A 72,089-nucleotide genomic window follows, 5' to 3' on the forward strand; every position below is an offset into this window, starting at 1 on the left:
GAAAGACCCCTTATCCTCAAAACCCCAGGTCCTGAGAATTCTGGATAACAGGTCCCATACCTGTATTAAGCTATATATATATATATATATATATATATATATATATATATATATATATATATATTTATTTTTTTTATTTTTTTTTTTTTCTCTCTCTCTCTCTCTCTCTCTCATCTGGGAAGTCTAGACAGAAGAGGGCGCTCCAGAGTTAAGTATTATTGGTTGCCTAACTGTAGGGCACACAAGGCCAGAACTAGGTGGCTGCCTAGGGCACAACAGGGTTAAAAGAGACATATCCTATAAAAATGATGAATGTACCAGGGAATTATACTCCTCTAGATATAGAAGGATTCTGCTTTAAAAAAGTTGTGTTTCTGACTGATTTATTGAGAAATTCCACAAAAACCCCACTAGCCCCGCCCACCTGTTCCACTTCCTGCTGGCTGAATTCTCTGGATGAGCTGGGGAGCCGGCCGTACCCTGCACTGTAGGATAGGAACCAATCAGCAGCTAGGTTGACCTGATAGGGAACTGAAGCCTGCTGTGCTTGTGTGAGTGCAGGGCTGTGATTGGCTCTCCCCCTCCTACTGTGCTTCTGGCAGGGAGCATTAGGACACGCCCACCCCTCATGTGAAACCCAGACAGGGACCTGAGAGGATCTATAGGGAGCTCCAATAAAGGGGCCATTGTTACAGATAGGGTTAATGTTTAGCCCAAAGGGAAACCAGCACCGGATATTATTCATAACTGCCTACAGGATTAGGGGTTACCCATTTATCCTATGTCCCCCTTAAAGGGTAACAGTTTGTGTAATTTTCATGGTTTCTTTCTACCATGACTAAACTCATTTTAAAAAAGCAGGAATGTCAACCAATTAATTATAAATAAAAAAAAAAGCCCAAAAAACCATGAAAACCCTCTAAAACCACGAAATAAAGTTTGTTCTAATTTGCCTTTGACCCCTACACAATCTTGGCAGCATTTACATGGCACATTTTTACTTTTGGATTTGTTGGGAGTTTTGATGTGATAAATGGTACAAAATAAAAAAAAAAAGTTTTTTTTTTCTTTTAAAAATGAATGTTTTAGCCCAAAACATGCAATTCATATAAGTGTTTCAGATGATGGGGGCCGGCACACAGTACTATGGAAGGCAAATGGACGGAATATAAATGCAACCCCCCCCCAGCCCGCACGTAGCACCAGCTGACAGTTCCACCCAGCGTCCCCTCTAATTATCTGCAGGTTTTGGGACACTGTGAGAATGTGATTTAGTTTAATGTGGCAAAAAAAAGAAAAAAAATACCCTGAATAACCAAAAATATTTGGCTTGTTCTGCTCCAAACTTAGTTTCTCCACAACTTTCCTCCTCTTGGTGCAGAGCCAGTTGCACACACAGTGCATCACATTGGGCTGCTCTGCACTAAGCAACAGATTGTATTGCACAATGCCAGGGCTTATGCCCAGTACCGCCGCTCCCTGTATGCAGTCTGCGTAGGGCACCAACAGACCATCGGCGGCAGCGGCTTCTCTCTTTTGCGGCAGCGACAGGCCCTTTTATAAGGTTGCGCCCGTACGTATGACATCACACGTCAGCGACGAGGCGCAACCTTATAGAAGTGCCTGTTGCCGCGGCATAAGAAAGAAGGAGCCGCTGACGATGACTTCATCTGTTGGGGGTACCTTCTACGGGGGCAATTGGGGGCACTGTGTGTGGGGGCTACTGTCTATGGGGGTACTGTGTATGAGACAATTGGGGGCACTGTTTATGGGGCAATTGGGGCACTGTGTATGGGGGCTACTGTCTATGGGGCAATTGGGGCACTGTGTGTGGGGGCTACTGTCTATGGGGCAATTGGGGGCACTGTGTATGGGGGCTACTGTCTTTGGGGTGTACTGTCTATGGGGCAATTGGGGCACTGTGTGTGGGGGCTACTGTCTATGGGGCAATTGGGGGCACTATGTATGGGGCACTTTCTATTGGGGGCACTGTGTATGGGGGATACTGTCTATGGGGCAATTGGGGGCACTGTGTGTGGGGGCTACTGTCTATGGGGCAATTGGGGGCACTGTGTATGGGGGCACTTTCTATTGGGGGCACTGTGTATGGGGGCTACTGTCTATGGGGTGTACTGTCTATGGGGCAATTGGGGGCACTGTGTGGGGGCTACGGTCTATGGGGGTACTGTCTATGGGGCAATTGGGGCACTGAGTGTGGGGGCTACTGTGTATGGGGCAATTGGGGGCACTGTGTATGGGGGAACTTTCTATTGGGGGCACTGTGTATGGGGGAACTTTATATTGGGGCACTGTGTATGGGGGCACTTTATATTGGGGGCACTGTGTATGGGGGCACTTTCTATTGGGGGCACTGTGTATGGGGGCACTGTCTATTGGGGGCACTGTGTATGGGGGAACTTTCTATTGGGGGCACTGTTTATGGGGGCACTGTGTATGGGGGCACTTTCTATTGGGGGCACTGTGTATGGGGGCACTTTCTATTGGGGGCACTGTGTATGGGGGCACTTTCTATTGGGGGCACTTTCTATTGGGGGCACTGTGTATGGGGGCACTTTCTATTGGGGGCACTGTGTATGGGGGCACTTTCTATTAGGGGCACTGTGTATGGGGGCTACTGTCTATGGGGTGTACTGTGTATGGGGGCACTTTCTATTGGGGGCACTGTGTATGGGGGAACTTTCTATTGGGGGCACTGTTTATGGGGGCACTGTGTATGGGGGAACTTTCTATTGGGGGCACTGTGTATGGGGGCACTTTCTATTGGGGGCACTGTGTATGGGGGCACTTTCTATTGGGGGCACTGTGTATGGGGGCACTTTCTATTGGGGGCACTGTGTATGGGGGCACTTTCTATTAGGGGCACTGTGTATGGGGGCTACTGTCTATGGGGTGTACTGTGTATGGGGGCACTTTCTATTGGGGGCACTGTGTATGGGGGCACTTTCTATTGGGGGCACTGTGTATGGGGGAACTTTCTATTGGGGGCACTGTGTATAGGGGAACTTTCTATTGGGGGCACTGTGTATGGGGGCACTTTCTATTGGGGGCATTTTTTTTCTCTATTTATGTATTTACTTTTATTTGGGGGAGGGGGCACAAGAGTACATTTCTGCTCCGGGCACCCATTTGGCCAGCAGCGGCCCTGCCTATACCAGCGGTGTAACTAAGGCTGCACGGGGGCTGCTGTAAAACTCCCACAGGCCGCTTGCAATTCTATTTTTGGTGAGTTTAAAAAAGGGTTGTGCACCTTTGAGTTGAGTTTTAGTACCATGGAGAGAGTGATATTATGAGACAATTTGCAATTGGTCTTCATTTTTTAATTATTTCAATAACTAAGTTATTCAAAAACTATGAAAAAAACATAGGGGCCCTTCAGTGATATTTCCATTACTGCACTGACGTCCAAACCACATGAAATTGAGTGATAGGGAAGTACCCCAACTCCATTATACACAGTGTAAGGCAGTAGGCAGCGCCATGTTGGCATTCTATTCTATACAGTGTCCCTCAGCCGGCACTGGCACCATAAGTACCTCAAGCACATGAATATAAATAGTGACTGGTTATGGAAACTAAACGTACATTCCGTCTCCCTGCTCTGTAGTTACAACTGAACATTCCCCCTCAGGTTGCGCCGCATTCCTCCCCGAAGCCGCCGCGTCACTTCCGCTCCTGGAGCAGCACTAAGTCCCGCCCCTTCCTTACCGGCTGCTCAGTCACTGACTCCTCCCCTCCGCACTAGGGAGACTGAGTGTGTGGCAGCAGCTCCAGCACTAAGTCCCGCCCCTTCCTTACCGGCTGCTCAGTCACTGACTCCTCCCCTCCGCACTAGGGAGACAGAGTGTGTGGCTGCAGCTCCAACACTAAGCCCCGCCCCTTCCTCCCCGGCTGCTCAGTCACTGACTCCTCCCCTCCGCACTAGGGAGACTGAGTGTGTGGCAGCAGCTCCAGCACTAAGTCCCGCCCCTTCCTTACCGGCTGCTCAGTCACTGACTCCTCCCCTCCGCACTAGGGAGACAGAGTGTGTGGCAGCAGCTCCAGCACTAAGCCCCGCCCCTTCCTCCCCAGCAGCTCAGTCACTGACTCCTCCCCTCCGCACTAGGGAGACTGAGTGTGTGGCTGCAGTTGCACCGGCACCGCCCCCGGTATAATACAGACAGGGGACCGACAGTCGCAGCTGTCGCTGCTGCAGAGAGAAGAGCAGAGTGAAGGGATCCCATTGCGCACCCCGGCTCTTCAGTTTCTTTGCAAACATGTTGGTGAGGAACATTTGGCTGCAGAATTTTGTGTAGTGTTCTTATTAATGCATTGCCCCCCAAGAACTAGATGTAGGGGCAGTAACCCATGGCAACCAATCAGATGTTTACTTTCACTGTACTTCTTGCAGGGGCAGGCAATATATGATTGACAGCTTAGATTTTTCAATTACTTAAACTTTCCTTTCAGCACTTCCTAGATATCACCTAGATGGCAAATATATAAGGTTTTGGGGTGAAACAAAGCTTGTCTTAATAACAGTGAGTGCACACAAAATGGCGGTTGGCTGTGACTGTCAATTCCAAGGCTGAAGGAAAAAGAAATTCAATAATTTATATAGTGTGAGTTAAGTTTATTTTGCTCTACTAACCTGATAGAAAAGGATTTAGAATTATTTCTTAGGGTGACAGGTCCCCTTTAATAGCCCCTGCGAGGAGAACCAATTGTATGTTTGTTTTCCTGCCCAGTGTCGGGAACATATACTTATAAATTGCTACTATATTAAGGGCATGAACCATTATTAATTTGATTTCCAGCTCCCTGTTCTTAGTAAAGACACCGTGCGGATGAAGGACCCGGAGGGGGTGCAGGAGAAGATCCGACTGATGCACAAAGGAGGGCAACAGAAGCTGCAGGTTGGTTGCGCTGTAATGCCGATACCGTATTACTGTCTGACTCTGCCCCGCGGGCGTTATTATGCACGCTTGGCAACAGAATTGCCAAGTTGCACTGCTGCAGTTGCCCATAGCGACCCATCCTTTCCTTTCTCGTATCTCTTTGCCCTTCTTCTTAATGGTGTCCAGATAGTAGTAAAGCTGTGCTGAACTGGAACACACACAAACTGTTAAGATGCGAGTGAGTAGAGATTTCTAATGGGCACCGGTTGGGTTCAGGGAGCTGGGCAAGTCCGTCAGATAAATCTCTGCAGCAGCAACTCCTGCTGTTTCCATGTGTTCTGGTTCTGCACTGCTTTACTGCAACAAGGATGGGGTCTAAGCAGCATACCACGAGGGGGGTGAAATAGACTAAAGATGGCCATACACTAGTGCTGGGCGGAATACCGGTAAAAACCGAACACCGTTTTTTTTTAAAAAAACGATATAAATTTTTTACATACCCCCATACCGGTGTGCGCGCTTCCTGGCAATTTTTCCAAATACTTCCGGGTGCGCGCGTGACGTCAGCGCCATCGCTAGGATGCATCATTCAGAGTCGGATACCAATGTGAGCTGTCGGGGGTGCCTGCGGCTGCCTGGCCAGTAATTATATTTTATGTGAAGGGGATGGGGGGGTGTTTGGGGTGGGGTGGGGGGTTATATTTATGTGAAGGGGATGGGGGGGTGTTTGGGGGTTATATTTATGTGAAGGGGATGGGGGGGTGTTTGGGGTGGGGGGTTATATTATGTGAAGGGGATGGGGGGGTGTTTGGGGGTTATATTTATGTGAAGGGGATGGGGGGGTGTTTGGGGTGGGGGTTATATTTATGTGAAGGGGATGGGGGGTGTTTGGGGTGGGGTGGGGGGGGGGTGCGTGCGGATGGGGGGGTGTTTGGGGTGGTGGGGGGGGGTTTGGGGTGGTCACCTAATCATGCATGGGGAAAAAAAAATACCGTCAAATACCGTGATACCGATATAATTTTGAAAAATACAGTGATATAAATTTTTGGTCATACCGCCCAGCACTACCATACACACTAAGATCCACTCGCTTGGCGAGGTCGACAAGTGAGCGGATCTTCTCCCGATATCCCCACCTATGGGTGGGTGATATCCGGCTAATTCGGTCGTTTGGCCCTGGGGCCAAACAATCTAATTAGAATGATGGGTATAGGCACAGTCGGTTCCGGGACCGTCCCCGATCCGACTAAATCTAGATCTTCCCAATCGATATCTGGCCGATTTCAGGTCAGATGTTGGTCGGGCAGGCCCGTCGGTAGTGTCCATACACGGGCAGATAAGCTGCCGAATCTGTCTAAGGGACCCATATCGGCAGCTAGAATCGGCCCGTGTATGGGCACCTTAAAAAAAGATGGGAAAGGGGAAGGAGGAATGAAAAGTGAAAAGAATACAGGTGTGGAAGAGAATAGGGGATTGGGAGGTGGAATCACCCTAAATTGCTTTGTGTGTCATAGCCCTAAGTCAGCTTTTTGTCACTCGCCAGTTCTGCCGTGCTTTATGGCTGGGATTCCAGCTATCTTTAGTACTGTGCAGTCAGACCACGGCGGTCTAAAATTCACTCTGAGACCTGTCATTTACTGCTACAAGGCGGATTAGAGTGAAAAGAAATATTATAAAGGAAAATTATATTATAAAGGAAATATTGCTGCCTTGATACATCATTTCCAGATGCTATAGTAATTTAGCACTAACGGGTAGAACACAAGGGGGTGCCCAACATATCGGCACAAATCCCTACCCTTAAAGCCTGTGCTGCTGCTGCACATCATATATTATCCATATATAGCCTAGTATCCCCTGCACCACGCTGGTCTCCTACATAGTATATTTAGCAGGGGATACTTGGGAAATTGCTTAAACATGGTGGCACAGCACTGTTGAATAAAGTACCCCAAGCCATTCCAATTATTATAGAAGATGCTGCCATCCCAGGTCACAAGATTTGCCTTACTTGGGGTGCCAAACATATGGGTACCCTCAGTTTTTTAACCTTTAGATCTCATATAAAGGGGAACTCCACCCAAACACAGCTTAAACTTTCTGAAAAGTAAACATAATTTCATGCATCTTTGCAATATACAACAATTAAAAAAGCGTTTTCATGATGTTTAATGTAATAATCTGGTTTGGAACAGTTCCCTAAGCCCCGCCCCCTGTTCCCCTGCTGATCTGGCTGACTACTTTGTGACTCAAATAAACTGTAACAGTAGCGCCTGTCCCTCAGCCTGCCTCCCCCCAATCCCACAATTCCCTGCTGCACACGTGATGTCAATTAGGAAAGGAACATCCCAGTGCAATGCATTGTGGGTTATGTAGTTCCTGCTGGCTGCCTGTAAGCTGTGGAGAAGTTGTTACAATGTATAACATCAGTGTTTTAGTCCCTCCTCCCCTGCCAGGATTACAAATGATGCAGAAAGAGAAAACAGTTTTGCAGCTGGATTTCAGCATATAAAAATGGTATTTATTCCTACTGTTTGAAGGAACAGATTACAGGGATAGGGATATTAGGGGGTTTCTGTTGTGTAGAACTATTTAACAAATCTTGGTTTAGAAGCCGGAGTTCCCCTTTAACTGCATACATTCTATGTGTAGTAGTGTCTGTGTGACCTCCCCCTGTGTATTGCATGCAGTCTGTGTATCAGTCTAATCATGGGCCATTCACACAGGAAACACATTAAAGTCTCTCGCTTTCTGTATAACAGGTCATTTCAGATTTTGACATGACGCTGAGCCGCTTCAGCTTTAATGGAGAGAGATGCCCTACCTGCTACAGTGAGTATGCCGCTGTGTATATTAAGTATTGTGCTTGTTCTGTGAGCCGGACCTCTTACCTCGTCTCTCTTACACAGATATTATTGACAACAGCAATATTATAAGTGATGAATGCAGGAAGAAGGTATGTGAAAACACAATTACATTGATAAGTGATTAGGTTTCACCAGTTTAAAGTTCTACTGGCGCAGTCTAGTTTTTATTATAAGAACGTGCCTGTACCACTTTAAATGTTCCTGGGTCTGCTGCCCCCAAGCTCCTTGTTAAAAACACAAGCAGAACTTAGCCCCCCAGCAGGCAGCCATGACTCTGGCCTTTGGAACGGTCATAAGGCCCAATCAGCTGAAGCAATGGTTACTACGGTCCTGCGTGTATGGGCTTTATACTGCCCCCAGTATATATATATATAATATATATATATATATATATATATAGCTGGTAGGAAGCAGGCACTCACGTCTTATAACAAAAATGCCTGGGTGCAGTATACACAATACAAATGTAACCACTGAAACAGAATACCGCACTCACAGGACTTAATGAAAAAATACAGTGAAGTTTATTGTGAAGAACGTCTGTCTCAGACAGACGTTCTTCACAATAAACTTCACTGTATTTTTTCATTAAGTCCTGTGAGTGCGGTATTCTGTTTCATTGGTTATATATATATATAATGTATGAATACATTCTATATATTCTCCGCACAGTGACCCCGGTGGCTTTTTAGCAAGGAAATACAGGGTTATTGAAAGTAGCTCATAGTACAAGTTGATCCAGGGACGGGTCCCATTGCCATTGTGGAGTCAGGAAGGAAACTGAAGAATATCCAGAAGGGGTTTTTGCCTTCCTCTGGACCTACGGGTGGGCGATATCGGGAGAATCCAGGATAATTCGATTGTTTGGCCCTGGGGCCAAACGATCGAGTTATAATGGCAGGTATAGGAAAAGTCGGTCCAGGGACCGCATCAACAAGCCCTGTTGAGGTCCCTGATCCAACTAGATCTTCTAACCTGCCCGATTGAGATCTGGGCGATTTCAGGCCAGATATCGGTCAGGCAGGCCCGTCGGTAGTGCCTATACACGGGCCAATTAGCTGCCGAATCTGTCTAAGGGACCCATATCGGCAGCTAGAAACGGCCTGTGTATGGGGACATTTAGGCAGAAAAGGTTGAACTTGATGGGCGTGTCTGTTTTTAACCTATGCTACTATGGTACCCAAATATGCTGTATTTAAAGTGATACTGACACCAGAAATGAAAACTTTTTTACATCTTTCATAACATTGTCTTTGCATGAGCTTTATAATTTTGCCATAAACGTGTTTCCTGAGGCTTTTACATTCCCTATCTGATCCCCATGTTCCTCTATGAGGGGGCGGCCATATTTGTGCATCAGGAGGCCGTTAGCATTAGAAGCTGTAACTGTCAGGCTGAGAAGGGACAGTCAGGTTGGCAAAACAGTCAGGTTTAGGAACTTCAAGTAACAATTACTCACAAAAGCAGCCCTATCAGTGAAAAATGATCAACACGACCTATAGGCAACTTTTTATGTACATTCATATTTTAAAAAGTAGTTTTTTTCGTGTCAGTATCACTTTAAATAAATCCAAATGATAAGTGAACTCTGGGCACACTTGTATTTAATTTATTTATTTAAAATAACAGGTCAGTGTTTCAGTCTCCATGAAAGAACTTTATCATATATATATATATATAACTTCGCTACTTCTCATTGATTGCCCTTTATAAGGATTTACGTTTTTTAAGAATTGCATAGATTGAATTACAATGATGGATTTGCCCTTTAAACTGTAGATGTATTTCCTTAATATTGATACTAAGCGCTTCTCCCATTGGTTCCAGCAGGTGGTATTCTAAGGGTACATATTTGCAATTGATCTTTTTATTATGTGTGGTTTTTATATCATTTAGCTGTTTGTTCAGCAGCTGTACAGTTTGGAATTTCAGCAGCTATCCGGTTGCTAGGGTCCATTTTACACTGGCAACCGGACAGTGGTGTGAATGAGAGACTGGAAGATGAATAATAGAGGGACTTTGACAAAAATAAATGATATTTGTGTGAGTTGCTGCCAAGACAATATAGATTCTGTGCTTCTTTTTCAGCTAAAGGGTCTGTTTAACACCTATTACCCACATGAAATGGACCCAAAAAAGTCAGTTGAGGAGAAATATCCACTTATGGTGGAATGGTGAGTACTTAATCCACAGTGCGGAATGTTCTAACTTTATATCTTTGCATCACTGACCTTACTACTCACATAAATAGGCGACCAGTAAATGCTTTTATATATGGCCTGTAGCAAACTATACACCATTACTTTACCATATACAGTCTTCAGGGTTACCACTTATATATAGCATACAGTCAGCAGGCATAATTTGCTACAATAAGGGGTAATTACATATTAGTTGGGATCAAGTACAGGTACTGTTTTATTATTACAGAGAAAAGGGAATCATTTAACCATGAAATAAACCCAATAGGGCTGTTCTGCCCCAATAAGGGGTAATTATATCTTAGTTGGGATCAAGTACAGGTACTGTTTTATTATTACAGAGAAAAGGGAATCATTTAACCATTAAATAAACCCAATAGGGCTGTTCTGCCCCAATAAGGGGTAATTATATCTTAGTTGGGATCAAGTACAGGTACTGTTTTATTATTACAGAGAAAAGGGAATCATTTAACCATGAAATAAACCCAATAGGGCTGTTCTGCCCCAATAAGGGGTAATTATATCTTAGTTGGGATCAAGTACAGGTACTGTTTTATTATTACAGAGAAAAGGGAATCATTTAACCATTAAATAAACCCAATAGGGCTGTTCTGCCCCAATAAGGGGTAATTATATCTTAGTTGGGATCAAGTACAGGTACTGTTTTATTATTACAGAGAAAAGGGAATCATTTAACCATTAAATAAACCCAATAGGGCTGTTCTGCCCCAATAAGGGGTAATTATATCTTAGTTGGGATCAAGTACAGGTACTGTTTTATTATTACAGAGAAAAGGGAATCATTTAACCATTAAATAAACCCAATAGGGCTGTTCTGCCCCAATAAGGGGTAATTATATCTTAGTTGGGATCAAGTACAGGTACTGTTTTATTACTTCAAAGACAAAGAAAATAATTTTTTAAATTTTAATTATTTGATTAAAATGGAGTCTATGGGAGATGGTTATGCGGTAATTTGTAGCTTTCTGGATTACAGGTTTTAGGATAATGGATCCTATACCTGTAATTTATTCCTGTTTCCATATCTCCAGGTGGAGCAGAGCACATGATCTCCTATATGAACAGAGGATCCAGAAGGACAGGCTGGCTCAGGTGGTGAAGGAGTCAAATGCCATGCTGAGGTACAAACTCTGTGCTTTGCTTTTGCCTTTTCCTTATTTCCCCCTCTTATTTACACCACTCCTTTTCATTATCTGCACTTTAATTCCCATGAACCTTCCACATTCAGATTACAAACTGGCCCTGCGGCTGCTTTGTCCTCTCTGTCATGGTGGTTTCCAACTGTATAATGTTTAGCTCAGGCTTCCTCCATTTTTCATTTCTTTATATTCTAACCTTACTGTGCTCCCCCATTGCCATGGCTGGATTTTCTTCCCTCCCCTCACTGACTCTCCTTTTCATTTTAGGAATGGATATGATCTATTTTTTAACAGCCTTTACCAAAGCGAGATTCCTCTGTTCATTTTCTCAGCTGGGATTGGGGATGTGTTGGAGGAGATTATCAGGCAGAAGGGTGTCTTTCACCCCAACACCAAGGTTGTCTCCAACTATATGGACTTTGATGATAATGTGAGTAATAATAAGTATTATTAACAACACTTGTAACAAGGCATTGCCGCCTCCTAGTAACCTCTAGCTCAATGGTCCCCAACCAGTGGCTTAGAAACAACAAACCCCAAAACAAAAGACAAAACGGTTTTGTTTTTCACTCCAGATGAAGGTTTCTGTAATGATATAATATCATTGGCTGTTATTGATTTATTTTTCTATCTGGAGGTAGAAAGCTGTTTATTTTCCTGCTAAGTAAAGGTAAAAGGCTTGTGTTGAGTTTGAAAGTACCGTATATTTATAGATATTTGCTGGTTTGTACCACCCACAGCACTAACACCCACAGCACTAACACACACGTTACTGTTACTTTGGGTGGAATGATGGGAGTGCCTAATTAGATACACAGACAGGAGACCTGTAATGTACATGGACACTAGCCAATCTGTATATTTCACAGCCCAGTATTGTACCCTCAGAAAATCCAAGGATATAATAGCCCCGAAGGGCAAATCAGCCCTAATTCATGTCACTTACATATATATTAATGAAGGCACACTGCTATATGAAGTCAGGCTGGATCGACATTTAGCACCTTTGGTACTAGGGCAACCAAAGGAACTTCTGCAACTTTCCATGCAATTGCTAGAGATGCACCGAATCTGGGATTTGGTTTGGGATTTGGCCTTTTTCAGCCAAATCCAAGTGCCTAACGGCTGAACCCAATCCGAATCTGTAAAATCACGGGACTTTCCATCACATGAACCCAGATTTGGTTAAAATGGAGTCTATGGGAGATGGTCTTCCCTTACTTCAGAGCTTCCTGGATAATGGATGCCATACCTGTGCCTAGAAAGGTCCCAAGTACTTTAGATAACAGCTCCTATACCCATAATAATATTTATTGCACACTGACAGGATAAAACAAAAAGATGGTGGTGGGAAAGGTGCAGATATGAAATGCAAGTCTCACAGCTTGGCTTTTTGCTGCCCGTTGTTTTCAGCAACTGGTTGCTAGGGTACTGTTTACCCTAGCAACCTGGCAGTTGTTTGAAAAAGAGACCAGAATATGAATAAAGGAGGCCTAAATAGAAAGAAAAGTAACAATAAGAATAAAATTGTAGCTTCCCAGAACAATAGTTATTTTGGCTGCCGGGGTAAGTGACCCCCATTTGAAAAGTGGAAAGGGTCAGAAGAGGAAGGCAAATAATTCAAAAACGATGAAGTAAAAAAATGAAAACCAATTGTAAAGTTGCTAAGAATAGACTATTCTGTAACCTGAACTGCTCTCTGCTTTATCTCTCAGGGTATTATGAAGGGCTTTAAGGGTGAACTCATTCATACCTACAACAAAAACAGCTCCGTTCTGACGGACACCGAGTACTTCAAGGAGATCGGCCACCGCACTAACATCGTCCTGCTCGGGGATACGCTGGGCGACCTCACCATGGCTGATGGGGTCACCACTGTGGAGAATATCATAAAGATCGGCTTCCTTAATGACAAGGTAGGCCCCGTTATTGGATAATATGGGTAACGATCGGCTTCCTTAATGACAAGGTAGGCCCCGTTATTGGATAATATGGGTAACGATCGGCTTCCTTAATGACAAGGTAGGCCCCGTTATTGGATAATATGGGTAACGATCGGCTTCCTTAATGACAAGGTAGGCCCCGTTATTGGATAATATGGGTAACGATCGGCTTCCTTAATGACAAGGTAGGCCCCGTTATTGGATAATATGGGTAACGATCGGCTTCCTTAATGACAAGGTAGGCCCCGTTATTGGATAATATGGGTAACGATCGGCTTCCTTAATGACAAGGTAGGCCCCGTTATTGGATAATATGGGTAACGATCGGCTTCCTTAATGACAAGGTAGGCCCCGTTATTGGATAATATGGGTAACGATCGGCTTCCTTAATGACAAGGTAGGCCCCGTTATTGGATAATATGGGTAACGATCGGCTTCCTTAATGACAAGGTAGGCCCCGTTATTGGATAATATGGGTAACGATCGGCTTCCTTAATGACAAGGTAGGCCCCGTTATTGGATAATATGGGTAACGATCGGCTTCCTTAATGACAAGGTAGGCCCCGTTATTGGATAATATGGGTAACGATCGGCTTCCTTAATGACAAGGTAGGCCCCGTTATTGGATAATATGGGTAACGATCGGCTTCCTTAATGACAAGGTAGGCCCCGTTATTGGATAATATGGGTAACGATCGGCTTCCTTAATGACAAGGTAGGCCCCGTTATTGGATAATATGGGTAACGATCGGCTTCCTTAATGACAAGGTAGGCCCCGTTATTGGATAATATGGGTAACGATCGGCTTCCTTAATGACAAGGTAGGCCCCGTTATTGGATAATATGGATCTCTATTACTGAACATTACAAATGTTTAATGAATGTCTGCTAAATCTCCCACACTCCCACACTACTTCCTATTACAGTTAGAGCTGCATCACTTCCTGTCAGCTGATCTCTGAGGGAGCACACAGCCCAGCACAAAATGGCGGCTCCAGGGAAAAGATGTAAAATCATTATTCATTGTATTTTCCCCTCTCTGCAGGTTGATGAGCTGACGGAGCAGTTCCTACAGTCCTATGACATTGTGCTGGTGAGAGACGAGACCCTGGATGTGGTGAATGGCCTCCTCCAGTATGTGACTGCCAAGAACTGATGCCTCTGCCGGCTCCCAACTACAAATAATGCCTGGTTATTGGGATGTTGGAAGAGCCAATCACGTGCCAGGGAGACAGGACGTACATCTCTAGCTCTCAGTAGTCTTTAACATTATGTAAGTGGGCATGTTCCCCTGGGAAGGTAGCCGGCATTGGCCAAATGTTCCGCCAATCCAGAGAGAGGATCTGTTGTTAAACTGATACTGACGTATTTAGATTCCCTCACAAGGGTGTTATGATCCCCACAGTTGTCCCAAGATGGCTGAACCCAACACAAGTGCCCAGTGTCACCATCATGCCATTAAACACCATTGCCTACGCCATAATTCCACTTGCTGTAGACTGTAGTGCACCCTTAATAATTCCTCGGCACAAATAGATTTTATTATTTTTTTTCCTCTATAGTTTAGTGGAATATTTTTCATAATAGTAACGGTTCCCCTTTAATGGCAGTGTCATCATGTAGCAATTTTCCTTTCACTGTATTGGGCAACAGCTGCCAGGAGGGAATGGGTGCTCCCCCCCCCCCCCCCTGCCGCAGTGGTACAGCCCAAGTGCCATATAAAGCTTATAGCTGTAATATTATTACATTACAATTACTGGATTTCATACTGTTTCCTTTTCATTTCAAATGTATAGCTCGTTTTAATATTACATTCTGGATCATTGCATCCCTCTGTGGGACTATTGTTATTTAATGTTCGTTGTTCATATTTTTTTAGGTCTGTTATTTTCACCATTTCAAATAATGGAAAAATACCGTCTGATAGTACAAAGGGTCCATAAAATCTTCTATAAAACCAGCTTCATTCACAGCCGAGCCACTCCGGGGCCCCACCCACTGTTTGCATTTCATTATTAGCAGGTTCTGGGATATTAGCAGGTTTAGACTCCCAATCCCAGCAAGTGGTGAGAGTGTTAGCAGCCCTAGCTCTTACTGTATCACCCCCATATGTAATAAAAGACACTAAGTTTGCCCAGGTGCTTTTAACCAGTAAATGTTACCTGCTGATTGGTTGCTATGGGTTACTGCTTCTGGGCAAACTTAGTGCCTTCTATTACATAACCCCCATAGTCCGTTTGCCTTAGGGCTGCTGACTTTCAGAGAGAGAGCTGGTATTAGCAGTCTAAAACTGCTAATAATATTAATAGTAATAATCTATCTCTCCCTGGAAAATGAACCTGGTAAATATTTCGATTACGTGCTTAAATGATATTAATAAGTATTTTATTAGATATTAGAGAAAGAGAAAGTCTGTTTCTGAGTGGGGGGCAGCCAATTTGTTAGGCAGACCCCCACACCAGTAAATCTAATCGCCAGCTGAGGGTCAGGCCTTCTCTAATGTAAAAATGCAGCAGCCCCGGGTCCTTTCTGTCTCAGCGCAGGGCCCCCATGTCTTCATTTCTACAGTACAGGGGCTTTACAGTGTTTTCCCATGATTCCTTGCATTGGGCTCTATACCCAGTTTCAGACTAGGGTATCAGAGTCCCATCTGGGGACCCCCAACCCCAGTCACAAGCTTGTGCACCCCTCCTTCCTGCGCTGCCCCCCTCTGCCACGGCCCTGAGATGGGAAGTCCCTTGGGCCAGTTCATTTTTTTTCAGAAGAGGTGAAGCGAGGTCGGGCCCTTAGGTTGGAGATTAGATTCCCCGGGATGTGCCGAACAAACTGGCGCCCCCTACTGAATATGACATTTACTTCAGGGTAGTTTCATTTGTTGTACTTCATCAGGCTGGGGGCAGATAATATCCTTGCACTGCTGTCAGACAAAGCCACTTTGTAGGTTGGATACAGTGGGAAAAGTCTGTGCAACTGTTGTATTTTGCCTCCCATGTTGGCAAATTGTAGCTGCTGAACCCACACAAGACCCTCCCTAAACTACAGGATTTACTGTTCATATTTGGGATCCAGTGGAAGGGAGACAAGCTGCTGTCTAGAAATGCACAATATGTAAGTGAGAATTTGCTGGGTGCAGTCCGATTGTGCCGCCATTCAGCGCCGCCGCACCCACAGAGTTACTTACACTCAGATGCAAAAACCATTTGTTGTGTTCTTTGTTAATGGCAAATTCACTTTCAATAAAGAAAAATCTGGAGTTAAATGAGATTGTGGCTGATCTTTGTAGGGTGGTGGGGGGGGGGGGGGGTCTGGGGTGCAGATAGTCTCACTGGGTGCTCCTTGGACTGTGTGTATTAGGTGCATAGGGTGCCCATGTCCCTGGCTGATAAGGAGTTGGAATTGGCATACAGGTTATAGGGGAAGGAAAGTCTAAATGGGGTTGGACTGGGACACCGGGAAAAATGACTGTTAAACTTATGCGCGCTCACGGGAGGACATTTTGGGGGGGGGGGGTTAGGAGGTGTGGGGGATGCAGCCGGTGGGCTGTAAAGTTTGGTAGAGGAAGAATATAGGCCAGGATTCCATTCGGGACGTGGGCAAGATTTTTTGCCAAAATCAATTGGGTTATAAAATAAAAGGCACTAAGTTTGCCCAGGAGCAGTAACCCATGGCAACCAACCAGCAAGTTGAATTTAATGATCACCTGTTTAAAATTAAACATCTTATTGGTTGCTATGGGTTACTGCTCCTGGGCAAATTTAGTGCCCTGTATTACACATGGGGGAATGTCTGGTAAACGTGTTAGGGGCGTATTTATTAACTCTGGAGACAAACGTCACCGGCGGTGTAGCCCATAGCCACCAATCAGATCTTTGCTTTTCTAACTCGTAGGTGACATTTCAAATCGAATTGCTGATTGGTTGCTATGGGCAACATCACCGGTGACGTTTGTCTCCAGTGTTAATAAACACGCCCCATTGCGTCTATTCATTATGAGAGTTCCGTGTTTGGATTAGAAATTGAGAAGAACTGGTTTGTATCAGGCTGGAAAAGCGTTCCGACTCCTGCAGCAACAACAACGTAACAACCACAACACTTTAATAAATGTAAACATCCGTCAATTACAAAAATTGAAACATTTACATCCTCCATTTAAAAAAATAGGAAAAACAAACAAAAGACAAGGATTTGGTCACTAGCGGAATTGTCTCCTAACGGCTCAGTTAGAAGTTGTGAGGGAAACGCACAGAGCAGGGCCGGCCGCTTACACTTACAGGGGGAGGTTAACTCTTAGTATGTCATAGAAAGGCCATAAGCGACTTTTCAATCGGTCTTCGTTATTTATTTTTCATCGTTTTTTTTTTTAATTTACCTTCTTTTTGCAGCTTTCAAATAGGGGTCACTGACCCCGGCAGCTAAAACATATTGCTCTGTGAGGCTCCAGTTTTATTGTTATTGTTACTTTTTATTACTTATTTTTCTATTCAGGTCCCTTTCCTATTTATATACCAGTCTCTCATTCAAACCACACCCTGGTTGCTAAGGTACTTTGGATCCTAGCAACCAAATAGCTGCTGAAACTCCAAGCAGGAAAACTGCTGTACAAATAATTAAAAAACCACAAATAATAAAAAATGAAGACCAATTGCAAATTGTCTCGGAATATTGCTCTCTACATCATACTAAAGGTTAACATAAGAGTTGAAGAACCCCTAAGGTTGGTCGGTGTCTGACCAAATTGCATGTTGCCCGGTGGCTAAAAACTACTCCTGCGCCAAAGCTGATGGGCCAAAATGGAAACCTGCATTGACCCAATTTAGTGCATGTATTGGATCATCCCCCGACCTGGAAATGGACCGGCCCACACACTCTGTGCACCCCGGCCCAGTGCTACAATGGATCAGTGCAATTGCACCATCTTCCCTGCCAATTGGATCGGTCAACTTAAATCTGCTAAATTAGCACTCTTTATCGAAACTAAAGGGGAAGTTTGCCTTTTAATTAACCTTTAGTATGTTTATACTTTTGGTGCACCCCAGACTTAAAGTTAATTGTAAGGCAAGCTTCTCTCCATAAAGATGTGCGGGGATATAGGTGCCAAACAGCTTAGGAAGCGAAAGGGCTTCAGTTAATTTAACATAGAGAAAGCTCAGGTCTTTTCCCTGCCAGAAATACAAATATCCAGGATGACACTGGATATAAGGAATAATTTAAACCCACTAATAGAAACACAATAACAATGGATTCAATTTTGCTAGAGCCATAGGGAGCTGGAAGCTACTCAGATCGCTGTTGGGTGTTGTAGTTGTAACGGCACTGGCTCCCATAATCCCCTGGCACCAGTACCCATAATCCCCTGGCCCTGTACCAGTGGTCAGTCTGCGCACGTTTTACAGCTCTTCATGGACCCGTTCAGTTTCCTCCTCTGTTTTCAGCTTCAGCTCATCTGCGGTGATCTTTCCGTCCTTGTTGCGATCCTGGTTTATGAACATGTCGGCGACGGATTTCTCTCTGTCCGACCCGGGCAAAAACCTTCCCTTTCCTTCCGAGACTTGGGCATGCAGGAAATTTGAAAACTGAAAAAAGAGCAAGAACAATGGTTGCGGAATGATTTTATTATACGTTTCATGATGTTTAATGTAATAATCTGGTTTGGAACAGTTCCCTAAGCCCCGCCCCCTGTTCCCTAAGCCCTGCCCCGTGTTCCCCTGCTGATCTGGCTGACTACTTTGTGACTCAAATAAACTGTAACAGTAGCACCTGTCCCTCAGCCTGCCTCCTCCCAATCCCACAATCCCCTGCTGCACACGTGATGTCAATAAGGAAAGGAACATCCCAGTGCAATGCATTGTGGGCTAAGTAGTTCCTGAAGGCTGTCTGTAAGCTGTGGGGAAGTTGTTACAATTTCTAACATCAGTGTTTTAGTCCCTCCTCCCCTGCCAGGATTTCAGCATATAAAAATGGTATTTATTCCTACTGTTTGAAGGAACAGATTACAGAGATAGGGATATTAGGGGGTTCTATGCTGTCTGGGCTCTTTAACGAATTTTGGTTCAGAAGCTGGAGTTCCTCTTGTGTTATGTTGCTTGTTTCATGCACTGGTCTGATTTTTTTTCCTTCTTAAAGACAAAATAAAGACTGCTTTGGGCCATCGAGTAGCTTACGATCATGTTTTTATGCTACAATACCTAGTTTTATTATTATGTTGAGGAGCAATGAGCTCTAGAGATGGAGTTTTACCTCCTCTTGGGGAACTTCTCCATCTTTGTCAAGGTCCATAATTTCAAAGAGGTTTTCAGGAGTGTCCTGCAACCAGATAAACAAATACCCCTCCGGTATCCCCTCCTCCATGTGGAGCAGCTCCAGTTCAAACCTCAGCACAGCACTAGGGGGTACTCCACGGGCTGTAGAGAAGAACCAACATTAGGACACAGGACTCAACACAAATTATTCACCCTGTTCACCTTAAACAGTGACCCCCAACCAATGGCTCAGGGGCAACATGTTGCTCACTAACCCCTTGGATGTTGCTCCCAGTGGCCTCAAAGTAGGTGCCATTTTTACATTTCTGGCTTGGAGACAAGCAGGGTCGGACTGGGCCGCCGGGACAATACCCGGTGGGCCCCAGCGGCCCAGACCCTATTGCTGCTTCCTCTGGCTTCCAATGTCCTCCCCTGATGCGTTTCACATACACGTTCAGGGGAGGATGTTGGAAATGGCCCCTTGCGCGGGAAGGGGGGGGGGGTTTGGGGGTGCTCGACGGGGGCCTTGCGGGGGACGTGGCCGGAGGAGGCACCTTGGGGGGTGCGGGGCCCCTGGAACGGCAGCCCCGGTGGGCCCTGCACCCCCAAGTCCGACCCTGGAACCAAGTTTTGGAAACCCGGAGACACAGTTTTACTCCAAGCAGAGCCTCCTGTAGGCCAGCAAAATAACCAATCACAGCTCTTACTTGGCCCCCAAAGAACAGTTTTCATGCTTGTGTGGCTCCCCAACACTTTTTACATCTGAGTGTGGCTCGTGGGTATAAAAGGTTGTAATCCCTGACTTTAAGAGAACCATGGAACCAGGGTTCAGCACGTGGGGATTGCCTGAGGAGATCCCTTTGTTTATGGTACCCAGAGGTAGTCATAGAAATAGTTCTGAAAAGAAATAGGTATTAAGCTCAAGCTACAGCAGGAACTCAGTGGGAGCTCTGCAAAAATAATGTGTGGCAAGGGAATTTGGGTAGGGAAGATTGGGGGTTTTAAGCGTACAGGTATGGGATTTGTTCTACTGAAACACATTATCCAGAAAGCTCCGAATTATGGAAAGCCTGTCTCCCATAGACTCCATTTTAACCAAATGATTCATAATTTCAAAACTGATTTCCTTTTTCTCTGTAGTAATGAAACAGTACCTGTACTTGATCCCAACTAAGATATAATTACCCCTTATTGGGGCAGAACAGCCCTATTGGGTTTATTTCATGGTTAAATGATTCCCTTTTCTCTGTAATAATAAAACAGTACCTGTACTTGATCCCAACTAAGATATAATTACCCCTTATTGGGGCAGAACAGCCCTATTGGGTTTATTTAATGGTTAAATGATTCCCTTTTCTCTGTAATAATAAAACAGTACCTGTACTTGATCCCAACTAAGATATAATTACCCCTTATTGGGGGCAGAACAGCCCTATTGGGTTTATTTCATGTTTAAATGATTCCCTTTTCTCTGTAATAATAAAACAGTACCTGTACTTGATCCCAACTAAGATATAATTACCCCTTATTGGGGGCAGAACAGCCCTATTGGGTTTATTTCATGTTTAAATGATTCCCTTTTCTCTGTAATAATAAAACAGTACCTGTACTTGATCCCAACTAAGATATAATTACCCCTTATTGGGGGCAGAACAGCCCTATTGGGTTTATTTCATGTTTAAATGATTCCCTTTTCTCTGTAATAATAAAACAGTACCTGTACTTGATCCCAACTAAGATATAATTACCCCTTATTGGGGCAGAACAGCCCTATTGGGTTTAATTCATGTTTTATTGATTTTTTAGTAGACTTAAGGTATGGAGATCCAAATTACGGAAATACCCCTTATCCAGAATACCCTTGGCCCCGAGCATTCTGGATAATGGGTCCTATACCTGTACGAAAGCTAATGTAAATAAGCTAAAGGCTGTTTAGTGGGAATGGGCTTAATCCGAGAGATGCTGGGAGAGATGTTTGTTGGAGTGCATGGCTAAAAAGTTGGTGGTGATTCCTGGTGTGTGAGTAGGTAAGGTACTGAGGTATTGGATAGTAAGACCAAGCCATAGTAGAAGGACGGGACTATCCAATGATATAGGTCAGTGATCCCCAACCAGTGGCTCAGGGGCAACATGTTGCTCCCCAACCCCTTGGGTGTTTCTTTCAGTGCCCCCAAACCGCTTCTACCTATTCCCTTGCAAATAAAATATTGCTTTTGCAGATCCTTAATTCCAATATCAGGAACATTCTCACCTCCGCGCTCTCCGTGGGCAAGATGGGGCGGCACGAGGGCAGTTCTCCTTTCCCCAATACACATTCCTAAAAGACCAGTGTCCAGGCCATCGATAACTTTGTTCATTCCCAGTGTGACCTGCTGCGGAGCCTCGTAGTCATGCCTACACAAAAAATATTTCTGTTATCAGTCAAAGGGGTTGAAAGAGTTACTAGATGTAGTGGAAGCTAGATAAACCTAGGTTTTAACATATAAGATGACTGCTTCAAAATATATATTGATCAACCAGAAATGAAGAAACAATGAAAAATAAAATATAAAGGAAAATGTATGAAAGCATGGAGGAATTCTGTAAGAAATATGTAAGTACAGGTATGGGACCGGTTATCCAGAATGCTTGGGACCTGGGGTTTTCCGGATAAGGAGTCTTTCTGTAATTTGAACTTCATACCTTAAGTCTGCTAAGAATCATTTAACCATGAAATAAACCCAATAGGGCTGTTCTGCCCCCAATAAGGGGTAATTATATCTTAGTTGGGATCAAGTACAGGTACTGTTTTATTATTACAGAGAAAAGGGAATCATTTAACCATGAAATAAACCCAATAGGACTGTTCTGCCCCCAATAAGGGGTAATTATATCTTAGTTGGGATCAAGTACAGGTACTGTTTTATTATTACAGAGAAAAGGGAATCATTTAACCATGAAATAAACCCAATAGGACTGTTCTGCCCCCAATAAGGGGTAATTATATCTTAGTTGGGATCAAGTACAGGTACTGTTTTATTATTACAGAGAAAAGGGAATCATTTAACCATGAAATGAACCCAATAGGGCAGTTCTGCCCCAATAAGGGGTAATTATATCTTAGTTGGGATCAAGTACAGGTACTGTTTTATTATTACAGAGAAAAGGGAATCATTTAACCATGAAATAAACCCAATAGGACTGTTCTGCCCCCAATAAGGGGTAATTATATCTTAGTTGGGATCAAGTACAGGTACTGTTTTATTATAACAGAGAAAAGGGAATCATTTAACCATGAAATAAACCCAATAGGACTGTTCTGCCCCCAATAAGGGGTAATTATATCTTAGTTGGGATCAAGTACAGGTACTGTTTTATTATTACAGAGAAAAGGGAATCATTTAACCATTAAATAAACCCAATAGGGCTGTTCTGCCCCAATAAGGGGTAATTATATCTTAGTTGGGATCAAGTACAGGTACTGTTTTATTATTACAGAGAAAAGGGAATAATTTTTAAAAATTAGAATTATTTGCTTATAATGGAGTCTATGGGAGATGGCCTTTCTGTAATTTGGAACTTTCTGGATAACTGGTTTCCAGATAATGGATCCCATATCTGTACAACCTAATTAGTGGTGGTAAAAGGAACAGAAAAGTTGTTCGGTGGCTGATCGTATAAACTCCAGTCTGTAGATGGGGATAGTGCTCGGGCCGATACTCACGAGGAAAAGAGCAGAGTCCCATCCAGCAGGGAGCAGTTGTAATGATATTTAATGAAATCCCCTTTTTTCGATGTGGTGTTACAGGTGTCCGGTCTGTACGTCACCTCAATATCCACAGAGTCCTTTGGGTTGTGGAAATCTATGATGTATACGTCGAAAACCAAGACAGCAGATCCTGGGATACTGTTCCCTGGTGGGGGAAACATTACATGAAATTCAACTTGTCATTTTAAAGCAGAAGGAAAAGGTAAAATCACTGGGGGGGGGGGGGTGCTAAAATGCTAGTATTTGGGGGGGGGGCATGGTTTGCAGAGTAAGTACTGGGGACTCCGGTCCATCTAAGAAATAGAAGTGCTTCACAGCCTCGCGGCACCACCAGTGTACAAGAGCCAACTACAAGCTTATATGTAGATTGTAAGCTCTTTTGGGCAGGGCTCTCTTCACCTCCTGTATCGGTTACTGATTGCTTTATATGTTACTCCTTGTAGAGTGTAAGCTCTTTTGGGCAGGGCTTCTTCCCCTCCTGTATCGGTTATTGGTTGCTTTATATGTTACTCTGTATGTCCAATGTATGTAACCCACTTATTGTACAGCGCTGCGGGATATGTTGGCGCTTTATAAATAAATGTTAATAATATATAAAGTATCTCCTACCTGCGCCATTCTCCCCATAACCAAGATGTGGGGGGATGACGATTCGCCTCCATTCTCCTATACAGACTCCCTGTAGCCCGGCGTCCATTCCTGGAATGACGTAGCCCATACCGATGTATGTGTTGTACGTGGAGTTTCTGGAGTAGCTGTAGAGAAAAGGGTACAGGATATTAGCTTTAATGAGTACATTAGAACTTTAAATTGCCACCCAAACACAAATTAAACTTTCTGGAAAAGTAAACATCATTTCAAGCAACTTTGCAATATACATCAAATAAACAATATGCAGCCTTTTCATGATGTTTAATGTAATAATCTGGTTTGGAACAGTTCCCTAAGCCCTGCCCCCTGTTCCCTAAGCCCCGCCCCCGTTCCCCTGCTGATCTGGCTGACTACTTTGTGACTCAAATAAACTGTAACAGTAGCGCCTGTCCCTCAGCCTGCCTCCTCCCAATCCCACAATTCCCTGCTGCACATGTGATGTCAATAAGGAAATGAACATCCCAGTGCAATGCATTGTGGGTTATGTAGTTCCTGCATGCTGCCTGTAAGCTGTGGGGAAGTTGTTACAATGTGTAACATCAGTGTTTAGTCCCTCCTCCCCTGCCAGGATTACAAATGATGCAGAAAGAGAAGAACAGTTTTGCAGCTGGATTTCAGCATATAAAAATGGTATTTATTCCTACTGTTTGAAGGAACAGATTACAGGGATAGGGATATTAGGGGTTTCTGTGTTGGGTGGGGCTTTTTAAACAGATTTTTCAAATTTGTCAAAGAAATAACAAACTTCTATGCCTTCCCCACTATTAAAGGTTATTGATGACTATATTTGTAACAGGCATTCCCACAAACAGTGAATGTAGATGAAATGTAGACTGGGGTGGACATCGGGTGAGGGACCCTGCGGGGGGGGGTTAGGGGACATGGCGGGAGCCCCAGTGGGCCCTGCACTCCACAGTGTGACCCTGACTGGCTATGATTGCATATGAAATGCATAAAGCTATTTCTATCCCAATATGATCCTGTAATAAAGTATATATTATATTTACAAAGCCTGTTCCTGGGTTTCTCTACAGCAAAGTGAAGAGGGGTCATTGTTTACAGAAAATATTAATATGGAGGTCTGTAGAGACTTGCAACAGAGTGGAGCATTCCTGGAGTAGTCACCTTGAGTCAAACAGTGCTCCATCCATGAGGGTCCCGTTGTAGTGGTAACGAACGTAATCTCCGGTCACGGCTTTGCGCTTGCACGGCTGGGGGACCACCTGGTTCTGCACAGTGATGCCGTCCTTTGGGTTGTGGAAATCGATCAGAAGAACATGAAAGACCAGAGAAGCCTGTTGGGGGATGACGGTTCCTGGAACATAGAGGATAAAGCAATTGCAAATCTGTGGATAAGATATGTACAGGCTGAAATGACTATAACTAAACACCATTATTAACTCAGTAAGAGCCCCACACAGCACAGAAACCCCTAATATCCCTATCCTTGTAATCTGTTCCTTCAAACAGTAGGAATAAATACCATTTTTATATGCTGAAATCCAGCTGCAAAACTGTTCTTCTCTTTCTGCATCATTTGTAATCCTGGCAGGGGAGGAGGGACTAAAACACTGATGTTACACATTGTAACAACTTCCCCACAGCTTACAGACAGCATGCAGGAACTACATAACCCACAATGCATTGCACTGGGATGTTCATTTCCTTATTGACATCACGTGTGCAGCAGGGGATTGTGGGATTGGGAGGAGACAGGCTGAGGGACAGGCGCTACTGTTGCAGTTTATTTGAGTCACAAAGTAGTCAGCCAGATCAGCAGGGGAACAGGGGGCGGGGCTTAGGGAACTGTTCCAAACCAGATTAAACATCATGAAATAAATCTTTTATAAATGTATCCAGAGCAGATATGAAAATAATCTCTAGTTACCATATCCTTTTTCTCCATAGGCCAGGAATGGTGGGATGATTATCCTTCTCTTTTCCCCTGCGCACATTCCCAGCAGGCCGATATCCATGCCTTTTATGAGCCAACCTGACCCCACATATGTATCATACGTGCTGGAACGACTATAGCTACAGAAAGTACAAGAAAAGGACACGTGACTTACAGACTCAAGGGAAATGTTAAAGGGGTTGTTCACTTTGAAATTGACTTTTAGTATGATGTAGAAAGTGACAATTTGCAATTGGTCTTTTTGTAGTCTTCTCAGTTATTTAGCTTTGAGTTTAGCAGCTTTCCAGTTTGGAATTTCAGCAGCTCTTTGGTTGCTAGGGTCTTGTTTACCTTAGCAACCAGGCAGTGGTGTGAATGAGAAACTGGAATATGAATAGAAGAGGGGCTAAATAAAAAGATAAGGAATAAAAAGTAATAATAAAAATAAAATTGTAGCCTCATAGAGCAATAGTTTTTCGGCTGCCAGGGTCAGTGACCCCCATTTGAAAGCTGGAAAGATGTAGGTAAAGAAGGCAAATAATTCAAAAACTATAAAAAATAAAGAGGACAAATTGCAAAGTTGCTAGGAATACAGCTATGGGACCTATTATCCAGAATGCTTGGGAATTTGGGCTTTCAGGATAAGGGATCTTTCTGTTTTTTTGGATCTCTGTGACATAAGTCTACTAAAAAAAAATCATTTAACCATGAAATAAACCCAATAGGATTGTTCTGCCCCCAATAAGGGGTAATTATATCTTAGTTGGGATCAAGTACAGATACTGTTTTATTATTACAGAGAAAAGGGAATCATTTAACCATTAAATAAACCCAATAGGGCTGTTCTGCCCCAATAAGGGGTAATTATATCTTAGTTGGGATCAAGTACAGGTACTGTTTTATTATTACAGAGAAAAGGGAATCATTTAACCATGAAATAAACCCAATAGGGCTGTTCTGCCCCAATAAGGGGTAATTATATCTTAGTTGGGATCAAGTACAGGTACTGTTTTATTATTACAGAGAAAAGGGAATCATTTAACCATTAAATAAACCCAATAGGGCTGTTCTGCCCCCAATAAGGGGTAATTATATCTTAGTTGGGATCAAGTACAGGTACTGTTTTATTATTACAGAAAAAAGGGAATCATTTTTAAAAATTAGAATTATTTGCTTATAATGGAGTATATGGGGCATGGCCTTTCCGTAATTCAGAGCTTTCTACCGGGTTTCTGGATAACAGATCCCATACCTGTAGTACATTCTATAACATACTATAAGTTATCCCCTTTAAACCATACGAATATCGCTAAACAGCAGAATCGCTGTAGGAGGAGCCAGAGTTGCTGCTGGTGTTTCTCTACCTGGAGTCAAAGTAAGTCCCATCGAGGAGTGTCCCATTGTAGTGGTATCTCACAAAGTCCGAGTCTTGCACGGTCCGGTTGCACTGGGTGGGTTTGTGTATGGTTGTTATCTGTACTTCATCATTCTTGTTCCAGATGTCCTGGAGGAGAATGTCAAAGTAGAGCGTGGAGTCGGCGGGGATCATGCCGGCTGGATAATGGAGAGATAAGGAGGAGATTATCACCACGTGGCGCTGCTATTAAAGAGTAGAATAAAGACACTAAAAGGCAGTGATGTACTTACGCACGCCTATACTGCCGTATCCCAGGTGGGGGGGCACAATCAGTTTTCTCCGCTCGTTGACGCACATTCCCAGAATGCCCCTGTCCAGTCCGGTGATGAGGCGCCCCACTCCGACAAATCCCGCCACTGCCACCCCTCTGTCATAGCTGTAAGGGGCACAGAGTGACTGTTATTGTCCATACCCACATGTAATACTGCCCATAAGCGATACTGTAAGTAACACACAGATACAAACACATATTACACAAAAGCAAACTTGAGATGTAATCAGACTGGGCCAGTGGGCCACCGTAAAAAAAACCTGGTGGATCCTGGCATCTCCCCTCCCCATTGCAGCTACAAGTAGGAATTGTGGCACGGGGGGGGGGAGGGGGGAGAGTTGAAGTCGCAAAAGGGGTGGGGGGCCCCTAGGCAGCAGTTCCAGTGGGCCCTGGTCACCCCCCAATCTGAATGGTACCCAGGCCAGACTGGCAATCTGTGGGTTCAGGCAAATGCCACAGGGGCTGCTGTAAGGTGCCATGGATAGGGTTGCCACCCAACCAGTATTTTACTAGCCTAGCCGGTAAAACACCTGCCAAGGCCGGGGCCGGTATTACAAATTTACTGTAGCTGCCGGTAAATATGTAATATCCTGAGGTTCAGTCTCTGGTCCGCCCCCTTAACCCTCAATCCGCCAAGAACCCACCCCCTTAACCCTCAATCCACCTAGAACCCGCCCCCTTAACCCTCAATCCGCCTAGAACCCACCCCCTTAACCCTCAATCCGCCTAGAACCCACCCCCTTAACCCTCAATCCGCCTAGAACCCGCCCCCAAACGTACCCTTCCGCTTCCATCTTCTCCGATCCTCCCCTCAATGTCCGTGATGTCATGTCCCCGCCCCTTTTGTCACCGTCCCCCCCTCCTACATCACAGCCCACCCCTTTGGTTTCTGCCTTTTCCCCCTGCTGGACGGTAAATTTATATTAATAAGGTGACAACCCTATTTTATTTATACTATTTATTGGGCTGGGGGGGGGGTCTGATTGGGTCTCTGGGTACTGGGAATGCCAGGGGGGCTGTAAGGTGCCACAGACAGTCACTATTTATTGGGCTGGGGGGGGCTGTTTGTGCCTCTGGGTACTGGGAATGCCGGGGGGCTGTAAGGTGCCACAGACAGTCACTATTTATTGGGCTGGGGGGGGGCTGTTTGTGCCTCTGGGTACTGGGAATGCCAGAGGGGCTGTAAGGTGCCACAGACAGTCACTATTTATTGGGCTGGGGGGGGGGGTTGTTTGTGCCTCTGGGTACTGGGAATGCCATGGGGGCTGTAAGGTGCCACAGACACTCACTATTTATTGGGCTGGGGGGGGGGGTTGTTTGTGCCTCTGGGTACTGGGAATGCCATGGGGGCTGTAAGGTGCCACAGACACTCACTATTTATTGGGCTGGGGGGGGCTGTTTGTGCCTCTGGGTACTGGGAATGCCAGGGGGGCTGTAAGGTGCCACAGACAGTCACTATTTATTGGGCTGGGGGGGGGGTCTGATTGGGCCTCTGGGTACTGGGAATGCCAGGGGGGCTGTAAGGTGCCACAGACACTCACTATTTATTGGGCTGGGGGGGTCTGATTGGGCCTCTGGGTACTGGGAATGCCAGGGGGGCTGTAAGGTGCCACAGACACTCACTATTTATTGGGCTGGGGGGGCTGTTTGTGCCTCTGGGTACTGGGAATGCCAGGGGGCTGTAAGGTGCCACAGACAGTCACTATTTATTTATTGGGCTGGGGGGGGGGGGGGGTCTGATTGGGCCTCTGGGTACTGGAAATGCCAGGGCCTATTTTGAATAACAGTCCAAGCCTGCAGATACCTTAACAGTATAGTCACTAAGTCAATACTAAAGGGTAACTGCACCCAAATGAATTGTAAATGGTGTTGCTACTGAAAGCAGTAATTATTTATCCCTTTCTGGTCTCTGGTTCTGAATAATATGTGCTACATTGTTTCTGGAGTCCAAACCAGAGGTGCAAAAATATATAATACAGCCAGATGGTGCAGCAGCATATTTACAAATGACTTTAAAGGACATGTCAACCCCAAAAATATGTTTTTGCCTAATATGAATTTATTACATTTTTTCAGTGCTTTAAAAGTTATTAGTAAATGTACTTGCTACTGAAAGCTGAACTCCTGGTTGTTACTTTTTGAACAATGTTGCAAAGTCAGTCTCCTCCAGCGAGTCAGGTCTGTCAGGCTGCTGCTTTGCGTTACATTGTTTCAACCAGAGCCCCCAGGGCAGGGAATAGAAAACGCTGCTAATTATATATACAAATAACTCAAAAACCATTGCAAATTTGTAATGAATGTATATTGCAAAGTTGCTTATTAGGAAATAAATTATATTCTGGGCTGACTTGTCCTTTAATAACATTGGAAATGTTGGAATGTTAAAGCCCCTGAAGGCCTTTTCCAGTCTGTGGATGGGGCTCTAGGAAGCTTCCTCGCTAGCACATTTGGCTGGACAAAGGCCCATCTCACTATGAGGTGTAGGGTGGGCAGGACGGTGGCTGAAGGGCAGTACTTGCCCCGGCTGTACACGTTGGGGGCAGATTACATATACAGAATAGCAGGGAGATCCTGGGATGTAGGTGCAGGTACCCACACGCTCTCTCACCACTCCCAGCTCTGGTATTCCCGCACATTCACCCTTATAGAGGCCATACTGAGAATTCCTGAGCCCCCCTGGCCGCTGCTGACCTAACTGACCTCTTCTAATTGGGTGGGGATTTCATTTATATTCAAAAGGTTCAGATGTTACCAATCAAACTTTCCCTTTATGCAGAGCCTAACCTACGAGTGCACTCATGTCTAATAGATCCTGGACAGTTGTTGTTAAAGGGGAACTAAAACAATAAAAAGTATTGAGGTTTATACTCCTCTAATCCAGTCGCCAGCTGTTGCTAGGGACGGATGCTTATAGCGGCTACATAGTGTAATAATAAAGCATAGGGCATCTTCACACTGTGCTGTGGCTTGACTCAGCCACGTCTACAAACACGGGCCCCTGACTCCCCCCCAACAACACGCCCCTTTATATGGCACTTCAGACCCTCCAGTATAGGCCGAACAAAGCCATCTGGCAAAGTGCTGCAATGGGCTTACATGCATGTATCCCTAACACTATGTAACTTTATTCCACACTTCCCTATATCCAACTATAGCCCCCCAACTTCTCTCCATAGCACTAACCCCTTCAGCCCCCCTAATTTATAGCTTTATCATTATATAAAAGAGCAATATATAATTATAACTCAGGAACATGTATTCAGTAATAATACTATGAATCCATTAAAACAGTAAAATCAAACTTCAGCTATTATTAAACTACAACTCCCAGCATCCTCTCACAGTCACTATGGTCTAGGAACAGCACTTACTGCAGATATCACTATTCTATATCTGCAAAAATGTAAAACTATTTTATTTGCACAATGAAAGAAAAGATTATTTCAATTCACCATTTATGTTCAATGGTTCTGAAAGTTAATTGCAACTGAGATTTGCGTCTGGCTCTTGAACAATGTAGCAGAAGTCACGTCTCCACCAGGTCTGGCTTCTGCTGAATTGTTCCACAGTCAGTAGCAATTCCATTTACAGGTTAAAATCAGTGACATTTTTGAATGAAGGTACAGGTATGGGATCCGTTATCCAGAAAGCTCCCAATCACGAGAAGGCCATCTCCAGTAGGCTCCATTTTAATCCAATAATTGTATTTTTTAATTGATTTTCCTTTTCTCTGTAATAATAAAACAGTACCTGTACTTGATCCCAACTAAGATATAATTACCCCTTATTGGGGCAGAACAGCCCTATTGGGTTTATTTAATGGTTAAATGATTCCCTTTTCTCTGTAATAATAAAACAGTACCTGTACTTGATCCCAACTAAGATATAATTACCCCTTATTGGGGGCAGAACAGCCCTATTGGGTTTATTTCATGGTTAAATGATTCCCTTTTCTCTGTAATAATAAAACAGTACCTGTACTTGATCCCAACTAAGATATAATTACCCCTTATTGGGGCAGAACAGCCCTATTGGGTTTATTTCATGGTTAAATGATTCCCTTTTCTCTGTAATAATAAAACAGTACCTGTACTTGATCCCAACTAAGATATAATTACCCCTTATTGGGGGCAGAACAATCCTATTGGGTTTATTTCATGGTTAAATGATTCCCTTTTCTCTGTAATAATAAAACAGTACCTGTACTTGATCCCAACTAAGATATAATTACCCCTTATTGGGGGCAGAACAGCCCTATTGGGTTTATTTCATGGTTAAATGATTCCCTTTTCTCTGTAATAATAAAACAGTACCTGTACTTGATCCCAACTAAGATATAATTAATCCTTATTGGAGGCAAAACAATCCTATTGGGTTTAATTAATGTTTAAATATTATGGAGTATGGAGTAGGAGATCTAAATTGCAGAAAGGTCTCTTATCTGGAAAACCCCACATCCCAAACTTTTGGATAACAGGTCCCATACCTGTATATTGGAAATCAGTATATAATTCTGCAAAAAGAAACCCTGTTTTTGGGTGGAGGGCCCCATTACGAACATGCAACGGGACATTGGAACCAAGGAAAGGCTGACATACCTGGCGTCGAACTTCTGTCCATCTTTAAAGGTCCCGTTGTAATGGTATCGTACAAAATCTCCCATTTGGACCTCTCGGGGACAGACTTTGGGGATGTCGTATCGGTCTATTACTACATCTTCCAAAGGTCCCGAATCACAGGCGACGTAGAGGATGAGGAACTGTAACCAGAGGATGAGGCTGCTGAACATCATGTTTGGGAATGGTGTAGTGAGAGGCTTCAGCGGCACGGCTCCCAGCTCCTCTGTTCCTTCATTGGGTGCCAAGCCTCTGCTTATAAAGGAATTTTTGTTAACGTGGATAGCAGGGCTGCAGGAAGACTCCTTAGCTGTCTGGGGATATTTGAGAAGGGGGAGGAGACCCTGAGAGTTCCTCACTAAGGTGGGAATATGGCCTGGGTAGGAATTCTAAGGGGCTTTTATTTCTATCCGACCGCCGTTCCATCCATTTAAGATGCAAAAGTTGAATTATTGCAAATAATCTTTACTAAAAATAAAGGATTATTCTTAGGAAACTAAACAGGAAAAAGTGGGTGGGGGGTGATGGTAAAAAAAAAAAAAAAAATCCATCTGGAAATGCAGACTGCAGGGTCCTAGTGCTTCCTGTATTCCCTATGCAATTGTGCATTTGTGCTCTATTATGCACAATAACGATCACTTTGCAGGGTTCTTTACAAATATCTGCAGTTTTGTCGACATAAACACAGCAAGAACCTCGGGTCCATGTAATTGCTTTTAAAAAGCAGTATCTGTCTGGCCATGCACTGGTGGTTCAGACTCCGGAAATAATGTAACAGAAGCTCTTTAACAGACCTGGAGGAGAAATGGCTTCTGCTATATTGTTTCAAGAGTCAGACCCAGAGAAGAGAAAGGGATAAATACTGTTTTTAAATGAGGAATGACAAAAGGAATAATACTTCATCATACAATTGCTGTATAAAGGTGCCAGAATTATATCCATTCACACGGATTAATAAAATACAAATAAATGAAATAAAATGCAAATGTTCCAGATCTACAAGAACCACATACCAACTACAGGCCAGACAATTTATATGTCTATCTATCGGACCGGGGCAGCAGTGTCCCGCCGGCCCAGTCCGACCATGAATGTGAGATAAGAGCTTAACACAGAAAAACATTGTATTTATTCCTAGGGGATTTTTTTTTTATCAGTGGGTGAAAATTAGTGAGTTCACCATTTATTATGACTCTTGAATATGACTCTAAAAACCCCATAGAAATGAATAGAAAGTGGGTGAATTTTTCTGTGGTGAGCTCTAATCTCACATTTTTATAAATCTGCCCATTGGTATCTGAATTGTGGCTTTTTTACCCCAACCCCAACAAATCTAGAGGATCGCTTTCTCTTTCAAGCCCACTGTATCCGAGTCGCACTTACACAATGTTTGGAGAGTAAACGGTGAGAACAAAAGGCGCAGGCAGCTGGTGTAAATGTCATTTGTCTCCTGCAAGGTGAGAAACTTCACAACATCACCCCTTTACTCCATGGCAAGATGGACCGGCCCATGTCTAAGTGAGGGGGATACACTTCATTGCATAAAGAAAGGGGGGTGTCCATCATCCTTCCAAATTACATTTGGAATCTCCCCAAAGCAGTGAGAGCCAATGAGACTCTCTGGTGTTGGCTTTCATTAGGCACAGGGCAGTTGTAGTGGCCCTTGTGGAAGGCAGTTTGAAGGTGGGGATGGATTCCTTTTAGCAACCAAGAAAATCAAAGGATATTTAAGGAAAACTATACTTACAACACTACTTCCTGTTACAGTTAGAGCTGCATTACTTCCTGTCAGCTGATCTCTGAGGGAGCACACAGCCCAGCACAAAATGGCGGCTCAAGGGAAAGGATGTAAAAGGGCAAAATTTACTGATATATATATTCCAGTTTGGGGAGATTGTTTAATAGGTCATTTAATATGATATAGTTTTCCTTTAAAGCTCAGCAAGTCAACGTGTGGCCCAGGAGTGATCTTGTGATGTACCCGGTGGGAGTTTTCCCATAATATTCAAATTGCATCTAGTGGCACATTATATGCCGTAGTTATAAGTGACCTTTTCCCAAAAGTGCCAGTATTTCCACCTAAAACCACAAACCTTATTGTATTAAAGGGGATCTGGATGAACCCTGTTGACTTCCATAGCAAAAACAAAAAAAAATGTATTTGAAGTGGGGTAGATAGGGAAAAAAATGAGCAGTTGCCTTCCCTCTTAACAGAGGGTTGGTCATGCCCCTAACCCCCTCTCCCCCTAGTGTGTGTGATAGAATAGGTTGAAGTTAAAGGAGAAGGAAAGGTAAAAACTCAGTGAGCTTTATCAGAAAGGTCTGTGTAAATACAGCCATACACTTACAGTCCTCTATCAAAAGAAACACAGGACATGTTCTTTGGTATCAGACTTCCTCTCTTCTAGGGCTCCTTCAGGTTTGGGGCTTGAGTCTGCTCAGTTCTCTCCTCTCTCCCCCTTCCCATAAGAATGCATAAGTCCCCCCTCCCTTAGGAATGTGAGATCTGAGCTTCCAATGGCTATAACTGCAGCAGGAAGCGACCAAGACCAAGCTAAAATGGCAGCTGCTATCGGAGGGAGCTTCTAGGGCTCTTTACTCAGGTATGGTAAAGCTTTCTGCTGAATAAATATAGCATTCTTGGTGGCACTAATGTGGCGAATTATTTAAGCAAACACTTGTGGGCCCCTATGGAACCCGCCAACCCTGTCTTGGCGATGTACTGAATAGGAGGGGCCCATTCAATGTACCTACCCCATGCTAGTGATTAGAGACAGTGATAAAAGCAAACACAGTACAAATGCTGGGTGGGGGTTATACATGCCCCCTGGTCGATATGAAATGGAGGTATGTAAAATAAAAAAAGTACCAATAGCCAAACCAATGTCATCCATTGGGAAATAATGAATTACAATGACAGTTCTATATAGACATAGAAGGGAGGGATGTGCCCTGTCTCACACATATGGAACATTCTGCAGGGGACAGATTACGTTTACACCAGCTGCCTGTGCCTTTTGTTCTCACCATTTACTCTCCAAACATTGTGTAAGTGCGACTCGGATGCTCTTGTAACCGTGGGCTTGAAGGAGCAAGCGATCCTCCAGCTTTGTTGGGTTTGGGTCAAGAAAGCCACAATTCTAACACCATGGGGCAAATTTATAAAAATGTGAGATTAGAGCTCACCACAGGAAAATTCACCCACATTCTATTCATTCCTATGGGACTTTTAGAGTCATATTTGTCAAATGGTGAACTCTAATTTTCACCTATTGATGAATATGTTTCTGAAAATCCAATAGGAATGAATCAATGTGGATGAGATTTTTTGTGGTGAGCTCTAATCTCACATTCTGGGTCGGACTGGGCCGGCGGGACACAGGGAGAAAACCTGGTGGGCACCGGCCTTTCTGAGCCCCTGCCCTGACCCATCCCACTCCCCCCCCGGGGGGGGCTGGAGTTACATCCGGAGGGGACCCTGGGGATTGTGGGGCAAGTCCTTCAAGTTCCCCCCCCCCGTGGGCCACTGCTGCCCCAGTCCGAAGCTGCTCACATTTTACTAGTATAGCAAATGTCTCTCATAGATAGACGATAGATAGACATTGTCTGGCCTGTAGCTGGTATATTGTTATTGTAGATCAGATATTTTATGTTATTTTGTGTTAACGTATATAATACAAGTATTGTTCCTTTCATCATTCCTCATTTAATAGAAGTATTTGTTTATCCCTGTCTCCTCTCTGGGTCTGACTCTTGAAACAATGTAGCAGAAGTCAGTTCTCCTCCAGGTCTTATAAAGAGCTTCTGCTACATTATTTCTGGAGTCTGAACCACCAGTGCATGGCCAGACAGATACTGGGGAATGAGAGCACAAATGCTGATCACTTATTAATGTGAATGAGAAACACAGGCGCATAGGGAAGCAGGAAGCACTAGGACCCTGCAGTCTGCATTTCCAGATGGATTTTTTTTTTACCATGCACCCCCCACCCACTTTTCCTGTTTAGTTTCCCAAGAATAATCCTTTATTTTTAGTAATGATTATTTGCAATAATTCACCGTTTGCATCTTAAAAGGACGGAGTGGCGGTCGGATAGAAATAAAAGCCCCTTAGAATTCCTACCCAGGCCATATTCCCACCTTAGTGAGGAACTCTCAGGGTCTCCTCCCCCTTCTCAAATATCCCCAGACAGCTAAGGAGTCTGCCTGCAGCCCTGCTATCCACGTTAACAAAAATTCCTTTATAAGCAAAGGCTTGGCACCCAATGAAGGAACAGAGGAGCTGGGAGCCGTGCCGCTGAAGCCTCTCACTACACCGTTCCCAAACAGTCTCTGGTTATAGTTCAGCATTCTCTATGACGCCTGAGGAAGATGTAGCAATAGACCAATTTGTCAGTATCCTTCCAACAATGGAAACCAACACCAGAGAGTGACCCCCACTGGCAGGCAAGCCCGCCTACCCCCCTAGTCTCATTGGCTCTTGCAGCTTCGGGGAGATTCCAAAAGTCATTCGGAAGGAATTCCTAGCCTTCACTGCCAGATTGACAGACGCCCCCCTTGCTTTATGCAATGTAGAGTATTCCCCTCAGTAGGGAGTAATGGGTAGACTCAAGTCGATCCATCTTGTCTTGGAGTAAGTGAAGAAGTTTCTCACCTTGCTGTAGGGGTGGGACAAGGGGTCCCCCCCCCATACTTCTACTGGTTACTCCCCTGATGCCTTTGCCTTACTTTCATACTAAGCCAGAAGCTCCCACTGTGTACGTGGGGGTACTGCCCCTTTCCGCTCTGTGCTCTTGTACCTAAAGGGACCCTTTATCCCTCTGCTGTAAGGGGCCCCGCCATGCTGTTCCCAGCACTCTCTCTGCTCCTCCTGCTGCTCTCGTTGTGCGGAGCTCAGTACGAACGATATAGTTTCCGCGGATTCCCCCGCTCCGAGATCTGGCCCCTGCAGCCCACCTATGCCAAGGCTCTGGAACTGTACGAGGGGGAGACGTGGAAGGAAGCCACCCGTACCCTGGAGGCCAGCCTGAGGCTTCACCGACTGCTCCGGGACAGCGAGGCGCACTGCGGGCACAGTTGCTCCGGGGAGGAGGCGGAAAGTCTCCCCATCCCTGAACTGAAGCAGAAGGGAAAGCACTCGGAGTGGAGCCTGGAGCTGCAGCTGTTCAGCCGGGTCTTATCCAGAGCTGTGTGCCTGAGGAAGTGTAAGGGCGGCCTGCCGGTCTTCCAGCAGCCCTACCCTGACAGGGAAACCCTGAGTGCCTTCCACCGGAGGGACCCCTACCAGTACCTCCATTATACCTATTTCAAGGTAAGGGGAATGGCTGCTATAGGATTATGGGGGTAGAACGTAGATTGTAAGCTCTGTAGGGCAGGGACTTCCTTACTACTCTCTCACCACATGGCTGTATATTTACACTGATTATTATAATGCTTCCTCCCTGTCTTCTTCTCTACATTATAAGCCTTTACAGCGCTGTGTACCCTAGTAGCGCTATATCAATAAACTTATACAGGTATAGGACTCAATATCCAGAATGCTTGGGACCAAGACCAAGGGGTCTTTCCGTAATTTGGATCTCCATACCTTAAGTCTACTAAAAAATCAATAAACCATTAATTAAACCCAATAGGACTGTTTTGCACCCAATAAGGGGTAATTATATCTTAGTTGGGATCAAGTACAGGTACTGTTTTATTATTACAGAGAAAAGGGAATCATTTAACCATTAAATAAACCCAATAGGGCTGTTCTGCCCCAATAAGGGGTAATTATATCTTAGTTGGGATCAAGTACAGGTACTGTTTTATTATTACAGAGAAAAGGGAATCATTTAACCATGAAATAAACCCAATAGGGCTGTTCTGCCCCCAATAAGGGGTAATTATATCTTAGTTGGGATCAAGTACAGGTACTGTTTTATTATTACAGAGAAAAGGGAATCATTTAACCATGAAATAAACCCAATAGGGCTGTTCTGCCCCCAATAAGGGGTAATTTTATCTTAGTTGGGATCAAGTACAGGTACTGTTTTATTATTACAGAGAAAAGGGAATCATTTAACCATTAAATAAACCCAATAGGGCTGTTCTGCCCCCAATAAGGGGTAATTATATCTTAGTTGGGATCAAGTACAGGTACTGTTTTATTATTACAGAGAAAAGGGAATCATTTAACCATGAAATAAACCCAATAGGGCTCTTCTGCCCCCAATAAGGGGTAATTATATCTTAGTTGGGATCAAGTACAGGTACTGTTTTATTATTACAGAGAAAAGGGAATAATTTAACCATGAAATAAACCCAATAGGGCTGTTCTGCCCCCAATAAGGGGTAATTATATCTTAGTTGGGATCAAGTACAGGTACTGTTTTATTATTACAGAGGAAAAGGAAACCATTTTTAAAAATGTGAATTATTTGATTAAAATGGAGTCTATTGGAGATGGCCTTTCCGTAATTTGGAACTTTCTGGATAATGGGTTTCCCGATAAGGAGTCCCATACCTGTAATGGGTTTCCAGATAAGGGATCCCATACCTGTGTATACATAACAGACGGAGGGCCACAATGGAAACTTCATCTGTTGCTTAGTGACAACTTGTACCAGTTTGAATAAGGCAGACCAGCAGAGCCCAATAGGCTAGCACCATAGGCTTATACCCCCGGTACAGGGGCACTTTACATCACTGTAGTGATCCTGAAGAGCTCTCTGCTTACAGGCAGCATTGCCAAAATTCACTGATCACCGCTAGCTGAACTGAATGACATCAGGGCCCTCCTTCATTGGCTGAAAAAGCCCAGTGGAGAATATGCCCCCGGTGATATATTTCCTCTATACAGGGGGCCTAGGATTGGTGGGTTTGTGGGTGATCTATGTTACCTGCAAAATCACAGGTGATCTGTAATTTACTGAGGGGCCCAGAAATGTTATTTTTATCAGGGGGGGCTCGGGCCCATATAGTTACGTCACTGCCGGTGTTCCTCTTCTTCAATCAATTTAGCGGCCTGGCGCCCAATACTGCTATTTTGTTCCGTACCCCAAGCACCCCCTGTGCCCACTGAGGCTGAGCGTAGGGCAAAAATCAGCCAAGAAGTTCTGTACTGCTTATGTGCTCAGCCAGGGTACATAATATACTATACAGTCTGGTCATTTCCCTATGGGACCAAACTAGGTGATATCCTTATAAACGCTGGTAGCCCAATGCTTAGTTACATCCCCAAGATCCCTGGCCTGGGGCAGGTATTTCCCAAGAGAACCAGCCCACACTTGTTATTGTTACTTTTTATTACTTATTGATTCAGACCATATCCCTATCCCAGCCCATTATTTCCTGCATGGTTGCTAGGAAAAATAAGACCCTAGCAACCATGCTAAATCAGTACGGGAGAGCTGCTGAATAAAGAGCTTAATAACGGGAAAATCAATAAAGATAAAAAATGAAGACCAAATGCAAATTGTCTTAGAATATCACTGTCTACATCATACTAACAGTTAGCTGAACAACCTCTTTAATACACGGGGTGTCTAACTCTATTTGCCCCCTACAGTGTATTACTCTTGTCTATGACTTTATGGCAGAGGACTGGTGTTTTTTACTCCAATTTGTTACTTTGTGCCACTTTATATTCAGAAAGTTAATAAATACCCCACCACTCAGGCCTTTCTTTAAATGAGTGTCCCTTTTAGCATTTGCGCACTCTCCCACCAATCAGCATTTAGGCAACGCGCATAATTCATTAGTTATTCGGACCCACCCACCATTCAGTGCGCACAGTTTTAAAAGATCATTTAGTGCACGTGGCCTGCAGGGGATTAGAGGGAACGCTGACCTGAATGTGTAGTTAATGGGGTGGTTCACCTTTGAGTTAACTCTTAATATGTTATAGAATATCCTAGTTATAGCAGCTTTGCAATTGGTCTTTATTTTTGTATAGTTTTTTTTAATTATTTGCTTCTTTTTCTACATGTTTCCAGCATTCACATGCAGGTTCGGACTGGGGGGTGCAGGGCCCACCGGGACTGCTGCCCCAGGGGCCCAGTACCCCCCTGGGTGCCCTGGCCGCATCCCCCACATGGGCCCCCACCTCATCTCCCTAACCCCCCACAGGGCCTTACTTCCTCCCCTGAGCATGCGTAAATGATGTGTCAGGGGAGGGACACTCTCAGATGGGGGAGCACCGTCAGGGTCCGGATCTTGGCTGCTGGGGCCCACTGGGTTTTTTCCCGGTGCCCCTGCGGCCCAGTCCGACCCTGTTCACATGGGGGTCACTGACCCCAGCTGCAAAAAAACTATTGCTCTGTGAGCTTACAATTCTATTGTTATTGTTACGTTTTATTCCTTATATTTATATGAATTTCCTCTTCTTATCCATATTCCAGTCTCTCATTCAAACCACTGCCTGGTTGCCAAGGCAAACAAGACCCTAGCAACCAGGTGGCTGCTGCAACTCCAAGTTCAGTGACTGAAAAACCAAAAATAATAAAAAATAGGGGTTTGATTGCCAAGGCCTACAGAATGAGCCAGGGTGGCCCTCGATGGCCTAAGGCATAAAATTCATGAGTTATTATTTCCTTTTTTGCTGAATGTCCCTGCAACAGATTTCCGGTTGCCGCTGCTTGTTGGATCTGTGCTGTTAATAGGTTGTAGGATTCCTGACCCAAGGAAAATATTCCCAGAGACCTGTACCTGCTATGTATGCAGGGTTTATTCCTGGGTCTCTGCTAGTTGCCATATGGCTCAGCTTAGTGCCGGTAGCGCCTGCGTTTCAGTTGGACTCATGAATGAAAGTGCTTTTGCCACGTCCACAAGTGCTGCCGGCAACCTTTGCCCCTCATCCCTCTGCTCATTTTCAATCACCTCCACATTTCCGGAGATACTTTTAAAGGGGCGGTTCAGATTTAAGTTAACCTTTAGTATGTTCTAGAATTGGTCTTCATTATTTATTGTTTAAATTTTTTTAAGTTATTTGCCTTCTTCTTCTAACTCTTTGCAGCTTTCAAATAGGGGTCACTGACCCCGGCAGCCAGAAAACTATTGCTCTGTGAGGCTCCAGTTTTATTGTTACTTTTTATAACTTCCACTTCCTGGTTTTTAAGGTACTTTGGACCCTAGCAACCAGATAGATACTAAAATCCCAAACTGAAGAGCTTCAGAGCAAAAAGGGAAAGAATTAAAAAACAAATAATAATAAAAAATGAAGACCAATTGCAAATTGTCTCAGAATATCATTCTCTACATCATACTAAAATTAGCCCCATTAACACCAGTTTGTTTGTGTGCCTGCTTGTATATCCATGTCTATATATCCCATGGGGGTTCAAGCAAATGGCAAACGTAGGGTTTGCACTAGTGATGGGCAAAATTTTTCGCCATGCATGGATGGGGGTTAGGGGGGCCCCTGCGGGGGGTTAGGGGACACAGCCAGCAGGGGCACCTGCAGGGCCACTCGGTCCGACCCTGTATGCGCCCACCTTGAGGTGGGAGATATCAGGCAGATCCGATCGCTTGGCCCCATTGGATCACAACAGCCAATGCGGTCCTCACCCTGATGGAATTTTTTCAACCTGCCCAATCAGCATCTGTCTGGTATTCATCCAGATACCAGTTAGGTAGGGGCATCAGAGAGCCTCATACAGGGGCAGGTAAGCTGCCGACTTGGCCCAAGTAGCCCAGATTTGCAGCTTAAACCTGCCTGTGTATGGCCACATCTGAAGCCTCTCCAATTTGCCTAAGAGGGAGAAAAAAAGTCCTTCCTGACTCCAAGAATGGCACCAAATACTAAACAAAGCCATAATTTGTATATACAGGCAGTGATATTCTAAGGCAAATTGCAGTTGGTCTTTATTTTTTATTTGTTGTGGGGTTTTTTTTTGTTGAGCAACTCTCTGGTTTGGAATTTCAGAAGCTGGTTACTAGGCTCCCATTTACCTTAGCAACCAAGCAGTGATTTCAGTGAGAGACTGGAATATGAATAGGAGAGGGACTGAATAAAAAAATAAGTATTAAAAAGTAACAGTTACAACAAAATTGTAGCCTTGCAGAGCAATAGCTTTTTGGCTGCCGGGGTCAGCGACCCCCATTTGAAAGTTGAAAGAGGCAGAAAATTATTTTTTTTTGTTTTTTCTTTCATTTTGTCACTGCTCCATGTTTTCTAGATCAATGAACTGGAGAAAGCAGTATCTGCCGCCCACACGTTCCTGCAGAAGAATCCGACCCACGAGATGACACTGAGGTACATGAATTACTACAAAACTCTGCTGGACGTGGATGAATATCTCATAGACCTGGAGGCGGAGCCCTATGAGGTAAGGGGGGTGGGACACGTTACTGTTACCGCCCACCTGTGGTGCATATTAGCAGTGTCGGACTGGCCCACCAGGATACCAGGAAAACTCCCAGAGGGCCTCGGTGTCAATGGTCCCTCCTGCTCCTCACCATTTGCCTTATATGCCTATACCATGGCCATTACTCAATTCTATATGAGAAGAAATGGAGGAAAGGATAGATAATAGTATGTAACAAGAAGTACAGGTATGGGACCCATTATTCAGAATGCTTGGGACCTGGTGTTTTCTGGATAAGGGATCTTTCCATAATTTGGATCTCCATACCTTAAGTCTACTAAAAGATTATTTAAACATGAAAAACCCAATAGGGCTGTTCTGCCCCCAATAAGGGGTAATTATATCTTAGTTGGGATCAAGTACAGGTACTGTTTTATTATTACAGAGAAAAGGGAATCATTTAACCATTAAATAAACCCAATAGGGCTGTTCTGCCCCCAATAAGGGGTAATTATATCTTAGTTGGGATCAAGTACAGGTACTGTTTTATTATTACAGAGAAAAGGGAATCATTTTTCAAAATTAGAATTATTTGCTTATAATGGAGTCTCTGGGAGATGGCTTTCCCGTAATTCGGAACTTTCTGGATAACAGGTTTCCGGGTTAATGGACCCCATGCCTGTAATTAAAAAACTAAAGAAAGTGAGTGAACAGAGAAGGGGAGAGTGGGCCTACGGTGTAAAGTTTCCTGGTGGGCCCCTGGCACCCCAGTCCGACACTGCATATTAGTACATCCGAATGGTGTCACTTTGCACTAGGATTTTAGAATTCAGTAGACTGGTTTGGTTAAACCTGATAAATGATCAATTTTTGTGGCAATAAGCATAAAGATATCTTATGGGGTTTGGGCAAATGTGAAAAATGTTTTTATTATTTGCCTCTTCTTTCCAGCTTTCAAATGGGGGTCACTGACCCTGGCAGCAAAAAAACTATTGCTCTGTGAGGCTCCAGTTTTATTGTTATTACATGTCTTTCTATTCAGTCCCTCTCCTATTCATAGTCCAGTCTCTCATTCAAACCACTCCCTGGTTGCTAAAGTAAACAAGACCCTAGCAACCAGATCGCTGCTGAAATTCCAATTTCGAGAGCTGATGAACGAAAACCTAAATAACTGAAAAAAACACACAAAAAATAAAATGAAAATCAATTGCAGATTGTCTCAGAATATAATTGTGTACATCAATCCTTTCTCTTTGTGCAGGGGATGTTTGTTAAGGCCGTGAAGACCTACAACGCGGGAGACTTTAGGCGCAGTACTGAGGAAATGGAACAAGCACTGCCTCTGTACTACAAGGCTTATAACAGCTGCCTGACGGCCTGCGAGGGAACCTATGAAATGAGAGAGTTCAAAGACTTCTACCCGGCAGTTGCAGGTATGGAAAACCCTCCACTTTTGGGGCCAGGAGTTAATAAAACACTCAAAATCTAAAGAAACACGAGCCCCACACAACCCAGAAACCCCTAATATCCCTATCCCTGTAATCTGTTCCTTCAAACAGTAGGAATAAATACCATTTTTATATGCTGAAATCCAGCTGCAAAACTGTTCTTCTCTTTCTGCATCATTTGTAATCCTGGCAGGGGAGGAGGGACTAAAACACTGATGTTACACATTGTAACAACTTCCCCACAGCTTACAGACAGCATGCAGGAACTACATAACCCACAATGCATTGCACTGGGATGTTCCTTATTGATATCACGTGTGCAGCAGGGAATTGTGGGATTGGGAGGAGGCAGGCTGAGGGACAGGCGACTACTGTTACAGTTTATCTGAGTGACAAAGTAGGCAGCCAGATCAGCAGGGGAACAGGGGGCGTGGCTTAGGGAACAGGGGGCGGGGCTTAGGGAACTGTTCCAAACCATATTATCCCATTATATATTATTATATTTTTTAACTGATGTATATTGTAAAGTTGCTTGGAATTATGTTAACTTTTCAAAGCGCTTAATTTGGATTTGGTTGGGTTTTAGTGATCAACTTACCCAATTCTGAACCCTAAGGACTTCCCTTGAATCCCTGAATTTAGTGCTGCGCTACTACAGACTGGGGGCAGTGCTTATGGGCTCAGGGTTCATGGCTTCTCTTTCCGTCCCACAGATCACCTGGCGGACGTCCTGCAGTGCAAAGTGGAGTGCGAATCCAACCTGATCCCCAATGTGGGAGGCTACTTGGTTCAGAAGTTTGTGGCTACCATGTACCATTACCTGCAGTTTGCCTATTACAAGTGTGAGTGTATATTTGATATTAATTACTGGGATTGCTGAGGGGTAAGGGTGAAGACACACAAAGCTACTAGTAGCAGCTACTTGTTGTGGCTACTAAAACAGACAATGCTGATCATTTACTGATAACTGTCTCTACGTGTGTTTAGCAGAGGCAATTCTCAGTATTGTCTATGGCAGGGGATTTTCTGGAGTTTAGTAGTCGTGAAAAAGTAGCTGCTACTAGTAGCTCTGTGTGTCTTCACCCTAAAGCAGTGCTGCTTAATGTCGTGTGGTCTGTACTATGTGAAATCAATCTCCTGAGAGAGTTGCACGCTTCCCACAGGACAGACCCTGGGCCCAGTCGCCATTCGCTAACTACCCCCCCCCGTTCTTTCTTGCGTCACAGTGAATGATGTTAAGAACGCAGTGCAGTGTGTCTCTAGCTACATGCTGTTCGATCCCGATGATACCGTCATGCAGCAGAACCTGGCCTATTACAGGTTCTATAAGGAAAAATGGGATCTGGAGGATACAGATTTCAATCCCAGAGAGGTGAGTAACAATCCAGTCCCGAGTGCCGGGTCCAACAAGCAAGGAAATCCATTATCCACAAGTGGCTCCTAAAGGGGATTTCTGCCATTGCTATAAAGAGCAGTGTAACTTGGTCCCTCTGGGCCCCCCTGCAAAAAAATCTTCTGAGGGGGCCTGGCATGACCAGTCCCTCCTCCCATATCCCAAGCCTTGTGCCTTTTATATGGGCACAGAACCCCTCAGTGACTGCTAATATCCTTATCATTTACAGTAGGGGGTACATTATCCCTTATAATACATGAGTGATACTCAGAGTTCCCTGTATAACTCAGCCTGCAGCCTTGTGCCTTTATATGGGCACAGAACCCCTCAGTGACTGCTAATATCCTTATCATTTACAGTAGGGGGTATATTATCCCTTATAATACATGAGTGATACTCAGAGTTCCCTGTATAACTCAGCCTGCAGCCTTGTGCCTTTATATGGGCACAGAACCCCTCAGTGACTGCTAATATCCTTATCATTTACAGTAGGGGGTACATTATCCCTTATAATACATGAGTGATACTCAGAGTTCCCTGTATAACTCAGCCTGCAGCCTTGTGCCTTTATATGGGGGGCACAGAACCCCTCAGTGACTGCTAATATCCTTATCATTTACAGTAGGGGGTACATTATCCCTTATAATACATGAGTGATACTCAGAGTTCCCTGTATAACTCAGCCTGCAGCCTTGTGCCTTTATATGGGGGGCACAGAACCCCTCAGTGACTGCTAATATCCTTATCATTTACAGTAGGGGGTACATTATCCCTTATAATACATGAGTGATACTCAGAGTTCCCTGTATAACTCAGCCTGCAGCCTTGTGCCTTTATATGGGCACAGAGCCCCTCAGTGACTGCTAATATCCTTATTATCCGCAATAGGGGGTTCTTTATTTATTATATCATTTACCGGTTATTCATATTCTCCTTTAATAACTGTAGTTCATTGCCGTATTATGTGTATTTACTGTATTTTCCTGTGGGGGGGCAGGAAGCTCTGCGGTACCACAGCCAGACCACTAGGCACAAAGAGCTGCTGCAGTTTGCCAAGGATTTCCTCTCTCAAGATGATGATGAGGTAAGACAATTGCGGTGCTTGATTCTAAGTGGATAGGTTGGTGGTTTATTTCTTTTAAAGGGATATGATAACTTTTGATTTTTTAACATTAGCGCCCAGGGCCGCCATCAGAAACCACGGGGCCCCTCACAACAAGATTTTCTGGGCCTCCTCCCACACTCCCAATGGCCCCTCCCCCAGTGACCCCTCCCATCAATACAAAGGACATAAAGACATTGGTAGCCAGGGCCCCCCTAAAACATTGGTGGCCAGGGTTACATTTTGCATTGGTGCCAGGGCAGGTACCCCCGAAATCATTGCTAGCCAGCCCAGGGCCCCCTAAAACATTGGTGGTCCTCCCCCAAATTACTCATACTATGGCCTGCTCTCCGCTACTTCCTTCCGCATCCTTCGGCTCCCCCCCAGCGTCCTCCTGTTTCTTCCAAGGCCACCCAAGCATCCTCCTGCCCCCCCCCCCCCCAGCATCCTCCTGCTTCCCTCCAGGCCCCTCCAAGCATCCTCCAGCTCCCCCACAGCATCCTTCAGCTCACCCCCCAGGGCCCCTAAGTATCCTTCAGCTCACCTCCCAGGGCCCCCAAGTATTCTTCAGCTCACCTCCCAGGGCCCCCAAGTATTCTTCAGCTCACCCCCCAGGGCCCCCAAGTATCCTTCAGCTCACCTCCCAGGGCCCCAAGTATCCTCCAGCTCACCTCCCAAGGCCCCCAAGCACCTTCCATTTCCCTCCTTCCCGGCCCCCAGCAGCCCCCACCTCCGGTGATGTCCTCCTCTATGTGCCGCGGCTCGCTGCTACTTCTGTGCTTTTATAAGGTTGCGGCCCGTGTGTGTGACGTCAGTACGCACGGGCGCAACCTTATAAAAGCGGAGATGCGGCAGAGAGCCGCGGCACAGAGAGGAGGATACAGCTAAAGACAGGGCCCGGGCTTGATGAAAGGGGGCCCGAGCTAAGGAAACTCTAGCGCGGCCGGGCCCCCTTTAAAGCTTGGGCCCGGTACGATCGTACCCCCTGTGCCCCCCTGATGGCGGCCCTGGTAGCGCCTGTCCCTCAGCCTGCCTTCAGCCTGCCTCCTCCCAATCCCACAATCCCCTGCTGCACACGTGATGTCAATAAGGAAAGGAACATCCCAGTGCAATGCATTGTGGGTTATGTAGTTCCTGCATGCTGTCTGTAAGCTGTGGGGAAGTTGTTACAATGTTTAACATTAGTGGTTTAGTCCCTCCTCCCCTGCCAGGATTACAAATGATGCAGAAAGAGAAGAACAGTTTTGCAGCTGGATTTCAGCATATAAAAATGGTATTTATTCCTACTGTCTGAAGGAACAGATTACAGGGATAGGGATATTAGGGGTTTCTGTGTTGTGTGGGCTCTTTAACAGGTTTTGGTTTTCTTTGCGAGCGCTTAAAAACTTTCTTTTTAATTGAAAAATGTTTTGGTTTTTTTTTAACAGATGGAAATAGGAGCAGAGCTGGAAAATGAACCAACTCCCTCGGACCAAGAGTTTGAAGGGGAAGGGGACTATGAAGAAGGGATCTATGCTGATTGGTTAACAGAGCCAAAATCTAAAGGGGACATTGCGGAGAAAGGATATTGAACTGTGTAACTCAGCGGCTCGGCGGCCACAAGGAACAAGTGAGCGGAAGGCTGCTGCCTAGGACTCGATAGCCTAGGACTCGATAGGCCAGCTCACAATATGGACTATTATTCAGGTTACAGGGACAGAAAAGAAGCCACTGGGCGCAGAGCAACTGATTGTTGGGCTTCATCTTTAGCCAAGTCTGGACCGGTCTGTACATTATTATTATTGGTCTCCTGCCCAAGTAGAAACCTTTGTAACAAACTTTCCCATTGGATGAATTAGATATAATTCCACCAAACTGATGCTTTGATTCTGCCCCTTTTTTCTGCTGTAAGATTTGGTTGTAGCGCAGCTTTCCTCCCACTGTCTTGGTACATAAAGGGGGCGTTTATTTGGGAACACAAATTTGCACCTGGGTACTAACCCATAGCAACCAATCAGTAATAAGCTTTTTAACCAGCTGCAGGTAGAACATTCTGTTGCCACTAATTGGTTGCCGCTGGTTACTGCCCAGGTGCTAATTTCTTCAGCATTGATAAATGGATGCCTGAGGTTTTTAAAGGGGCGGTTCACCTTTAAGTTAACTCTTAGTATGTTACAGAATATCCTTTTCTTAGCAACATTTAATTTAAGCTTAATTTCTTATTTCGCATAGTTCATAGCACATTATTTGCCTTCATCTTTTGCCTATTTCCAGATTTTAAATGGGGGTCGCTGACCCTGGCAACCTATAGCTCTGAATGGCTATGATTTTTATTGTTATTGTTATGTTTTATTACGTATCTTTCTGTTCAGGCCCTCTCCTATTCATCTTCCAGTCTCTCATTTATACCACTGCCTAGTTCCTATGGAAGACTGAACGCTAGCAACCAGATAGCTGCTGAAATCTCATACTTAGGAGTTGCTGAACAAAAAGCAAAATAATTTAGAAACCATAAAACATCTACTGTTGTACTAAAAGTTCACAAAGGTGTATTACCCCTTTTTACTTCTTGAGACCAACATTAAGGGGCCCATTCCATTGAGCCCTATGGGAGACTTTCCTTGGGCCGGGTTGAAGCTGCAGAGTGCCATTGAGCCCTATGGGAGACTTTCCTTGGGCCAGGTTGGAGCTGCAGAGTGCCATTGAGCCCTATGGGAGACTTTCCTTGGGCCGGGTTGGAGCTGCAGAGTACCATTGAGCCCTATGGGAGACTTTCCTTGGGCCGGGTTGGAGCTGCAGAGTGCCATTGAGCCCTATGGGAGACTTTCCTTGGGCCGGGTTGGAGCTGCAGAGTGCCATTGAGCCCTATGGGAGACTTTCCTTGGGCCGGGTTGGAGCTGAAGAGTGCCATTGAGCCCTATGGGAGACTTTCCTTGGGCCAGGTTGGAGCTGCAGAGTGCCATTGAGCCCTATGGGAGACTTTCCTTGGGCCGGGTTAGAGCTGCAGAGTGCCATTGAGCCCTATGGGAGACTTTCCTTGGGCCGGGTTAGAGCTGCAGAGTGCCATTGAGCCCTATGGGAGGCTTTCCTTGGGCCGGGTTGGAGCTGCAGAGTACCATTGAGCCCTATGGGAGGCTTCCAAAATCATGCACAGAAGGATCAACGTCAGAAAGGTTTCCCCGCCGTTTACGATCGTTCAGATATGAAAATTTTGTGACTTCCGTATCGCCAAAACAATATTATCGTGACTATTACAATTTTTTCGTAAAGCATTTTCGTGACGTTTCCGATCATCAGAAACGATCATATTAAATCCGAATTTTACCCATTTCGGGATTCAAACTCGTACTTTGATGAATCTGCCCCTAAAGGTGCCCATACACCTTCAGATCTGATCGTTTTGGCCCTGGGGCCAAACGATTGAATTATAACTACGGGTATAGTAAAAGTCGGTCGTTGATGCGGTCCCCGGTCCAAATAGATTTTCTAACCTGCCCGATCGAGATCTGCCCAATTTCAGGCCAGATATCGGTCGGGCAGGCCCGTCGGTAGTGCCCCTACACGGGCCGAGTAGCTGCCGAATCTGTCTAAGGGACCGATATCAGCAGCTAGAATTGGCCCGTATATGGGGACCTTTAGTCTGTGATTGAGGGTCATGATGACCCATTATAAACAGCAGGGGCCCATTTTTTGGGTCCTAACTCCTTGGCTTCATGTCACTTTAATACTGAACACCCAGAATCTGCTGGTTTTTAGGGTGATTGTGAATAACCCCTTTTCTATGTTGCTTTTGCCGCGGTGCTTTTGTATTTCTCCTTATAGCCACCAGGTGGCAGTGCCATATCTTCTTATTTATGGTGGCATCCACTCTCACTTTACAGTTCTGTACAGAAGGTTACTGGATTACGATCTTTAGTTCTAAATGTCACGTTTGTGCCTCTATATTTGTAATTATCTTGTGCATGAGTGTTGTGCATCACTTTAAATTGTAGCAGCGAAGCATCTGTAAAATGCACTTGAATCCTGTCCCACATTCTCTGTATTAAGATTTCATCACCTCTTTATTGTCTGCTCTATTGCTGCACCTACTTAGGTGACATTGGCCCAGTTATTTGTCAGTAAAGCAGTAAATTCCTCCCCAGAGAGGATTCTGGGATTTGTAATCCTGGAATACAGAGAACCCATTTGGCCAAATATCTAAGATATTAAATAAGTGTGCACCCCAAATCTTAAAGGGGTGGTTCACCTTAGTATGTTATACTATTGCCTATTCTCAGCAACTTTTCAATTGGTCTTTATTATTTATAGTTTTTGATCTATTTGCCTTTTTCTTCTAACTTGCAGCTTTCAAGTGGGGGTCACTGACCCCGGCAGCCAAAAACTATTGCTCTGTGAGGGTCCAGTTTTATTATTTCTACTTCTTATTTGTCTATTCAGCTTCTCTTCTATTCATATACCAGCCTCTCATTCAAACTGCTCCCTGGTTACTAAGGTAATTTGGACCCTAGCAACCAGGTAGCTACTGAAACTCCAAACTGCACAGCTGCTGAATAAAAAATGAAATAACTAAAAACTACAAATAATAAAAAATGAAGACCAATTGCAAACTGTCTCAGAATATTACATTATAGTTACCTCAAAGGTGAACAACCTCTTTAATGAAATCTTAGTAACATTTTTATAAAGCGCCAGCATATTCAGCGCTGTGGAATATGTTGGCACTTTATAAATAAATGTTAATAAAACAAATATTCTGCAGAGCTGTACAATATATGTGCTTGACCTCCAAAAGCTGGGCTGCTATTATGGGGTACATGGGTTACTACAGTCAGGGGACCGGTGGCAGAGAGGGCCCTAAGACATGTCCAAAGTGCGTTTAGTAGGTCACAAAAGTTCGGTGGATAAGGTTTTGACATAATGGGTGTGGCCTAAGCAGATTGGGGTGTGGCTACAAGATGGGCTTTGTGAAATAGTACTGCCATTATGGGGTACATGGGGTACTGCAGCTAGGGGACCTGTGGCAGAGGGGGCAAAAACATTGCACAAAGTGCAATTAGAAGGTCACAAAATTTGGGTGGATAGTGGGTAAGATTTTTGCATAAAGGGTGTGGCTTGAGCAGATTGGGGTGTGGCTGTGCACAGGTTTTGTTTTGTTTTACTGGGGCCCCATTTACTTGTTGGCTAATAATAATGGCCCCCTGGAGGAAAAGCCCTGCTAACTTAGTCGTATAGGGCCCCATGATGGCAGTCCTGTCCAGAAGTGTATAGGAAGGCAAATAAGCAATCTTTTTAAATCTGTCTCTGACTGCCCTTTAGGCTTTGAGGCCTAACCAATCCCACAATTGCCTGCACACGAGATGTCAATAAGGAAAGGAACATCCCAGTGCAATGCATTGTGGGTTATGTAGTTCCTGCATGCGGTCTGTAAGCTGTGGGGAAGTTGTTACAATCAGTAACATCAGTGTTTTAGTCCCTCCTCCCCTGCCAGGATTACAAATGATGCAGAAAGAGTAGAACAGTTTTGCAGCTGGATTTCAGCATATAAAAATGGTATTTATTCCTACTGTTTGAAGGAACAGATTACAGGTATATGAGGGGTTTCTGTGCTGTGAGGGGCTCATTCATAAGTTTTAGTTCCCCTTTAAGTGAGAGAGCGCTGCACTGGGTAAGCAGAGCTGATGAATGAGCAGTCTCTTAGGAATGTTATTGCATTGTTAGGGCCATTTTCTCAGCAGCAATCCAGGAACACGAAGGAGGACAATTATATATTAGAATGTGCAGGAGATCTCGGCACAGGGCCCTTATCTGCTTACGGAGCAAAGGCAGAGGCTGTTATTGCCAATAAAGCCCTTAGTTACCATCTGAAATCTGCCTGAGCAATTAGCACCCTCCCTTCAGGACACACCTGCATGACTGTCGGCAGCACCCTGCCTTGTGGCTCTGTAGGTGCTGACGGAGCAGGTATCAGTGTGTGTGTAACGCACCCTTTTCCTTATCCCAGGTACAACGTTGCCTTGGTGCCTCTCAGGGGCAGGAGGGGCTCTCATAGCAACCCATTTCCATTACGGGTGCATTTGTTTTTTAATTAAAGAGTGTAAATTTGAAAGTGAAATGATTTTTTAAAAAAACCCTACACAAACTACTCAGGTGTGGTTTAAAGGGGAACTAAAGCCTAACTAAAGGAGTAGGCTAGATATCTTGTACATTATGTTTTGGGTTCCCAAGGCACCCACAGCCCTTTAGCAGGGAAGCTCTGTGCCCCCAAAGATGCCCCAGTAGCCCCCCATCTTCTTTTCTGCTGATTCCCCGCACACAATATAAATATTACAATACAAGGCTGATCGGTAATAAATACAGATAATTACTATATGGCAGCTCTGAAACCAGTGCAATTACCATCAGAATGTAATAATCAGCCCTGTAGCATCAGCTTATATGACAAGTAATTCCCATTTTCTGCTTGATTATTTGCGACAACCCCTAAGCTCAGCTTCTCAGCAGCTGCCCAGAGCCCACTGAGCATGTGCAGTGCCACAGACACTCCAAGATGGTGACCCCTGTGATAAAATTAATTTATCATAGAGTGGGCAGTTCTTAGCAACTTTTCATTTGGTCTTTATTTTTAATATTATTTTAATTATTTGCCTCCTTCTTCTGACTCTTTACGACTTTCAAATTGGGGGTCACTGACCCCGGCAGCCAAAAACATATTGCTCTGTGAGGCTACAGTTTTATTGTTATTTTAACTTTGTATTACCTTTCTATTCAGGCCTATTCTATAAATATTCCCATCTCTCATTAATACCATTGCTTGTAATTTGGACCCAGACAGCTGCTGAAATTGTAAACTGGTTGTTAAGGTCCTAATTACCTTAGCAACCAGGCTGTGGTTTAAATGAGAGACAGATATATAAATAGATGAGGACTTGAATAGAAAAATGAGTTATGGAAAGTAACAATAACAATAAAACTGGAGCCTCACAGAGCAATAGTTTTTTGGCTGCCGGGGTCAGTGACCCCCATTTGAAAGCCGCAATTAGTTGGAAGAAGGTGGCAAATAACTAAAAAACTATAACAGATAAATAATGAAGACCAATTGAAAAGTTGCTTAGAATTGGCCATTCTTGGAAACAATAAGGGGTATATTTATCATGCTGTGTAAAAAGTGCTAATTACTGATCACCCGTAATGCTTCACTCCACTTTTTACACAGTATGATAAATATACCCCTAAAAGATAACTTAAAGGTCAACTTCTATTGTAAATAACAACATAAGGGGAAATGGTTATCATTTGTTACTGGCAGTGCCACTGCTTTGTCATTTATATCACTTACTTCTTTTGCTTTAGTTTTTGTTCCCCTTTACATTCTTAGCCCATGGGTCCCATTTATTTTTACTGCTCCGTTTCCTCCTTCTGCCCTCCAGCTGTTGCACCTCCCAGCATTCCCCTGGGTACAGTCTGGAGTTAAAGGGGAACCTTCATGAAAAATCAAAAATGAAATGTAATTAAACGTGAGGACGGAGGATTGAGCACCTCTGTTTCAATGTCTGCCAGTCCATGTTAGAGAGCAGTGTCTGACTGGGGTGTGTGGGGCCCACCGGGGCCCCAACTGACCGCCCAACCCCCATCCCCGAGCGCGCATACCTTATACATAATTAAGGAAGTATAGTACAGGTATGGGACCTGTTATCCAGAATGCTCGGGACCTGGGGTTTTCCGGATAAGGGGTCTTTCCGTAATTTGGATCTCCATACCTTGAGTCTACTAAAAAAATAATTTAAACATGAAATAAACCCAATAGAATTGTTCTGCCCCCAATAAGGGGTAATTATATCTTAGTTGGGATCAAGTACAGGTACTGTTTTATTATTACAGAGAAAAGGGAATCATTTAACCATGAAATAAACCCAATAGGGCTGTTCTGCCCCCAATAAGGGGTAATCTTAGTTGGGATCAAGTACAGGTACTGTTTTATTATTACAGAGAAAAGGGAATCATTTAACCATTACATAAACCCAATAGGGCTGTTCTGCCCCCAATAAGGGGTAATCTTAGTTGGGATCAACTACAGGTACTGTTTTATTATTACAGAGAAAAGGGAATCATTTAACCATGAAATAAACCCAATAGGGCTGTTCTGCCCCCAATAAGGGGTAATCTTAGTTGGGATCAAGTACAGGTACTGTTTTATTATTACAGAGAAAAGGGAATCATTTAACCATTACATAAACCCAATAGGGCTGTTCTGCCCCCAATAAGGGGTAATTATATCTTAGTTGGGATCAAGTACAGGTACTGTTGTATTATTACAGAGAAAAAGGAATCATTTAACCATTAAATAAACCCAATAGGATTGTTTTGCCCCAATAAGGGGTAATTATATCTTAGTTGGGATCAAGTACAGGTACTGTTTTATTATTACAGAGAAAAGGGAATCATTTAACCATGAAATAAACCCAATAGGGCTGTTCTGCCCCCAATAAGGGGTAATTATATCTTAGTTGGGATCAAGTACAGGTACTGTTTTATTATTACAGAGAAAAGGGAATCATTTAACCATTAAATAAACCCAATAGGGCTGTTCTGCCCCCAATAAGGGGTAATTATATCTTAGTTGGGATCAAGTACAGGTACTGTTTTATTATTACAGAGAAAAGGGAATCATTTAACCATGAAATAAACCCAATAGGGCTGTTCTGCCCCCAATAAGGGGTAATTATATCTTAGTTGGGATCAAGTACAGGTACTGTTTTATTATTACAGAGAAAAGGGAATGATTTAACCATGAAATAAACCCAATAGGGCTGTTCTGCCCCCAATAAGGGGTAATTAATTAATTTAGGAAACATTGTTTAATGACTTCCCCCTTGTAATGGGAATGCCAACGATGATGATGATGATTCTTATTTATTTCTGATTCCGCTTGCATAGTTTCTATTGGCCTAGAGCCCAAACAAGACCAGTATTGTCTGTGTAGAGCAGGGGTGGGCAAACTACGGCCCGCGGGCCACATCCGGCCCGTCAGTCCTTTCAATCCGGCCCGCCGTCTCCGGCCCCCTTAAAAGGATGACGGGCCCTGATTGGTTGCGCCCCGTGCGTGCGCACAGCGTCAGCACGCACGGGGCGCAACCATATAAAAGAATGCACTGGGGAGCCAGGGAACAGAAGGACGGGACGGAGGAAGCAGGGGGTCGCTGGGGTGGAGCTGAGAGGCCCCATAATTTTTGATGGCAGCCCCGGGCGTAACGCTGTTCCGGCCCGGTCCGGCCCGTCTGTTAGTTAATGTGGCCCCTGAGCCAAAAAGTTTGCCCACCCCTGGTGTAGAGTGTCAGTCTCCTGTCCTGTGGCTACGGACCTGGCGAGCAGAATGAGATCAATACACACTTGTTGCTGATTGGTAGAATGCCCAGGACCACACAGCACGAACAACCCTATTTAAGGGTACATGCCCTAACAGGCTGCTGTTTGTGGATACATCTATGTCTCTAAACAGGAATTATGGGAGTCACGGTATCAGCTAAATAGGTACATTAGCACCCACCTGAGTAACAGCAGTGCACATGAGGGGGCGGGTGGGCTGCAGGGGTCAGTAAGCGCTGGCACGTTTGATCACTACTCCTATTTAGCCCTTTCCTGTGGTGCAAGTCACTGTTTTTTATATACAGGCATCTGGAAACCCATTATCCAGAAAGTTCTGAATTACAGAAAGGCCATCTCCCATAGACTCCATTATAAGCAAATAATTCTTATTTTTAAAAATGATTTCCTTTTTTTCTGTAATAATAAAACAGTACCTGTACTTGATCCCAACTAAGATATAATTACCCCTTATTGGGGGCAGAACAGCCCTATTGGGTTTATTTCATGGTTAAATGATTCCCTTTTCTCTGTAATAATAAAACAGTACCTGTACTTGATCCCAACTAAGATATAATTACCCCTTATTGGGGGCAGAACAGCCCTATTGGGTTTATTTCAGGGTTAAATGATTCCCTTTTCTCTGTAATAATAAAACAGTACCTGTACTTGATCCCAACTAAGATATAATTACCCCTTATTGGGGCAGAACAGCCCTATTGGGTTTATTTCATGGTTAAATGATTCCCTTTTCTCTGTAATAATAAAACAGTACCTGTACTTGATCCCAACTAAGATATAATTACCCCTTATTGGGGGCAGAACAGCCCTATTGGGTTTATTTCCACGGGTTCTGCTGTATATATAGTTATGCCACTGATTCCAAGCATTTCTCCAATGTACATTCATTATAAATATTCACTGGTTTTGAAGTTATATGTCATTTGCTATTGGAATCGATGTCTGTTTATTGGCTCTGCACCCCTGGTATGGACTCCTGAAACAATGTAGCAGAAGGAATGTATTGGCGCTTTATAAATACTTTTTATTAATCAATATAAACCCCTCACTTGCTGACTCCCACATGAATGTGTATGAGATAGAGAGGCTGTTAGGCAGTAGGAAACGACATTTCTTTTGTAAGTAAAGTGCTTATAAGGTATGAACACTTACGCATAGTATTTATATGCAATGGGTGTTGCAGCCGCCCATTTTAAACAAGGGTAAGTCAGCATTATAGCATTACGCTCCTGTAATAAACCATTCCATAAAGAGTTGTCTCCTCCTTACACAGCTTGGTGCCAAGTTCCCACTGGAACGCTCGGTGGGGATAGACCTGCCCAGGCAGGCTAGGGAAAGTGCACACCTCCTATACGCCTCCGGGTCAGACGCTTCTTTTGGGTGGGGGAAAGAAACTACCGGGCAGAATTAGAGTCACAGTGTGAACTTTCTGCATTGCGAGCGAGTGACTGGGGTACAGATAACTGACTGGCGCATTTACTGGCGCATTTGCCTGCAATGAGCTCAGCCTGACTCACTGCCGCTTTCTGCTTATTTCAACAGTCTACTACATGATAAAGATGGGTCATAGTCCCACTTTGGAAAATGAGTTTCTGATCCCTTATTAAAGGGGAACTCAGGCTTCCGTACCAAAATGTGTTATAGAGCCCAGAAACCCCTTATATCCCTATCCCTGTAATCTGTTCCTTCAAAAAAGTAGGAATAAATACCATTTTTATATGCTGAAATCCAGCTGCAAAACTGTTCTTCTCTTTCTGCATCATTTGAAATCCTGGCAGGGGAGGAGGGACTAAAACACTGATGTTACAAATTGTAAACACTTCTCCACAGCTTACAGACAGCATGCAGGAACTACATAACCCACAATGCATTGCACTGAGATGTTCCTTTCCTTATTGACACGTGTGCAGCAGGGAATTGTGGGATTGGGAGGATGCAGGCTGAAGGCAGGCTGAGGGACAGGCGCTACTGTTACATTTTATTTGAGTCACAAAGTAGCCAGCCAGACCAGCAGGGGAACAGGGGGCGGGGCTTAGGGGCCTGTTCCAAACCATATTATTACATTAAACATCATGAAAAGGCTGCATTTTATTTAACTGATCTATATTGCAAAGCTACTTGAAATTGTGTTGCTTAAGTTGTGTTTGGGTGAAGTTCCCTTTTAAGCACAATAGAAATGTGGATGTGACATCACTTAGACTTTATAAAGAGATGACATCACTGTGCCAGCGCTGACTGTAGCCCGTGTAATTAATGACCAATCAGTATTGTACAGCTCCTTGGCCATCTTCTCATTTGATATTATATAAAGTGACAGCGCTGAGGCTGATCTCCGCACTGATGCCCGTCTCCCAATTTAGATTGCAATCAGAACAGTCACTTTGTCCTTGTGCTCGTAATGAAGAACCTGATTCATTCAAAGATATGGTCTGCTAATACAATAGCCCCAACGCTGGGCCTCAAATCCTTTTAATTATCCCACAAGAGCCGCACTCCAGGGCACCCCTGCCTATCATTGGAGTGTTCTTGGAGGAGAAGTGTTCATACCAACGTAGTGTTAATCTGAGAGGCTAATGAAGCACTTGAAACATTTATAAGCACATGATATAATTCTTCATAAGGGAATATTCGACTTGCAGCCCCCCAGATACAAATCCCAGCTCAGGGTTGCAGGGTTGTGCAGTTCAACAACTGCTAGTGGATCTGGAGGCTGCAATGAGGGTTCTGCCTATAGCTGTACTGAGGTAAAAAGACAATTCTAAACTAGAATCACATACATATAGAGCAGGGGTCCTCAAACTTGGATACGGCCCCCCAAGGTAATTTACCTGGCCCCTGCCCCTGCTGCATCCTCACCCCTGGCTACTACCTGTTTGCCTCAGTGTGGCCCTCGGCCCCAGGGCACCACATTGCTGAGGCAGACAGGTAGTAGCCAGGGGTGAGAATACACCGAGCCACAAACTATAGTCGGGCCCCCCAACAGTCTGAGGGACTTAAGGTCCCCATACACGGGCTGATAGTAGCTGCCGATATCTTGGGGCTACCACCCCAGAGGCCCTGCACCCCCCAAAGTGCCTCCTCTGGCCGCGTCCTTTGCAGGGGCCCCCACCGCGCACCCCTAACCCCCTTCCTCCCCCGCGCAAGGGCCCCTCTCCGACGGCCGGCGTTAGGAGTGCACATCGGAGGCCAGAGGAAGCGGCAATATGGTCAGGTCTGGGCTGCTGGGGCCCACCAGGTATTTTCCCGGTGTCCCTGCGGCCCAGTCCGACCCTGCTTCTCTTCATAATAGACGAGAGAAGGAAGAGGGTTGCTCTCTCGCAGCTACCCCGGGCTGGTGCAGTTTTCTCCTAACAGGTGCACCAACCCACTGGGGGGGGGCCTAACATTTTGGCACCCCCCCCCCCCCCCAGTAATTGCACCATTCCTTCTCCCTTAAGGCTGAAATCAGAGCAGATTTTACAGCTTGGGGGCCCCTGTAGATTAATCACAAATTCTGACACAAGATCTAGTTGTCTGTCCTTGGAACTGGAATAGAGAGCGGCATAAAACGCGCTACTTTTAACAAGGCATTTGGGAGCAGGGATAATACCAGTATTATACACTCCGGCTATAAAGCAATGTCCAATATATCTATAAAATGTATGTATAAAAGCTAACCTTCAAAGAAACACGATCTGCTTGCAAGAATGTTGACTCGGCTCCGAAAGCAGCGAGAGCAGCACTGAGGGTTTAGGGTGTCAATGTGAGCTGCCTGTCTTTAGCGCAGGGCATGGGGTCCGGAGGCTAGAGGGGGGAACAGAAGATAATAAGTAAGACCCTAAAGGCAATGACTGCCTATTCTGTGTTATTCTACCCCCCTGATTTAGCATCTGCCCCAAGGTACAACTCACTCTTCCATTCCTCAGCCTATTGTCTTTCCCTGCGTGGGAACAAACCTCAACTTTTACCTCAAGCCTTTAGTTACAATTTAGTTTTGGGTCAGGACAGTTCCGCCATTGATCAGTCTAACAAGCCCCTCGCTGACCCGCTGCTAAAGCTAAAAAAGTCAAGTTACAGTGACATGGATACAGAATTTCTGCCAAGGCACTAAATAAGAAAGTACTAGCCAATAAAATGCTCTTTACAATATAATGTTCATTTGTGACCGAATATGCTACTTACTGGTTCTTCTGCTTGAGAGACTGGTTATTTAGCTATAAAGGTCTCATTTATCTACACAACTGTATTTACTAATATACAGGTATGGGATCCCTTATCCGGAAACCCGTTATCCAGAAAGCCCGTCTCCCATACACTCCATTTTAATCAAATTATTCGGAATTTTAAAACTGATTTCCTTTTTGTCTTTAGTGATAAAACAGTACCTGTACTTGATCCCAACTAAGATATAATTACCCCTTATTGGGGCAGAACAGCCCTATTGGGTTTATTTAATGGTTAAATGATTCCCTTTTCTCTGTAATAATAAAACAGTACCTGTACTTGATCCCAACTAAGATGTAATTACCCCTTATTGGGGCAGAACAGCCCTATTGGGTTTATTTAATGGTTAAATGATTCCCTTTTCTCTGTAATAATAAAACAGTACCTGTACTTGATCCCAACTAAGATATAATTACCCCTTATTGGGGCAGAACAGCCCTATTGGGTTTATTTAATGGTTAAATGATTCCCTTTTCTCTGTAATAATAAAACAGTACCTGTACTTGATCCCAACTAAGATATAATTACCCCTTATTGGGGGCAGAACAGACCTATTGGGTTTACTGTATTTCATGGTTAAATGATTCCCTTTTCTCTGTAATAATAAAACAGTACCTGTACTTGATCCCAACTAAGATATAATTACCCCTTATTGGGGGCAGAACAGCCCTATTGGGTTTACTGTATTTCATGGTTAAATTATTCCCTTTACTCTGTAATAATAAAACAGTACCTGTACTTGATCCCAACTAAGATATAATTAATCCATATTGGATCCAAAACAATCCTATTGGGTTTAATTAATGTTTTATTGACTTTTTATTAGACTTAAGGTATGGAGATCCAAATTATGGAAAGACCCCTTATCCGGAATACCCTTTGTCCCAAGCATTCTGGATAACAGGTCCTATACCTGTACACCATATGGCCACTTCCTGTTACAGTTAGAGCTGCATTACTTCCTGTCAGCTGATCTCTGAGGGAGCACACAGCCCAGCACAAAATGGCGGCTCAAGGGAAAAGATGTAAAAGGGCAATACTTACTGATATATATATTCCAGTTTGGTAAGATTCTTTAATAGGCTATTTATTCTGGGGGTATGTGGTTCTTTAAACACAGTGCAAATCCTGCTTGTTGGCTTATGATAAGAAATGCTGGCTTCCGGGTGACTCACGTGTATGGAATGATGGGAAGAGAACAGTTGTGAATAGACCCAGACATTCTACACCTTCCAGCAAACTGGTGAGATAAAATCAGAAGGTTTCTATATGGGCACGGGCAAATGGGATGATTCAAGTAACAAGACTTGTTGCCCTGCTGCTGACTCGCTAAACCACTCAGAGTGCCATTGCCTTAAAGCCATACAGCTGGTTTATTTGCTAGCTGGAAATGGACACTCTCCCCACTCAACACATTCTGGTAATTGAAGTAAATGGATTAGGTCAATGGAGGCAATCAGGGCACAATTACAAGGGAAAATCTACAACCTCAAGTTGCTGTGGCTCCCTTGGATGGAGTTAAGGTGGCCATACATGTCAAGATCCGCTCGCTTGACGGATCTTCTCCCGATATCCCCACCTACAGGTGGGCGATATCGGGGGAATTTAGGCTAATTCGGTCACTTGGCCCTGGGGCCAAACGATCGAATTAAAACAACTGTAATGGGCGCAGTTAATTCGGGGACCACATCAACAAGCCAATGCGGTCCCCGATCCGACTACATTTTTTTAACCTGCCTGATCGATATCTGGGCGATTTCAGGCCGGATATCGGTCGGGCAGGCCCGTTGTTAGTGCCCATACACGGGCCGATAAGCTGCCGAATCGGTCTAAGGGACCGTAAGTTGAAAAATCAAGAAACGATTAAAGGCCGAGACTGGGATTTAGAATAGACACAGAGACCCAAACCAGACCAATAAATAGTGACTGTCTATGGCAGTGATCCCCAACCAGTGGCTCGCGAGTAACACTCTCCAAACCCTTTGATGCTGTTCCCAGTGGCCTCAAAGTTTGTGCCCATTTTCGGGGTTGGTTAGGGATCCCTGGTCTATGGCATGGGTCCCCAACTTTTTTTTACCTGTGAGCAACATTTAGATATCAAATGTGTTGGGGAGCAACACACGCATTTAAAAAGTTCCTAGGCGGTGAATAATAAGGGCTACGATTGGTTATTTGGTAGCCCAATGTGGGCTAGAAGACTACCCATGGTCTCCAAAACTTGCCTTTAGGTCAGAAATTCTTTGAGGCCACTGGGAGCAAGTGCAGCTAGCCTCTGGAAATGTCATTGGTTGAGACACATTGAGGGTAAAGGCCCCCAACGGGCCTGCCCGACCGATATCTGGCCTGAAATCAGCCAGATCTCGATCGGGCAGGTTAGAAAGTCTAGTCAAATTGGGGACCGCATTGGCTCGTTGATGCGGTCCCCCGGGGCAAACGATCGAATTACCCTGGATTCTCCCGATATTGCCCACCCGTAGGTGGGGATATCGGGAGAAGATCTGCTCGCTTAGCAACATCGCCAAGCGAGCGGATCTGCCAGTGTATGGGGACATTAAGGGCAACTGGCTGCACCACCAAGTATATAGCATACTATAGAACAGTAAGACATCAGGAATGACATTTCCTCTTGAAAGCACTAAAACTGACCATAACTTTCCTAGACGTTAAGAAAATGCCATTTGTTCTGTTACATTATATTATACATTGATTTATCCGCCTTAGGGAAGCGGCGCCCCAGAGAGTGATCATGGCACAATGGAGATGCAGACATTTATATTTCCTTGTGATTATGGCTTCCAGGTGCCTTCAGCCACGTGCTTCCCATTCCCCAAATCTTTCAGGAGTTGGTATTGGCTTTCTGAGTTATGGTTTTGTTCCTCTCAGCTGTCAGCGGCTTATATCATATTAATGATGGGACTTGTAGCAGCCGTGTTTTATAGCCATACTGATAACGAAGTCCAAAATGCAGCAGGAACAGTATATAAATACAGTATATGAACTTTGCAGCATCTTATGGGAAAGGTAACAGTGGAAAGCAGGGTGAATAAAATATATTATAGGAGTATTACTCAATTGGGTTACCAGTAGGGATGCGCCAAATCCATTATTTTTGGGTTGGACCAAACCCTGAATCCGGCAGAAAAAAACGCTGGATTCGGCCTGAATCTCAAACCAAATCCAGGATTTGGTGCATCCCTACAAATTAGGCCATGGAAGGGTTAAATAGAAGCACGTGTGCTGAAAAAGGGCAAATCTTTGACAAATTCCGAACCGAATCATTGATAAAAGGTAGACTATAGCATTGGTAGGCCATGGAAGAACTTTCTCCAATGGGTCAGAGAGTGTGGCCAGCAAAATACAGGTATGGGACTTGTTATCCAGAATGCTCAGGTCCTGGGGGTTTTCTAGATATGGGGCCATTTGGATCACCATACCTTAAGGTTACAAAAAAGTCATATAAACATTAAATAATGCCAAAAGTATTGTTTTGCCTCCAATATAGATTAAAGGGGTTGTTAACCTTTGTCCTTTATCTCCATGTTTGCTTCCAGGGTAATATAATAAAGGGATAAAAATGACATAATTATCTCTATATATGAGATACCAGCAAGTGCCTGACATATCAGCATTCTCATTGGCAGATTTTTTTGAATTTATAATACAAAGTTTTTTTTGATCACTAGAATTCTCATTGGTGAATTTTCTTGCATCTATAATTATGTTTTCCAGCAACTTCTATAACAAAATTAGGGGGCACAGTGGGACAGTGTTATAGTTGGGTTCACAACCCCTTTAATTATATCTTACTTAGGCTTGAGTACTGTTCAGCGGTTACTTGGTCGCTCCGGGCCCCCCCTACAGAAAAATCTGCTAAAGGGGCCCTGTATAGTGATTTCATGCACAGTAAGATGGGTAACAAACATAATAAACCCAGGCACATGGGCCGGCTCAGTCCTTGTGTATACATGGAATAAAACAAACAGGAGTTCAAAGGATTAAGGCTCTGCTCGTGGGTCTGGCACCGTGCTATTAAAGGAACAGTTCAGTGTAAAAATGAAACTGGGTAAAATGGATAATAGATAACTATATAGATAATATAGTTAGGCAACAATGTGATCTATAAAGAGTGGACAGATGTCTAACATAATAGCAAGAACACTACTTCCTCCTTTCAGCTCTCTAATCTCCTAGTTAGTCAGTGACTTGAGAGGGGGCCACATGGGACATAATTGTCAGTTAAGGTGGCCATACACGGGCCGATTGTAGCTGCTGATATCGCCCCAGAGCCAAACTGCCGAATTAGCCTGAATTTCCCCGAGAGCTGTAAAGGAGGAAGTAGTGTCCTGGCTATTATGTTAGACAAATGCTTACTGCAGTCATTACACTGTTGCCTAATTAACTATATTGAAAACATTTTTATTTGCACATTCTATTTATTTTGCCGATATCGCCCCAGGGCCAAATGGCCGAATTAGCTTGAATTCCCCCGATATCGCTCACCCGTAGATCTGCTCGCTTGGCGAGGTAACGTGTATGGCCACCTTTAGTTTGTAAGCATGCAGGTCAGATTCAATAGCAGACTAACTGAATAATTATGTCCTATATGGCCCCCCTCAAGTCACTGATTGGTTACTGACTGCTTGGAGAGCTGTAAAGGAGGAAGTAGTGTTCTGGCTATTATGTTAGACATCTGCTTACTGCAGTCATTACACTGTTGCCTAATTAACTATATTGAAAACATTTCTTATTTGCACATTCTATCTATTTTACCCAGTTTCATTTTTACACGGAACTGTTCATTTAATGCAGAGGCACGCCTGTCTGCACATCTTGGTTTTATTGCAAGGGCACAACTAAGATGAAAGCGAAAATTGTTTTTATGACCCTTTGATTTCTAACAACTGACCCAAACCTTTGCACTTGGCAATATACTGTAGATCACATTGGCGTGTTTAAATAAAATCAGTATCTGCCTCTTCCCTGACACACCAAACCGGCTGTTGGGCAAACAGAACTAAAATAATCTTTAGTCCTAAAATATCTAAAAACCAAGATTAATTATCAGATTAAGGTTAACGTGTCTCCTTTGTTCCATCCCAGGGAAGGGTTAACTCATCCCCTCCTCAATTCCCTTTGGCCCGAGACCTTGAAACGAGTGACTGTGCCCTTTCGCTTCCAGAGAGAGTGACTAGGAATCCATTAGTGACACAGGAGATACAAGGACCTTGAGGGACCTTCTCTCTGATAATATGAGCTAATCAGATGGAATCAATTAACTGCCAAGCGCTGGGAAGGAGCTGAAGGTGCTCTGTGCAAAACTCCCCGCTCCCCCTCAATTCCCAACGGGCTGCGGATAGGCCATAGAAAAGTGTCATTGCTGTTAAACTAAAACAAAGGAGCTGGATTCCACCAGGCTAAGAGCTGGCTTTATTGCCCATATATTGCCATATTTATCAGTATTTTGTACATTCACTGCTTTGGTAATCAATAATTTAATCACGAGGGTGTTTAACCGGTACCCCCGGATAGACTCCTGCAGCGGGTGGGGTTACCAGCAAGAACGGCAGGTACCCTGCAGGTTGACAGAAGGATTTTCAGGCGGGTCATGGGTCGGGTTGTGGGTCTTATCAATGTTTCTTATCTTGTATTACCCATATTATCTATATTTTACTCCTTTAGGGCCGTGGTAGACGGGGAAATTAGTGGCTGCGCAACAAATTTCCCTTGTCGCGGGCAACTAATCTCCCCGATATGCCACCCCATCGGCTTGAATGTAAATCGCTGGTGGGATGGCATACGCGGCTCTCAAGGCAACTTTGTCAATTTCTAGCCGGTGGGATGGCATTTCGGGGAGATTTGTCGGCGACTAATCCCCCTGCCTCACCGCGAATGCCATCCCACCGGTGATTTACATTTGAGCCGGTGGGATGGCATTTCGGGGGGAGATTTGTTGCACGGCAACTAATCTCCCCATCTGTCAAGGCCCTTAAAGGGGAAGGAAAGTTACAATCACAGGGGGGTTTGGCACTTCTCGGTGATTGTAATCACTTATCGGATTCCCCGGGCCGGTGCTCCTGTTAAGCTTTCCACCAGCAACAACAGAAGTTGGAAGTGGAAAGCCCTTTGCATTGCTTTGGTTGCCAAAGTTGCACAAAGTTGCCTGCAGGAGGAAATTATGCGATGGAGGAAGCGATGCAAAGGGCTTTTTCACCGGCAACCTCTATTATTGCCAGTGGAAAGCCTTTTCGGATCAGTTACTCTATTGCGGGCGAGTAACTCCCTCTGTGGATTCCTACCCTTCAAAGAAAATTGCACCAGCCTGGGGGTTCATGCAACCCAGCGATCCTCTTCCATCTCGTGTCTATCTTCGGAGTCCCGGGGCCGGTGCCGGCGCTTGCGCAGTACAGCGAAGAAGCCAATTTTCTTCTAAGTTCGGCTTTCCATCCTACTGTGCAAGCACAAGCAGTGTGAAGACAGAAGAGGGTCGCTTGATCACAGCTACCCCAGGCTGGGGCAGTTTTCTCTTTACAGGAGCACCACCCCAGGGTATAAGGTAAGCGAAACACTAGGGGGTGCCTAACATTTTGGCAACCCTAGTGATCGAGACTTTCCTTCTCCTTTAAACATTTTAATGGTGGTCGGCAGGTCGAGTATCAAGTTATGGATGAGGCAGTTGTGGGACCGCCCCGCCGCACCGAAGTTCTGCTCCCATACGGAGCAGTGGGGACCTCTCCCCACTGCTCCGTATGAGTTTATATCGGCGCCCGCGCAAATGCGCATACGTGCACTGGGGGGAGTTGCGAATGCGTGTGCTTGGGGGGATGAGTTGCGTGGGGGGGTGAGTTGTGCAGGGGGCGGCTGGGCGGCCTCGGTGCGCCCGGATTTGAAATCTGGCGCTGCCCTTTGCTCATGATATCAGTACAGATGGGAAAATATCAGGGTTTCAGTCATAGTGTCAAGAATATTTAGGACAAAATACATATTCTCCCCAAATCTCGCCCTTACTGACCATTAAACTGGGTTTTCAGGTGTAGAACAAATCTCCCTAATTCCCACCCTAACCGGCCTTCAGTCTGAGCCCCTCCATCACTGCTCAGAGCCCACTAATGCTTTAGGGCAAAGTGCCAATACAGGAGCAAACCTTTGATTATGACCCCCACAGCCTACTCAACCTGCCCCCGTTCCATTACAAGCCAGTACTCAGCACAGACCCAACCTGATCAATATATCTACAATAACTCCCGAGTCCCCCCATGTGATGGGTGTCTCACTGCATCTTTTAGAGCCCCCTCAGTCCACATACCCCCTTGTGCAAACCCATGTTGGTACATACCAGGCAGCCCCATATCCACACAATGCCAAGACACACAGGTCACGGGTATCATTTTTTTTTTTAAATATAATCCAGGAATCTGCACTTGCATCTCCCAGAGGGAATATCCAATGTATATATTACCCAGCCAATGCTCTATTTCAGGGTCGGATTTACCAGAATAACCTGCATCGCAACAGAGCTGCAAATCAGGCACAGTCAGTCTAACTTGATACTTGATGCATTTTATGTTGTAAGATGAATAAGATCCTTTTTAACATGTCATTAATTCAACTTTTAGTTTATTTAAAGGGCCAGTAACTGCCATAAAATTATTTACAAGTAAGGGCTCAATTCACAACACAAGCTCAAGGGCAAAGGGGGGGAAAATATGGTTTTTAAAAGGGTATGTATGGCACACACAGGCAAGGTTGGGCAGGCAGAGGATGGTACACACAGGCAGCATAGGGCAAGCAGAGTATGGCACACACAGGCAGCATAGGGCAGGCAGGGTATGGCACGCACAGACAGCATAGGGCAGGCAGAGTATGGCACACACAGGCAGCATAGGGAAGGCAGGGTATGGCACGCACAGGCAGCATAGGGCAGGCAGAGTATGGCGCACACAGGCAGCATAGGGGAGGCAGAGTATGGCACACACAGGCAGCATAGGGCAGGCAGAATATGACGCACACAGTCAAGGTTGGGCAGGCAGAGAATGGCACACACAGGCAGCATAGGGCAGGCAGAGTATGGCACACACAGGCAGCATAGGGCAGGTAGAGTATGGAACACACAGGCAGCATAGGGCAGGCAGAGTATGGCACACACAGGCAGCATAGGGCAGGCAGAGTATGGCACACACAGGCAGCATAGGGAATGCAGAGTATGGCACACACAGGCAGCATACGGCAGGCAGAATATGGCACACACAGGCAGCATAGGGAATGCAGAGTGTGGCACACACAGGCAGCATAGGGCAGGCAGAGTATGGCACCCACAGGTAGCATAGGGCAGGCAGAGTATGGCACACACAGGCAGCATAGGGCAGGCAGAGTATGGCACACACAGGCAGCATAGGGCAGGCAGAGTATGGCACACACAGGCAGCATATGGCAGGCAGAGTATGGCACACACAGGCAGCATAGGGCAAGCAGAGTATGGCACACACAGGCAGCATAGGGCAGGCAGAGTATGGCACACACAGGCAGCATATGGCAGGCAGAGTATGGCACACACAGGCAGCATAGGGCAAGCAGAGTATGGCACACACAGGCAGCATAGGGCAGGCAGAGTATGGCACACACAGGCAGCATAGGGCAGGCAGAGTATGGCACACACAGGCAGCATAGGGCAGGCAGAGTATGGCACACACAGGCAGCATAGGACAGGCAGAGTATGGCACACACAGGCAGCATAGGGCAGACAGAGTATGGCACACACAGGCAGCATAGGGCAGACAGAGTATGGCACACACAGGCAGCATAGGGCAGACAGACTATGGCACACACAGGCAGCATAGGGCAGGCAGAGTATGGCACACACAGGCAGTACTATGTACAGTAACAGAATGCCAGCACTGCTCCCACAGTCTGCCTGAGGTGTGAACGGGTGAACAATGTGGGCACCTACAGTCTGAGTCTGATATGTTAACAATACAGGGGCTTACATGTGTGAACAATGTATAGACTTACAGGTGTGAACAATGGGCTTACAAGTGTGAACACTACAGGGGCTTAAACGTATGAGCAATACAGTGGCCACACAAGGGGATGGGGGGGGTGCAGGCAAGTTGGATAGCACTGCTTTACAAAGAACCGATCAGCTTCAGGTTCCCAGCCAACTATTCCGCCCATCCCATTCAAGGCTTGGAAGCGTCTGAATACAATGCCTGTAAAACAACATCCAGGCTTACAACATCTATAAATCTAGTCCAGTGAGCGGATTTATGAATGAAATAAACCCAGCCTAGATTTTGTAGCAGCGAGTACAAGTGTCAGCCTGTAGTCTCTGCCGCCTCTGCAGATAAATAGGGGATCCGTAACTGGTTTCTATGGCACTTTCATAAAGAAAGGAACGCATAAATCAAAATAAAAGACATATATGGGGGGGAATGATGGACCATCAAAGTATTGTAGCTGCCAGGAACCCTTGGGGGATGCAAAAACATCACAAGAGCCCAAGCATGTAAAGATTTTTCATTTATTTAGTTGTTCACCTTTAGATAAACCTTTAGTATGTTGAAGTAGCTATACTGAAACAATTTGCAAGTGCTGTTCATATTTTATTATCTGTGTTTTTTGACATAATTATTGACATAATTATCTAGCAACTTTCCAGTTTCGAATTATAGCAGCTATATGGTTGCTAGGGTCCAACTTACCCTAACAACCAGGCAGTGGTTTGAATGAGAACATGGGATATGAACAGGAGTGGGTCAATATAAAAAGATAAGTAATAAAAAGCAATGAAATTGTAGCCTCAGTTGTATATTTTTGGTCGCCAGGGTCAGTGACCCCCCTTTTGAAAGCTGGAAAGAGCTAATGATTGAAATAAAAGGTAATAAATTAAAAAAGTTGCTAAGAACTGGCCATATAACATGCTAAAGTTAACGTAAAGGTGAATCACCTCTTTAACTTTCTACTTGAAAAAAATCCAAAGAACCACTTCTTATGGGTACCCGAGCCCAGGCTGGTTACATTTTTTTTTAATAAAAAGGGGGCCCTGGATAGGAAATAAGTGCCTAAAATGACTGGGGGGGGGGGGGGGGAGGAGGCTAACAACTTGGTACCCCTCCCATGTGATATCTATCTTTTCTTCTCATTTAAGATTTATAGGTACAGATATGGGACCTGTTATCCAGAATGCTTGGGAACTGGGGGTTTTCGGATAAGGAATCTTTCCGTAATTTGGATCTCCATACCTTAAATCTGCTAAACATCATTTAAATATTGAATAAACCCAACAGAGCTGTTCTGCCCCCAATAAGGGGTAATTATATCTTAGTTGGGATCAAGTACAGGTACTGTTTTATTATTACAGAGAAAAGGGAATCTTTTAACCATGAAATAAACCCAATAGGGCTGTTCTGCCCCAATAAGGGGTAATTATATCTTAGTTGGGATCAAGTACAGGTACTGTTTTATTATTACAGAGAAAAGGGAATCATTTAACCATGAAATAAACCCAATAGGGCTGTTCTGCCCCAATAAGGGGTAATTATATCTTAGTTGGGATCAAGTACAGGTACTGTTTTATTATTACAGAGAAAAGGGAATCATTTAACCATGAAATAAACCCAATAGGGCTGTTCTGCCCCCAATAAGGGGTAATTATATCTTAGTTGGGATCAAGTACAGGTACTGTTTTATTATTACAGAGAAAAGGGAATCATTTAACCATTAAATAAACCCAATAGGGCTGTTCTGCCCCCAATAAGGGGTAATTATATCTTAGTTGGGATCAAGTACAGGTACTGTTTTATTATTACAGAGAAAAAGGGAATATTTTTTTTATTTATAAATTATTTATAATTACCCCTTATTGGGGGCAGAACAGTCTTATTGGGTTTATTTAATGGTTAAATGATTCCCTTTTCTCTGTAATAATAAAACAGTACCTGTACTTGATCCCAACTAAGATATAATTACCCCTTATTGGGGGCAGAACAGCCCTATTGGGTTTATTTAATGGTTAAATGATTCCCTTTTCTCTGTAATAATAAAACAGTACCTGTACTTGATCCCAACTAAGATATAATTACCCCTTATTGGGGGCAGAACAGCCCTATTGGGTTTATTTAATGGTTAAATGATTCCCCTTTTCTCTGTAATAATAAAACAGTACCTGTACTTGATCCCAACTAAGATATAATTACCCCTTATTGGGGCAGAACAGCCCTATTGGGTTTATTTAATGGTTAAATTATTCCCTTTTCTCTGTAATAATAAAACAGTACCTGTACTTGATCCCAACTAAGATATAATTACCCCTTATTGGGGCAGAACAACCCTATTGGGTTTATTTAATGGTTAAATGATTCCCTTTTCTCTGTAATAATAAAACAGTACCTGTACTTGATCCCAACTAAGATATAATTACCCCTTGTTGGGGGCAGAACAATCCTATTGGGTTTATTTAATCTTTAAATGATTTTTAGCAGACTTAAGTTATGGAGATCCAAATTACGGAAAGATCCCTTATCCAGAAAACCCCAGGTCCAGAGCATTCTAGATAACAGGTCCCATACCTGTACTTGTAGTTTTTGAATTATTTAGCTTTTCGTGCTGCAGCTCTCCAGCTTGGAATCTGAACAGCTGTCTGGTTGCTAGGGTCCATTTTAGCAACCAGAATGTGGTTTGAAAGAGAGACAGGAATATGAATGAAATAGAAAGCCATGTGATAAAACTTACAATTCAAAACAATAAAAAAAATAAAAACGAAGACCAACCGAAAAGTTAAGCCATGCTATAACATACTAAAATTGAAACTAAAACGGTGTTCTGCAACTCGCAATAAGCCGCTGGCATTCTGGCAGAATCATTTCAGTTAAAGAAAATCATTAAAGTTTAAATCCTCTGAAGTTCTCTGCAGTCTCCTAATGGCAGATTAGCAGTGATTGATCTCTGGTTGCAGTCTCTGGTACTCCCGGCCCACTCCCTGCTGGCTACGGTCAGCCCTGAATGCAGGGAAAGCCGCCATGTAACCAAAGGTACCCCCCATGCCCCATGGTACACTCTTTTCTTCCCTTAGAGCAAAAACATTAGCGGTTTAAACTTTAACTCAAGGAATCATGGGAGGAATCCCTGTGGCCAACTGAGCATCCATAATTTACTAGCACAGGCACCGCCTCTCCGCTCAGCACTAAAATAATTCACACTATTCCGTGAAAATTCCAGGCACCCACCCCTCCTGCCAACTCTTTAGTAATAATAGTGCCCCATCCAGACAAAATCATCCCCCCTTATTAGTCACTACCTCTTTCACCTGCTTTTTGGGAGCAGGTTTTGGTTCCCCTTCCCTTCGCAGGTTACTGATGCTGAACTGACAATCAATGCTCTTACAGTCACATACAGAACATCCC

The 72,089-nt window shown here is 44.4% G+C and overlaps 3 protein-coding genes across 3 annotated transcripts; 2 read left to right on the forward strand and 1 right to left on the reverse strand.

Annotated features, from left to right (window-relative positions):
• Window positions 1-4,138: 4,138 nt before the first annotated feature.
• On the forward strand, window positions 4,139-14,894 carry nt5c3b (5'-nucleotidase, cytosolic IIIB). The gene is given in 9 exon segments (NM_001130229.1): window positions 4,139-4,280; window positions 4,815-4,913; window positions 7,658-7,727; window positions 7,805-7,851; window positions 9,851-9,936; window positions 11,016-11,105; window positions 11,391-11,553; window positions 12,839-13,039; window positions 14,112-14,894. Coding segments are annotated over 9 exon segments (873 nt in total). The 5' UTR covers window positions 4,139-4,274; the 3' UTR covers window positions 14,223-14,894.
• Window positions 14,895-17,430: 2,536 nt separating this feature from the next.
• On the reverse strand, window positions 17,431-32,111 carry fkbp10 (FKBP prolyl isomerase 10). The gene is given in 10 exon segments (NM_001016783.2): window positions 17,431-18,639; window positions 19,304-19,467; window positions 21,557-21,699; window positions 23,009-23,198; window positions 23,663-23,808; window positions 24,830-25,019; window positions 25,593-25,738; window positions 26,963-27,152; window positions 27,246-27,391; window positions 31,885-32,111. Coding segments are annotated over 10 exon segments (1,695 nt in total). The 5' UTR covers window positions 32,079-32,111; the 3' UTR covers window positions 17,431-18,453.
• A 4,079-nt stretch (window positions 32,112-36,190) lies between these two features.
• On the forward strand, window positions 36,191-47,980 carry p3h4 (prolyl 3-hydroxylase family member 4 (non-enzymatic)). The gene is given in 7 exon segments (NM_001030459.1): window positions 36,191-37,213; window positions 42,060-42,209; window positions 43,450-43,621; window positions 44,350-44,478; window positions 44,863-45,008; window positions 46,027-46,113; window positions 47,559-47,980. Coding segments are annotated over 7 exon segments (1,299 nt in total). The 5' UTR covers window positions 36,191-36,742; the 3' UTR covers window positions 47,703-47,980.
• The last annotated feature ends 24,109 nt before the right edge of the window (window positions 47,981-72,089 follow it).

Source organism: Xenopus tropicalis, chromosome 10 (assembly GCF_000004195.4).
Source record: "Xenopus tropicalis strain Nigerian chromosome 10, UCB_Xtro_10.0, whole genome shotgun sequence".
Lineage (NCBI taxonomy): Eukaryota > Metazoa > Chordata > Amphibia > Anura > Pipidae > Xenopus > Xenopus tropicalis.